Source organism: Dendropsophus ebraccatus, chromosome 10, assembly GCF_027789765.1.
Source record: "Dendropsophus ebraccatus isolate aDenEbr1 chromosome 10, aDenEbr1.pat, whole genome shotgun sequence".
NCBI lineage: Eukaryota > Metazoa > Chordata > Amphibia > Anura > Hylidae > Dendropsophus > Dendropsophus ebraccatus.
Window position 1 is genome coordinate 76,617,056 of NC_091463.1, and position 60,690 is coordinate 76,677,745.

At 44.5% G+C, this 60,690-nt stretch overlaps 1 protein-coding gene and 1 pseudogene across 2 annotated transcripts; both read left to right on the forward strand.

The window, feature by feature from the left end:
- Positions 1 to 271: 271 nt before the first annotated feature.
- LOC138766110 (cytochrome P450 2G1-like) lies at positions 272 to 23,324 on the forward strand (annotated as a pseudogene).
- A 2,243-nt stretch (positions 23,325 to 25,567) lies between these two features.
- On the forward strand, positions 25,568 to 40,486 carry LOC138766106 (cytochrome P450 2G1-like). 2 transcript variants are annotated; one of them, XM_069943453.1, is made up of 9 exons: positions 25,570 to 25,811; positions 29,367 to 29,529; positions 29,916 to 30,065; positions 30,524 to 30,684; positions 32,182 to 32,358; positions 33,491 to 33,626; positions 35,420 to 35,607; positions 36,030 to 36,171; positions 39,027 to 40,486. In XM_069943453.1, the coding sequence occupies exons 1-9, from the start codon at positions 25,635 to 25,637 to the stop codon at positions 39,209 to 39,211; spliced, it is 1,479 nt and encodes a 492-aa protein (XP_069799554.1). In that variant the 5' UTR covers positions 25,570 to 25,634; the 3' UTR covers positions 39,212 to 40,486. The 2 variants fall into 2 exon arrangements, with proteins under 2 accessions (XP_069799555.1, XP_069799554.1); XM_069943454.1 differs by lacking the exon at positions 36,030 to 36,171 and having other exon boundaries at positions 25,568 to 25,811; positions 39,027 to 39,102.
- Positions 40,487 to 60,690: the final 20,204 nt, after the last annotated feature.

The window sequence follows — 60,690 nt, forward strand, 5'->3', positions numbered from 1 at the left end:
AGTTGCATCCTTAATCTAGGACAACAGCACTTACAGCCAAGTGTTTGAGAAACCATTGCCCCTTGCAATAAATGTCGCTGGTATTCAGCAAATATTGTAGGGCAATTTCCTTGGGGTTTGTAGTCAAGATCCATGTGCAAATTTCAAGATTTAAAGTCCAACTTGGTTAGAGAATAACAGAAAGAGTAAATGTTGCTAGAGATGAGTATTTAACTAGCAGTCACTGACGAACATCGAAGGGATCATCTGGAGCATATCAGACTTGGGGACCATGGATCTCATCTGGTTTGAATCCCTTCTCCTCATCCTGATTATTTCATCACTCATGTACTCCACATGGAATTCCTTATACAGAAGACGTAACCTGCCTCCTGGACCAACGCCCTTGCCTATTGTTGGAAATATCCTGGTTATAAAGAGAGGACAGATGGTCAAATCATTGATGGAGGTTAGTTTTCTGAAATCCAGGTTTACTGTCTATATTGTGGGTTAAAGGGGTACTCCGGCAAAAATATTTTTCTTTCAAATCAACTGGTTTCAGGAAGTTATATAGATTTTTTTATTTACTTGTATTAAAAAATCTCCAATCTTACAGTTTTCATCAGCTGCTGTATGTCCTGCAGGAAGTGGTGTAATCTTTCCAATCTGACACAGTGCTCTCTGCTGCCACCTCTGTCCGAGACAGGAACTGTCCAGAGCAGCAGCAAATCCCCATAGAAAACCTCTCCTGCTCTGGACAGTTCCTGATATGGACAGAAGTGGCAGCAGAGAGCACTGTGTCAGACTGGAGAGAATACACCACTTCCTGCAGGACATCCAGCAGGAAAACAAACAAAAAAACAAGTACATAAACCAGTAGCAATTCACCTTACAAATACCATATACACCCTTCGGCTTCTATCGTCTGAGGTAAAAGCATTTCTTTTTGATAAGCGCTCTTGAGATCCTCCATACTTTCTTCAATTCTCTGATATTTTACTTATGCTATCTTACTTAGCTAGTGACTCAAATGAAACTGTATTTTAAGGGTGTGGTCACACTAGAGATTTTAAAGGGTTAAATTCATTTTTTTTTCTGTAGAGCACAGGTGTCTGCTACCATGGATACCTGAGTACTGTTCCCCAGCACATCAGAGAGCCCCTCTCCTTCCCTAGCACTGTATATATCCCCTCCCTATCCCCTCCTACTGTATATATCCCCCCTATCCCCTCCCACTGTATATACCCCCCCTGGGATATAAAGAGAATTACGGCTTAAACAAAACAATGAGGGCATGGATTGGCCTCCTGAGCATCAGTGGGAAAAAATCCAATGTACACGCAAAAAGTGATTGTCTTCTCTATAGGCATCTAAATACCTTAACAATTTGGCCATAAATTTGGCATGTGCATCAGGAAGTGCGTAACTACCACTGTAGAGGTTTTCGTTAAAGGTCATAAACTTGACATGTATATATATACAGCACCCAGCACTCTGATTATAATCTGGATCTTGCCACAAAAGGGCCAAAAAGTGCTTCCCCCACTTCCTTATTAAAGGCTACATTAAGGGTGCCTTCACACACACCGGATCTGCAGCGGATGCCACGCTGCGAATTCGAAGCAAAAATCCGCTGCGGATCCAGTGCTCGTTCATCACAATGAGTATACATACTGCTCTTCCCGCTCAGCCAATCAGTACGCTGCCCGCAGCAGCCACTGATTGGCTGAGACAGAGGTCCAACCGAGAACCCCAAAAGCAAGCCGGAGTAGGTGATGTATGCTTCGGCCGCTGGGGGGTTAACATACATACTCGCAGCGGGATGTATTCTCATAGGGATGAACTGACACTGGATCCACTGCGGAATTGGTGTGTGAAGGCACCCTTAGGTAGTGTTTTAGCTGATGTCAAAGCCCGAAAATGAAAGGATTCACAGCAAAAAAGGTCAGACCATAAAGCGCTGTTCTGTGAAGCAGTAAAAAAAAGATAGGAGCATATTAAGGTGCCATCTGAGGAGGCCCCCCCCACCCCATGACTAAAGAAATCTTCCTAGGGAATATGCAGATAGACCTTGTTTTTACCATTGCCACAGGGGGCTAATAAATGGGGCAGAAGATTGAGGGAATGGTCAGGAAAAAGAGGTGTAGAGAACCACTGAGGAGCCTCTACAGAGCTGCAGCCAAGTTGTCTTCTGCTGAGCCTTTAGGGAATATTATAGTGTAATTTTTTTAAACCCACCAGAGAATCCTCTGATACGAACGCCATGCCAGCCCATCTTTGTCTATATTTATACTGTGTGGGATGTGCTGGTTATAATAATTGTATGCTACTTTTCAGTTTAGAGAGAAATATGGCTCGGTATATACTATATATTTTGGACACCATCGAATAGTTGTCCTGTGTGGTTACGATTCCGTCAAGGAAGCATTAGTTGACCAGGCAGAGGAATTTGCCGGTCGTGGAAGACAGCCTGCTATTGATCAATTTGTGAAAAGACATGGTAAGTTTGTCACTATTTTATATATTTACATGTTTTACATTCAGTAAAGTAGCAAATGTGGGTATCGAATAATTTATGGAGAAGTTTATAGTTTATTGGTATATACATATATACACTACTTTCCTGCCCACACTGTAAGGGTCCGTTCACACAGAGCAAGAATGGCAGAATTCTGTGGCGTACAATTTCGCCAGCCTTCTTTGTCATAATAACACTCTATGGGAGGCACGCGCCTCCCATAGAGTGTCATTATGACACGGAGGCTGGCGGCATTCCGCAGCGGACAATTCCGCCGTTCTTGCTCTGTGTGAACGGGCCCTAACACCACCACAACCAAAGGCAACAGTGGCTAATGCATGTCCAACTGTTCAATGTTTATGTTTTTTTCAGCACAAATTACTATTTTAGTACTTTTTTCACAGCTTGTTAGGTGGTATTTGGTGGTGCTGGTGTTACAGTGTGGGGAGTTGTGTCTATTGTGTCAATACAGAACTGCCCTACACATTCAAGCCCATACTACTTGAATAACATAATTAATCCAGTTATTGTGCCTCTGCATGAACAACAAAGGCTAAATTTCATCTTTAGGCTATGTTCACACTACGTAAAACTATGGCCGTAGTTCTCGCCGCAGAACTACGGCTGTAGTTTTGCGGTGTGTGACATAGCTTGATGTTGAATGGGATCCCGGCCGGAGCGTACACACATCGTATGCGCTCTGGCCAGGAGCCCATGCGGCGGCGGAACAAAACTGACATGTCAGTTTTCTGCGGCCGGAATTCACTGCGACCTGTCAGTTTACACAGTGAAGCAAGCGGCTCCAGCCGCTTGTTTCACTGTGGGCTATGGGAAGCTCTGATGCGGGTGCACGCTGATGCGCCCGCATCAGAGCTCCCGCTATGATCCGGGCACAGACCGGCCGTTACATGACCCGTCCGGCGTCACGGAACGGCCGGTCTGATACAGTGTGTGAACATAGCCTTATGGTTGAAAATGCTCCAGCTCATTGAGATCACAACATCATTAGGTAACGACTACTGCAGACTAGAGGACCTCAAATGGTATGTACTTTCTCCAGACCTGAATTTCATAGGAAACCTATGAGATCCGCTGAGTCGCCATGTGGAGGTTCGTAACTGTACCCCAGAACCTTAATGACCTGAGGGACATTGTAACAAACAGCAAGTGTTGACCTGCTGTGCTGCTTAACCAGTTTGGTTTGGGCCACACCAGGAAGTGGAGGCTAAGTGCCCTCTGGGTCTTCATCCCCCATCAGGGTGCAGAAGTTGGACCTCTGCCTCCAGAGGACACCAGGTAGCTCCACAAGTGTGAGCAGCAGCTGGTTCCCAAGAACCAGACAGGATCGGTGCAAGGCACAGGGAAACAGGCAGTTGAAATGTGGACAGTAAGCTGGGTCATCAACAGGAAAGTCAGCATATATTAGCGCATATGCACATGTATCGGCTTCTTGCGTCACCGCAATACCAGGGATTAGACAGATATTGAGAAAGGTGGAGGGTCCAGGTGGCTTCAGAGGCAGGTCACACGGTACAGACAGTGGTAAGGCAAAAAGCGTAATACAAAGAACAGGCATTGGTCACAATTCAAAGAGATCCCTGATCTCAGGGAGACCAGCCAAATGATAACACTGCCGGCTGCTAATGAAAGCGCTCAATGCAGTGAAATCCTAGGTGCATTGCCCCCTGGGAAACATGAATATGCAAAAGAAAAGCCCATGGAGCCTCATTGAAGAGTCTCAAAACACAGGACTAGCCAGATATCCCTCCGGGAAGGACCCAGGTAAGGGGTAGCCCCTGTAAGGAAACCACCAAAACCACTATTTTAAGTGGCCCTATAAGTCAATGTAATGACAAGGAAAAAACCTAGCCTTGGTTTTTCCCTTGTCATTACATTGATTTATAGGGCCACTTAATATGGTGGTTTTGGTGGTTTCCTTACAGGAGCCACCCCTTGGCTGGGTCCTTCCCGGAGGGATATCTGGCTAGTCCTGTGTTTTGAGACTCTTCGATAAGGCTCCACGGGTTCTGCTTTTACAATTCAAAGAGAGTCAGAAGAATATCAGAAACACACCTTCACATGGAATCCAAGAGTCCAATAACGCTCAGGCAGGGGCAATAGCGGATTAAATGTACCCTGGGCCCCGGGCTGTCCACCCAACATGCCCCCCCCCACATTATAATCCGCTACTGCCCCCCCCAGGCTGTCCCCAATAAACATAATGTTCGGTCCCTTGCTGCTACCCCCAGTAAGCATTGCCCACCCCACCTCCACTGCCCCCAATAAACATATTGCCACTTGTTCCCCCGCTGTTGCCCCCAATAAACATATTGCCACCTTACCTGGTCCCCTGATGTTGCCCCCCCCCAAGGTCACAGCAGCACAGAGGATGTCAGGAGGAGAGGGTGCTGATATTATAAGGGAGGTCGCAGGTTCACACAGCACAGAGGATGTCAGGAGAGGAGGGTGCTGATCTAATAGGAGAGGTCACAGCAGCACAGAGGATGTCAGGAGAGGAGGGTGCTGGTATATAGGGGAGGTCACAGCAGCACAGAGGATGTCAGGAGAGGAGGGTGCTGATCTTATAGGGGAGGTCCCAGCAGCACAGAGGATGTCAGAAGAGGAAGGTGCTGATCTTATAGGAGAGGTCACAGCAGCACAGAGGATGTCAGGAGAGGAGGGGGCTGATCTATAGGAGAGGTCCAAACAGCACAGAGGATGTCAGGAGAGGAGGCTGCTAATCCTATAGGAGATGGTCCCCCTCTTTCCCCCTTTATAGATGGTCCCCCTCTTTCCCCCCTTTATAGATGGTCCCCCTCTGCCCCCCCTTATAGATGATTCCCCTCTGCCCCCCTTATAGATGGTCCCCCTCTGCCCCCACTTATAGATGATCCCTCTTTCCCCCTCTATAGATGGTCCCCCTCTTTCCCCCCTTTATAGATGGTCCCCCTTTGCCCCCCCTTATAGATGGTCCCTCTTTCCCCCTCTATAGATGGTCCCCCTCTTCCCCCCCTCTATAGATGGTCCCCCTCCCCCCCTTATAGATGGTCCCCCTCTGCCCCCCCCTCTATAGATGGTCCCCCTCTTTCCCCCATTTATAGATGGTCCCCCTCTGCCCCCCTTATAGATGGTCCCCCTCTCCCCCCTCCCTTATAGATGGTCCCCCTCTCCCCCCTCCCTTATAGATGGTCCCCCTCTTCCCCCCCTCATAGATGGTCCCACTCTCCCCCCTCCCTTATAGATGGTCCCCCTCTGCCCCCCTCCCTTATAGATGGTCCCCCTCTTCCCCCCCTCATAGATGGTCCCCCTCTCCCCCCTTCCTTATAGATGGTCCCCCTCTGCCCCCCCTTATAGATGGTCCCTCTTTCCCCCTCTATAGATGGTCCCCCTCTTTCCCCCCTTTATAGATGGTCCCCCTCTGCCCCCCTTATAGATGGTCCCTCTTTCCCCCTCTATAGATGGTCCCCCTCTTTCCCCCCTTTATAGATGGTCCCCCTCTCCCCCCTCCTTATAAATGGTCCCCCTCTGCCCCCCTTATAGATGGTCCCCCTCTGCCCCCCCTTATAGATGGTCCCCTCTGCCCGCCTCTATAGATGGTCCCCCTCTTTCTCCCCTTTATAGATGGTCCCCCTCTGCCCCCCCTTATAGATGGTCCCTCTCTCCCCCCTCCCTTATAGATGGACCCCCCTCTCCCCCCCTCCCTTATAGATGGTCCCCCTCTTCCCCCCTCATAGATGGTCCCCCTCTCCCCCCTCCCTTATAGATGGTACCCCTCTCCCCCCTCCCTTATAGATGGTCCCCCTCTCCCCCCTCCCTTATAGATGGTCCCCCTCTGCCCCCCCTTATAGATGGTCCCTCTTTCCCCCTTTATAGATGGTCCCCCCCTCTTCTCCCCTTTATAGATGCCCCCCCAGTCAGTAAATAACACAAAAATAACAAAATACAACTCACCTACCCTGCGTTCCCCCGTCGATCCTCTCTCCTTCTGCAGCCTCCGGCTGATGCGCGGCTGCCGGGGGTGTCCCGTCCTCTCCCCGCCAGCGCGCGCATCACACAGCTCCTAGTGCCGCCTGGGCCCTGACTTCCGGTACACAGAGCGTCTCTAACGTGCGCTCTCAGTACCGGAAGTCAGGGCACCGGGCGTACAGGGAGCTGTGTGATGCGCGCGCTGCCGGGGAGAGGGCGGGACGACCCGGCAGCCGCGCATCAGCCGGAGGCAGACGGAGACTCTTGTGACCGCAAGCGAAACAATGCTTGCGGTCACAAGAGTGCAGTGGCAAGGGGAAGGGGGCCTCCCGGGCGGCATTATAATGTGGGCGGCGCGGCGTGGCATGGCCGCCCCCCCCCCCCCCCCCCCCGGAGCCTCGGGCCCCGGGCGGCCGCCCAAACCGCCCATATTATAATCCGCCACTGGGCAGGGGAGGGGCTGCTGGATCTGGTTCAAATAGGTGCAGGTGGCTCTGGATTGGCAGATGGCAGTAGCAGGTGGAGACGGGCTACCTCTATATATCCAGAGCAGTTGGCTGCATCTGCCCCCTAGTGGCCAGAGGTGTCACTGCAGCAGAAGGTGGAAGAATACGCTGTAAGAGACGAGCATGGGGTACAGCGAAGGGGGAAACAGGACAGCACTGCTGCTGCTGAGTCTTGTCTGGCGCATTTCAGCTGCTCGTCAGCAGACAATAAGTTGGAACAGCATGAGACATTATTGTCAAGCTGCAATTGATGCTTAAAGGCACATGACAAGTTACTAAGACATTGAAGGTTACTTTCATGTTATAATATCGCTATAGCACAAACTTTTTAAGTTGTCCATAAATTTCACCCTCAACCCCAAAATCCCTAGCTAAATTATGATTTTTGCTTTAGGATTAACCTTCAGCAGTGTTTCAAAATGGAGAGATCTGCGCAGATTTTCCATTACAGTTCTAAGAAACCTTGGAATGGGAAAGAAAACTATTGAAAAAAGGATCCAAGAAGAAGCCCATTTCCTTGTGGCAGAGATTAAATCACAGAAAGGTACTTGTGGTAGCCATTAGCCGACATGATCTCAATTATGAGAGTAAAGAAGGCAATGGGTTAAAAAACTATGTGGTTAAAGGGAGTTAATGTGTTTTTTCCTGAATGTTATGCAATTCCAATATGATGGCTAGTGGCAATGGTTGCTTATATTACATTAATAATGGCACCATGCATCAGAGATATCGACATATATACACTGAGCGACTATAGCAGGAGACTAAAACTGAACACTGCTTATAGTAGGGCAGTTGTATTGTTTTTTTGGGGAAGACTCTTTGACTTATTTGAAGGATTTGAAGCCATGTTATAGCCTTTTATGATTTATGGCAGCTGATAAAGCTACCCGATAGCGCACAATATTATATTATATATTGGTTTTAAAAGAAAAAGAAAATAAATCACCTACATTTATCTTTTTTCAAACGTGTTTCTATTTTCTCACTGTATTTTTTATTTCCTTTCATTGTATGTTACAATGAGGCAGCTTTCTTGCCTGAGCAGTTGACATAAATGGGATAGGTGTCTGGGCATACTCTGTGACCTTTGCAGAGGTCATTCTATAGGGAGGGTAAGGTCATACAGGATCTTGTTATGTTATCTATTGGTGTCATCTCTTACTCTCATCTGCAGTAACCCAGAGGGTGTAAAGAAGTCGATGTGGAACGCCTGTGGGCTTGTGGGGACGCGTGGTCCTACACTAGTTACTGTTGTGGTGACCCTAACACAAGGGCCTGCTCATAGTTGTCTCATTCACTTTTCCATCTTTACGATTCTCCCTTTTGTGTACCTCTCTCCTTCTACATTCAAAAATATGTTCAGCAGCACTAGAAAAAATACAAAATGCGGGTGCACGTCTCACCAAACCGGACCCAGGTTTGTATCGGATATCCAAAGAGAAGATGGAGACCGCACTTCCAAAAGGAATTCACACTTTATTCACACCAGATGCAACGTTTCGGCTCAATGTGTAGAGAAAGGCTACACATTGAGCCGAAACGTTGCATCTGGTGTGAGTAAAGTGTGAATTCCTTTTGGAAGTGGGTCTCCATCTTCTCTTTGGATATCTCTCACAAGTCTTTTAACCTCCTCTGTAACCACCTGCTGTCTCTCTCTATCCTTCTGCTTCTGGCTGCTGGTGACATCTATCCTAATCCTGGCCCACCTTTCTCCCTCGCTAGTGACCCTCTCTTACTTCCCTCAAATAACTCTCTTAGCTTCACCAAGAACCGCTATCGGCCGTCTTCTGCTCCCTCTGTTTCTCCAGTTTCCTTTACCTGCGCTCTCCTAAATTCTCGCTCCGTGTGCAACAAACTCACGGAGATTCATGATCTTTTCATCACTAAATCCTTCACCCTTCTGGCTCTCACTGAAACCTGGCTACAACCATCTGACACTGCTTCCCCTGCTGCTCTATCCTATGGTGGTCTTCTTCTCTCTCACACCCCCAGACCTGAGGGTAGGCACGGTGCAGGAGTTGGGGTCCTTCTCTCCCCACAGTGCACCTTCCAGGTCATTCCCCCTGAGCCCTCACTCTCATTCCCCTCCTTTGAGGTTCACACCCTCAGACTCTTCCGCCCACTCCCCCTTAGAGTAGCTGTCATCTATCGTCCCCCTGGCTCTCCACGACAATTCCTCGACCACTTTGCCACCTGGCTCCCTCATTTCTTATCTGCTGAAGTTCCCACACTAATCCTGGGTGACTTCAACATTCCTGTCGATACTCCTATTTCCTCTCACGCCTCTCAGCTTCTCTCTCTAACCTCCTCTTTCGGCCTCTCTCAGCTAACAAATTCTCCTACACACAAAGGAGGGAATTCCCAGGACCTGATCTTCTTCCGCCACTTTTCCATCTCCAACTTCACAAATGATCCCTCAGAGTTATCAGACCACAACCTTCTCTCTTTCACAATTACAAACAATCGCCCCCCTCCTGACACTCCTACCCCACACATATATAGAAAGCTGCGTGGTATAGACACTCACCAACTCATAGACTCTCTTCAGTCCTCACTGTCCCCAATCTCATCCCTCACCTGCCCAAACACGGCCGCACAACACTACCACAACACCCTGAAAACTACCCTAGACTCTGTAGCCCCCCCTACTCTCCGCACACCCCGCCACAGATGCCGGCAGCCCTGGCACACCCCGGAAACTCGCTTTCTTCGGCGGTGCTCTAGGACTGCTGAACGTCTGTGGAGGAAATCGAGAACCTCTGCAGATTTCATTCATTACAAATTCACCCTCAAATCTTATTACTCTGCCCTTCACCTCGCCAAACAATATTATTTCACCTCCCTCATCTCTTCACTGTCAAAAAACCCAAAACGCCTTTTCGACACCTTTAATTCTCTTCTCAAGCCCAAAGCTCAGTCACCTATCACTGACCTCTGTGCTGAAGACCTGGCCTCCTTCTTCAAAACCAAAATCGACAACATCCGTTCAGACATCACCTCCCAGCCCCAAAGCCCTATAAATCCCATTCCCTCTCCCACCTTCTCTTCACTCTCTGCTTTTGATCCAGTGACAGAGGAAGAAGTCTCCAAGCTCCTCTCCTCCTCTCGTCCTACTACCTGCCCTAGTGACCCTATTCCCTCCCACCTCCTCCAGTCCCTCTCTCCTGCTGTCACTACTCACCTCACCAAAATATTCAACCTCTCCCTCTCCTCTGGTATCTTTCCCTCCTCATTCAAACACTCTGTTATCACCCCGCTACTGAAAAAACCTTCTTTAGATCCATCCTGTGCAGCCAACTATCGACCTGTCTCCAATCTCCCCTTCATCTCTAAGCTCCTGGAACGTCTTGTCTACTCTCGCCTTACTCGCTATCTCTCTGATAACTCTCTTCTTGACCCTCTACAGTCCGGCTTCCGACCCCTTCACTCCACCGAAACTGCTCTCACCAAGGTGTCAAACGATCTGCTGAAGGCCAAGTCACAAGGAAACTACTCCTTGCTGATTCTCCTGGATCTCTCAGCAGCATTTGACACTGTGGACCACCAGCTTCTCCTCTCCATGCTCAGCTCTCTTGGTCTTAAGGACTCTGTTCTCTCCTGGTTCTCTTCCTACCTCTCTGACCGCTCCTTCAGCGTATCCTTCTCGGGCTCTACTTCTTCTCCCTTACCTCTCTCTGTTGGGGTTCCCCAGGGATAAGTCCTGGGTCCCCTCCTCTTCTCCCTCTATACAGCCCCCATCGGACAGACCATCAGCAGGTTTGGTTTCCAATACCATCTTTATGCTGATGATACCCAGTTATACACCTCTTCCAACGACATCTCCCCTGCCTTCCTGCAAAATACTAGTGACTGTCTATCTGCTCTCTCTAACACTATGACCTCTCTGTTCCTCAAACTTAATCTCTCTAAAACTGAACTTCTTGTATTTCCTCCCTCTAACAAACCTAAACCCGACATTTCCCTCTCAGTCTGTGGTACTAGCATAACTCCTGTGCATCAGGCTCGATGTCTGGGGGTCATGCTAGACTCTGATCTATCCTTTACTCCCTACATCCAAGCTCTTACACGCTCCTGTCATCTACATCTCAAAAACATCTCCAGAATCCGTCCATTTCTCACCACTGACACTGCTCAGACTCTGACTGTCGCCTTGATTCATTCCCGTCTTGACTACTGTAACTCCCTACTAATCGGTCTTCCTTTCTCTAAGCTCTCCCCTCTCCAGTCTATCCTAAACGCAGCAGCCAGGCTCATCTTCCTCTCCAGCCGCTATACCGACGTCTCCTTTCTGCCTTTCTGTGCCAGTCACTGCACTGGTTACCCATTAAATATAGAACACAGTTCAAACTCCTCACCCTCACCCATAAAGCTCTCCACAACTCTGCCCCTCCATACATCTCCTCCCTCATCTCCACCTACCATCCTTCCCGTGCTCTGCGCTCTGCAAATGACCTCACACTAACCTCTTCTTTAATCCGAACTTCTCATTCCCGCCTCCAAGACTTCTCTCGTGCTGCACCAGTTCTCTGGAACTCTTTACCCAAAGACCTCAGACTTATTTCCAACATCCCCAGTTTTAAGCGTGCCCTAAAGACCCATCTCTTCAGGCGTGCTTATAACATTTCGTAATCTCGTCTCCCTTTTGCTATCCCTTCTCCATCCTCTCTATAACTTCTTCGGTGCTAGTTACACTGTCCTTGTCATCTGAGCTTAGAAAATGGCTTGTGACTGGCTTGCCCAGCCGCCTATAGGCACTTAGAGAATCCATGTAGAATGACTGGAACATTGACAAATAAAGCACTTGTTGCCTCTCGTGTTACTCCCAGTCATCCTAGCCTGTAAGCTCTTGAGAGCAGGTCTCTAATTTGTTGTTGTAATTTATTCCTTGTATAATTTAATATATAACCTGTAACGTATTTATATATATTTAAATAAGCGCTGCGGAATCTGTTGGCGCTATACAAATAAATATTATTATTATTATATTATTATCTCTCCTTCTACAGCCACACAGTGGGTTTACAGATGTTGATGGGAGAGGACACCTGTGGGTTGGTCTACACTTGTGGTCGTACACTAGTCACTGTTGTGGTCACACTGACACAAGGACTTCCACTTCTTTTACTCTGTGGGCTGGCACAGTGAAAGGGATGATCCATAAAGGATGGAGGTGGTAATGGTTCCCCTTAGAACACCCTGAAAAGAGTCTATCCAGATGGTGTGTAGGGTGTGCTTAATGCTATGGTGCAAAGTTTGCACCATGTTTAGTCCAAAGCAATCCTGAGCTTTAGGACTTTTTTTTGCTGGCCCTTTCCAAAGAGTGGGCTGCAATAGACTCCTTACTTCCTCCCAGTCTGGGCTGCGGGAGCTTTTGTTCCCTCAGTAGGGGAAGGGGCCACAGAGCAAACTCATCCCCACTTCAGAATGTGGGAAGTATTTGCTAATCTCTTACGTACAGCCATGAATGGTATGAATACAACAACAGCATAAAACATCATAAGAACAATATAAAAGTAGGGCACTATTGATCACTCTTGCTTTTTTGCTTCCTCTATCTTTTTTTTGTCAGTCTAACCTTCCTTTCACCCTTCTTTTCTTCTAGTCTGCTTATGAATATATAGAAAAAGAGAACAACCTTAGATATTTAACAATCATCTTGTTTCTTGTTTATACAGAGCAATTCTTTGACCCAACCAGATTTCTAGCTCAGTGTGCCTCGAATATAATTTGCTCCATTGTGTTTGGAGACCGATTTGAATACAGTAATGATAGTTTCCAGAAGCTTCTGAGCTTGTTCAATGCTATATTTCAGGATATGAGCGGCTCGTGGGGGCAGGTAAGTTCCACTATATTTCTCTTTATGGGGCCTCATCAGCTGGAAATCTGTACTTTACAAACAAAATATTTTAAGTGAGAATACAGTGCATGTGTACATATAGGGGGTGTAGTGGTTTCAGTCATGCCCTAGGCCCTGGTGTCTGAGGGGACCTAATGATACCTATAAAATAGAGCACATCAGCGTTAAATGTCCTGTTATAGATTTTGCATGAGGCTCAAACCAGATGTAAAATGCAAGCATGTCATACAGGAGTGCCATCCAAATAGAAGTCAAATCTAAAATCCTAATCTTCTTCTTCTTCTTCTTCTTCTTCTTCTTCTTCTTCTTATTATTATTATTATTATTTAATTTATTTATTAATTTATTCATAAAGCGCCCTTGATTCCAGAGTGCTATACAAGTGATACGGGTAACAAACAGGAACATCATACAAACAAAATCAAAACACATTACATAAAGGTAAAGGGCAGACTAGTAGATGGGGAAAGAGGATCCTGCCTGTGAGGGCTTACAATTAGAAATGAGCGAACCTGGAGCATGCTCGAGTCCACCCGATCCCGATCGTTCGGCATTTGATTAGCGGGGGCTGCTGAAGTTGTATAAAGCTCTAAGGTTGTCTGGAAAACATGGATACAGCCAATGACTATATCCATGTTTTTCACATAGCCTTAGGGCTTTATCCAAGTTCAGCAGCCACCGCTAATCAAATGGCGAGCGATAGAGTTCGGATGGACTCGATCATGCTCGAGGTTCGCTCATTTCTACTTACAATCTATAAGGAAAGGCGAGAGAGACATTTAAGGTTTATTTTAGGTTGTAGCCGAGTTTAAAGAGTGGGGTTTTCAGATTACTTTTGAAGGTGTTGATGGTGGATGAGAGCCGGATGTGTCAGGGTAGTGAGTTTTAGATTATGATGGAGGCTTGTGCAAAATCTTTGAGGTGGTTGTGTGAGGTGTGCAAAAGGAGGTTGTTGCAGGATCGAAGGCTGCATGAGGGATGGTAGCGGGATATCAGGTCAGTGATATACGGAGGAGACAGGTTGTGGATGGCCTGTATGGTCAACAAATTAAAATTAATATATTGGGCAATGGGGAGCCAATGAAGGGATTGGCACAGGGGGGAGGCAGAGACAAAGCGGGGGGGTTGGTTGGTTAGTTGGTTTTTATTGGCTTCTATTGAGAATCACGTCTAGTTTTTGGGTTCGCTGGTCATGTGAGGCAGTGATGTCACCGACCCAGCGCCTGGCTTGTATCCTAGGTTAAAGTCCTGCCCTGTACACAGAAGGTCACACCAATGACATTCCATGTATGTAATGGCTGGAGAGTAGTGGATCTGCTGAGCTTGCACAATCGATGGTGTAAGCTTGCTGCGAGAGGTGACCCACCTGGTCACTACCTCTAGTAGGACTTGCTTGCGTAGGTGGAGAGGTAAAGTACGGTACAGTAGCTTGAGACAAATACGTAGTCAGGGTCAGGCAGATAGGTCAGGCAAGGCAGCTGGCAAGAATGGAGTCAAGAGACAGTAGCAAAGCCAATAGTGCACTGAAATGGAAATGACAAGCAAGGTACGCTTTCTCCTTAGGTTATGAGCAATAAAAATCCAGCAGAGACCATAGGAAGAGGCCAGGCTTTATAGAAGTGGTATATAGGGCCTACACCAATTAATGGTGCACTGCTCTTTAAACTGAAGCAGAGCCAGAGCACAAACCCTCCAACAGAGGAGGAGCCACGCTGAGGAGCAGAGAAGGAGCAGGGGAGAAGAAGCAGGGAGCAACACACGGCCATGGACAGGAGCGCGGATGCTGGCAGAGATATGTGCCATGACCATGACAGTATACGGGCAGGAAGCACTCTCAGCTGCTCTTTATATTCATAGGAGTGGTCCCGGACAGTGTTAGCTTCAGGAATGAGACGGTGGAAATGACAGCACGCTCAATATGAATATGGAATTGCTGTCAACTGCAGTACCGGCCAGGATGATCTTTTTTGACACCGGCCATTCTGTTACCCGACCGGGTCACAGAACGCCCAGTGTCTTACGCCATGTGAACATGGCCTTATATCACATGAGAGCAGTTTTTGGCAGCAGTGACAGCGTGGTCTACAGCTGCAGCCTGCAGGAGCAGGATGGCTGGCCAGATGACAGCAATTTCCATATCTTGTCTTCTGGTGAATTTGGATGAGCACGCACCCGTGTGCACCCGCATCGGGATTCACCGCTGCACGCAATGGGGCATGCAGCCGGAGCCGCACGCCCCATTGTGTGAACTGACAGGTTCTCTGCGGACGCTGTTTAATGAATAGCGGCCACAGAAAACTGACATGTCAGTTTTTTGCGTGGCCTCTAGCTATCCCGGCCAAGTGTATACTATGGGGGATATTTATCAAACATGGTGTAAAGTAAAGCTGGCTCAGTTGCCACTAGCAACCAATCAGATTCCACCTTTCATTCCTCACAGACTCTTTGGAAAATGAAAGGTGGAACCTGATTGGTTGCTAGGGGCAACTGAGCCAGTTTCACTGAGCTTTACACCATGTTTGATAAATCTCCCCCAATGTGTATTCAACCCGGCCGGGATTCCCTCTAGCTGCAGCACAATGCAAGTAAAGTATTAATCAGTGTTACAAATCGGCCATAATTAAAACTTTACTTACGTTTAGTGAACATGGCCTAAAGATGCAGAATCAGCCCCGGGCAGTGGTGACAGTGTTGAAGTTAAGACGTCAAGACACTTCTTTTGACTGTAAGGGCATCTTATCCCTGTGGGTACCTTAAGGGTTGTGTCCCAATTCTTTTTTCTATACAGTGTATCTAATCACCTTTGTTACCTATCCTAGGGCTGTCATGCACATTTTGTAATTTTTCTTTGAACCTAAATGTTTGTATTTCTTTCCCCAGATGCTGGAAATGCTGCCATCAGTCATGACCTATGTACCTGGACCACACAAAAGAATAAACAAAAACTTTAATAAACTCACTGATTTCATCTCGGAGCGAATAAAGATGAATGAGGAGTCACTTGATCCCAACTCACCCAGAGATTACATTGATTGCTTCCTCATCAAGCAGCAGGAGGTATTTGTAATAGGGTTAATAAAGGGATGGCCAGAGTGGAATCCCGTGGCCTGTCCTCACTAGTATATAGCATATTTTTGGCTTGGCAATTGTTGGTACACTGGAGTTTACACCATAGGAGGCCAATGTTTCATAGGGTTTTGGGAAGAGAATAGCAAACAAAAAGTCTTTTCTCAGCTCACCACAGCTTTACTATGACTAGTAAAAAGATAAATCCCAGCACACACCAAGTAGTGAAATGCTTACTTTATTGGAGCAGGAGGACGCGTTTCGGCTGATGAAGGCTACTGGGCCGAAACGCGTCCTCCTTCATGTGTTGCACCAATAAAGTAAGCATTTCACTTCTTGGTGAGTGCCGGGATTTATTTTTCTACTGTTCTGGCATTATTCCTACCATGAGCACCACCAGACCTACAGAGCGCTGTCTTCTACTATATTACACTCCCATGATTGTCATCAACCCTTTTTTTCTCTTTAATGTCTTAGTAATATTATAGCAACAGCAATGCATACACTGATTATTTAGCTTTCTAAAATTAAAAAACTGAAAAACTTATCTCTTTATGGGATACAAGCACCGTAGCATCATAAGAAGCCTGGGTTCTTAAACATTAGCCACCAAAAAAATTCTCTTTTGCAGCATTGCAACATACTTTATGGTTGTAGAGATAGCAGCAGTATAAAAGACACATACAATATATAATAGCTCTGGGTATCTGCCAGGGTATCTAATGTATACAATAGTAGAAGCTCTGGGTATATGCCAGATAAATGGCATAGTATACTGAAACCTACATGTTTAGGCTGTGCATACTAGTTTGCATCAGGTCCGGTTGTTGACCAATTTCATTTGATGCTGATTTGGAGATGGCGGTATGGTTAGCGGTGCCTTAATACAGAGAGATTTATATGACAGATTTTTGAAGCCAAATCCAGGAATGGATTTGAAAAGTAGAGAAATCTCAGTCTTTCCTTTATGACCTGATCTTTGCTTATAGTCTGTTCTTGGCTTTGGCTTAAAAAATCTGTCAGATAAATTTCTCTGTGTAAAGGAACCCTAACTCTTGATTTGACTAAAAACAGTGTCAAATATCGAACTGGACATGCATCTACCGGAACTAAAACGGGATCTGAGGTCCTAGTAACTGTTTCACACTCTCCAAGAGATAAATGGGGGGAGATAAATAAAGATTTTTTTAAAAAAACTTTTTTTACATTGTAAAATTGTGTCAAGCTGGACAATAATGGCATCTGAGGCCCCAGCCATATTGTCACAAGATCCTACAGATGAGTGTAAATAGACTTTTTTTTTTTTTTTTAAATCCTCACTTGTGGACAACTGTGTAAATGAAAACTATCCAAGGCTTGGAGCAGTAAAGAACATGGTTTAAGGCTATGTTCACACTACGTAAGAGACCGGCCGTTCCGTGACCCCGGCCGGGTCATGGAACGGCCTGTCTCTGGCCGGATCATCTCGGCCGGTACTTAAGTACCGGCCAGATGATCTTTCCGGCCGCAGAGCTCTGATGCGGACGCATCATCGCGCGCCCGCATCAGAGCTTCCCATAGCGCACAGTGCCAGAGCCGCTCGCTTCACTGTGTGAACTGACAGGTCTTTCTGCGGCCAGAATTCACTGAATTCCGTCTGCAGAAGGATGACATGTCAGTTATTTGCGGCCCCGTATGGGATCCCGGCCGGAGTGTGAACGATGTGTATACGCTCCGGCCGGGATCCCATAAAGAAACAGGCATTGTTCCACCGCACCAAAAGTACGGTCGTTGTTGCAACGGCCGTACTTTTATGTAGTGTGAACATTGCCTAAATCAGCTTGTAGACACAGACTGCTGTACTAGATTGCAGTGTATATATGTAATGTATCCAGCATCGAAAAATTAAGTTACAATTTATTTACATAAAGGAGTTTTTATGTATTAAAGAAAAACATAGCTGCTCTATTCTAGAAACTGAGGTATCACTTAAAGGATGACGCTGTGCATTGTGTTTTTAGGAAAAAGACGATATGCACTTTAACAGGAATAACATGATAATGACCATACTCAACTTGTTTTTTGCTGGGACAGAAACCGTTAGCTCTACCTTAAGACATGGGCTCCTGATACTTATGCGGTACCCTGAAGTACAAGGTTAGTCAAGTAGAGGCAATAAATTTTTGTTTGAACGATACATCAGTGATACACTGATAACAGGTTTTCCAGCTGATATATATATATATATATATATATATATATATATATATATATATATTGTGGACATGTCACGGGAGAAGTGTTCGAGGGGGTGTACATCTCCCCTAGGTTACTGCTTAGTGTGAGATGGTGAGTCCAGGAGGGATCTGTGCTCAGCAGTGTTATGCTGCTGAGCTATTAGTTACTGTTACCGGGCCTGGATTTACATGGAATGGCAGGTAGGTTTTGGTAGTGGGACTTGCCATTCCCTCCCCTCGATCCAGTTCAGGTGTTGGGATCAGGTGAGCTCGGACCCTAATCAGCCTGAGAAGGTAAAAGCTCACACAGTGTGCAGATGGTTGCTCTCAGCCAGGAGTGAACAGCCTGTGTGTTTGGTGGGAGCTGTGAATACAGATGCTGCTGGAGCATATATACACCCTGTGGTATCCAGGTGAAAGACGCACTATTTGTCTAGTGTCAGATAGGTGAAGAACTCTGTTAGTAAGCGCCCAGACGGGCAAGACCTTTTTGCTTGGTTGGTTCTTAAAAGCACGGTGTTGCTTTATTTCTGTTTGATGGACTGTTTATGCTGCAATTAAATGCCAAATATTATGACTGTCTGTATATAATTCTCCCAATAATTATATTGTATAATTACATATTATAATAGTTAATAAGGTTGAAAAAAGACAAGAGTCCATCAAGGTCAACCTAACACCAAAGGCACCTAGGATTCCCAACATGTCTCCCATGCTGGTGGCAGTCTGCGATCTGAACAGGCATGTTCAGCTTAGAATAGTTGTTAAATAATTTTATTACTTTCTTCATAGCTAAACTGCATGCAGAAATAGACCGCATGATTGGTGAAAACCGCATCCCAAATATTGAAGACTGCAACAATATGCCATATGAGTGCTGTAATACATGAGATACAGAGATTTTGTGATATTCTCCTGCTAAATCTTCCTCATACAACCACAAAAGAAGTTCAATTCAAAGGATACACTCTTCCCAAGGTATAAAAATGAAAAAATGCTTCACTAATTGTGGTAATGAAGTAGTACCTAAGTTTTGCCACAAGATGTCATTATTGTATGTAACTGTACTTATATTTTGCACAGCTGCAGGTAACTAAAGGGTTATTGTTTGTTGTAATCTGTACACTAATGAGGACCTAATCTTCTCTACCTATTTCTTAGCTCCTTTCTTTTCTATGCTTTTTTTCTCCACCACTCACAGGGGATATTACACCTCCTGTAGGAAGTTGTCACATGGGGAGAGGAAGTATACACACACTTAGTCAGTCTTAGGATAGCTTCACACACACACCATATCCGCAGCAGATTTGAGCTACATGACTGAACAAAGCATCAAATCTGCATGGCCACAGGGGAAAGGGTATAGCTCTCCACTTTAAAATTAAAACAGGTGTGCCTCCATACCTGTGTGCCCACCTGGCACTGGCATCACGACAATATACCATCCTGGCTGAGCTGTATCTCGGCCAACCACCACAATAGTGGCGTCGCACAGTACCATCTGTCAAGTGACCGGTCCCGGTCAAGCCTCACAGGAGTGCACCACACTAATGACTAGTAAAAACACTGAAACTGGTGAATTGATAAAGGGTTAATAGTATAGTTCTAATTGTACCCAAATGATCAGGTGATCACAGGGTCATAAAATCAGGAAAGCGTTCTTTCTCTCCAGGGAAATCAAGTATTCCGTGGAACCCACTGCAATCAGTTGATCACTTTTTGTAGACTGGTCAATGAGTGTGCCTAATTAACCTGCGACTAACAAAGTATCTGAAAATGTTTTTTCATTTTTATTGCTGGAAATCAAAAAGTCTAGGGGAGGAATTTATTAAGTTCGGTGTTTTTTGCGCCGCCATTAAAGATGTCCCTGCATTGCCAATGCTCCTCGGTAGGGATGGTCCGAACAGAGTTCGTACGAACCCGAACCATCCGCAATGATTACCGCTGTCTGCCTGCTCCGTGCAGCGGGCGGATCCAGCGGGAGGAATGCCTGGAAAACTGGGATACAGCCATAGCCATAGGCTGTATCCCAGTTTTCCAGGCGGTCTGCCCGCTGCACGGAGCGGGCAGACAGCGGTAATCTGAGGCCGAGCATTCGGGTTCAGCCGAACCCGAACCTCGGCGGGTTCGGACCATCCCTACTCCTCGGATTTATGTAGAGGCGCAGTGCACACATAGTAAAACCTACGCCAGCTCAGAGTTGGCATAGGTTTCGTTAAAATTTTTCACCATGAAAAATGTTAAAGGGTTTGTCCAGCGAAAATCTTTTTCTTTCAAATAAACTGGTTTCAGAAAGGTTATATAGATTTGTAAGTCTTCCTATACTTATTAGCTGTTGTATGTCCTGAAGGAACTGGTGTTTTCTTTTCAGTCTGACACAGTGCTCTCTGCTGCCACCTCTGTCTGAGACACGAACTGATCAGATCAGCAGCAAACCTCTCCTGAGAGGTCAGCAGGGAACACTGTGTCAGAATGAAAAGAAAACAACATTTCCTGCAAGACCTACAGCAGCTGATAAATATGGGAAGACTTGAGATTTTTAAATAGACATAAATTACAAATCTATATAACATCCTGAAACCATTTGATCTGAAAGATTTTTGCTGGATCTCCCCTTTTAATGTTTTATTAGTAAATGTACTACATTTTTTAGATTGCAAGCGACCAATTCCAGGAAACAGCATCATTATCGTATTTACAGTAGGACCTAATGTGTTCCTGCTGCTATTCAGAATTTTCATTACTTTTTTTTTTTTGCATAGGCTATAACCTGTGTATACTTACTACCCATCACATTCAGTGCATATTATGCCATTCTATTGGGAATTACTGATTACAATGGAACTGAGCTGCAAAACCTCACCCAAACTAAGGACATGAGTGGTGCTGTTTCTGAAAGAAAGTGACCATGTTTTTGTAAACCTGAATAACTCCAACACAATCATTTTCATTTCCTCTCTGTCCAGGGCACAGATATCTATCCATTGTTGTGTTCTGTTCTTCAAGACCCCACAAAGCTTGACTGTCCAAGCAAGTTTGATCCTAACCATTTCTTAGATGATAAAGGATGTTTTAAGAAGAATGAGACCTATATGCCATTTTCTGCAGGTAATAATGGTTAATTGGCTTAAGCAAAATGAATGAATGATGGGACGGTCTCTAACAGATTTACTGATAACAGAACTAACACAGCTATAGTATAATTTCTGTTATTTCACTTCTGTGCTGTGTCCCCATATAGTATTAGGCCACTTCTATGCTCCTTTATAGTAGTTAGACCTCTCTGTGCCCCATATAGTAGTTTGGCCCCCTCTGATGCCCATATGCCCTCTCTGTGCACCCATATAGTATAGGCCTCCTCCCTACCCCCACATAGTATTAGGCTCCCCTTGTGCCTCTGCATGGTAGAGCCCCCACTGTACCTCCATATAGAATGGGTCCCCTCCGTGCCTGCATATAGTATAGCGCCCATCCCCACTGTGCAGCCCCATATAGTATAGGTCCTCTTTACTGTATTTGCCTCCTCTGTACCTCTATATAGTATAGGCCCTTTCAGTACCCCCGGAAGATATTGCGCAGCAGTACAAATATCGTATAGGCCCCTTTTGTGCTGCAGCCTTCATATAGTATATGACCCCTCTATGCAGCAGCCCCATCTGTGTCCCTATATAGTATTGTACAGCAGCACCATATAATATAGGCCCACCTTTGTAGCATCCCTCATATAGTGTAGCCCCCCCCATGCAGCATCCCCATATCATATAGCCCCCATTGCAGCAGGCCCAATATAATGTAGACCCCTCCCTCCTTGTGTAGCAGCCCCATATAGTATAGGCCCCAAGTATAAAAAAAAAAGTTGTTTATGACACTCTGAGGACATATGTGATGTGCTGGAACTTTATGATAAGGCTGGGAAGTATTGTACTGTATGTTGGTGGGTATTAGTAGTTATGGCAGCAGGGATAGTAGTGGCTGCGTGGATGGCAGCAGCAGAAACACAATATGCCATATGAGGGACAAGGCAGGATATGAGCAGCTGTATAAAACAATAGCAGCAGTACCAGTGTAAGAATTATTATGTATATATACATATAAGTCTAGAGTATAGATAATACATACATATACACCACCCTCTTACTGGGTCTAGATTCGAGGTTGGGGCAGTAAATTAAATACAACAGCAAGTGTAAAGAGTGGAATTTTGCCTTTTTTATTTGTTATGAGAGTTGTATAACATATAAAAAAGCAGAAAGAGATAAGAATTACACAAATACAATACAAATACAATATAACCAATAAGGAACAACCATTACATTACAGAAAACTAAAATATTTCACAGATTCCAACAACAGAAATTTCAGGCATAGTTACCACACTATGGGCTCTTTTGATCACCACAGACAATTTGCCAATTGGTATCACAATGATATCTTGCATATATAAACACTTTACATGTGTAACCAAGTGACCATCTGATGCAAGAATCTGGGCAAACAATGGATATTTAGCAGCATGTTTGGGGGAAAATACAACAATATACAGATGTAGCCTGTGTCAACCTGATCACAATGACACATTTAACTCAACAAATTGACTTCAACAATTGCTCCCTGATACAATTGTTGTGTCAGAGATCACATGGTTACATGGCTACATCTGTAATCCTCCAACTTAAATGAATGCCTTTAAAAATATACCCAATATGGCCTGAATTAAATATATATATATTTCCTAAGGTGCATTTCTTTCACCAGGTGTAGTATTAATGGCAGCAATAGCCACAGCAGTAGTGTAGTACATTTGGCCCTATACCTTGTAGCAAGGAAAATAAAGAAGAATGGTATGGTGGGTATTTTATAATGCAAACACAGGCAATATATGCTATTATAGTTGAATACATCTATTGAGTTTTTCTCTTATTAGGGAAGCGGCTTTGTCTCGGAGAAGGTTTGGCCAAGATGGAGTTGTTCATTTTCTTGACAACCATCTTACAGAACTTTAGACTGTCCTGAAAAAGAACTCACAGACGAAGATATCAAACCTCTAATGGCTGGCTTTTCAAATATTCCAAAATGTTATCGGTTGTCCTTCATCCCCCGAAGTTAAACCTTTATATTAATGATCTACTGAGTTACTTCAAAGGCTTCCGAGAAGCTTCAGCTGCGTGATCTTTTAGAGTACATAACAATGTCTGGTTTTGATTATTCAGAAATGTAACATATTTACTTGTAAACACAATAAATCATTGTCTTTTTTTTATATTATTCTTTGATTAAATTGATTTCTAGCAGGCCGCATAGACCATGCAATAATGTCTACATCCCCCCCAACCACACTCCAATGACACCCATGACTTCGGGTTTCACCCTGCTTTGAGAACAAATCCTTCTCCTACTCCTCCAAAACTGCCCCCTCCTCCAGAACTGTCTGCAGACAACTGGACCGACAACTGGGAGAAATTTACTTCCTCCTCCTCCGCTTCCTCCTGTTCCACCATCATAGTCTGAAAGGATATTTAGAGCAGTCATAGGATGAGGGTGTTTTAAGCAAAGTCTATTTGCCCAAATCGGGCTAGCTATATCAGTCCATGCTCTTGCGAGCTACCAGCTGCACTCATGGATTAGCATTGGCTGAAGAGATCCATGTCTACAGTTATGCGACGTTTCGAAGCAAGATTGCTTCTTTCTCAAGCATAGTCACATGATCACCCACCACCAATTTAATGCCTAGGAAGTCTCCCAAGAGCTCTTCTGCGACATCTAAAAACAAAACATAAAAAGGTCATTACATCTTAATCCTTGTTTAACATGATTATCACATACAATATAGTATTATTGTTATTAAAGTCAGTAGCCAAGGGTGGAATAGACAGAAAGACACGGACACTGAGCCCTGCACTGTTCCTGCCTACTTGCCAAGGACCGCCCTAGGCGGCTGCGGACAACCACAAGGGCGGTCCCTGCTCTGGTATGGGAGGTACACAAAACAGACAGACAAACAAACACAACTGATCAGTGTGGACAGACCGGGTCAGCAACGTTGGGCAGCAAAAGTACAAAATTGGATCCTAAAGAATAGTCAGGCAGAAATATAGAGGCAGGCTGCAAACAGGGAAGGTCAGGGAACAAAAGCCAAAAGGGCAGAACAAGATATATATAGAACAGACAATAGCAAAAGCAGGCAGGGACTAGTTCAATGACCAGCAAGGAGTATACAGACTGGGGGTGTTATACAGCAGGTCAGGGGTTTGGTCCAGAATACAATTGGACCATCCCCCTGATCTCCAACCACAGGCACCTGACCACAAAACACATCCACTGGCAGGAAGACCTGCCAGTCACAGAAAGAACCAAAACACAGATTAACCATGAAGTGGCCAGACAGAACTCAGCAGGTGAATTCGGGTGTGTCCATGAAACCAAGTGAGCAGACAAAATAAACCAAAGTTCAGACTAATGCAAAACAAAACACAGAAAACAAAACATATTCAAGAAAATCAGCGCCTTCTTGGCTGCACAGCACGAGCTGTGTAAAAGCTCCGCAATTATACAGTCCTGACAATTCTACATTATTATTCAAATATACAACAATATAATAGAACAACAATGTAATAGAACTATGTTTAACTCGTATCTGAATGTTCCCACCACAAATTAAATACCAAAAAATCTTAATTTATAAAAAATACACCATAGTAGCATTTTATAAATTAATATTTTTTTTTGGTATGTAATTTGTGGTGTGGCAGATTTTAGAATGGAAAACCCATTAAAAGATGGTTAAATAAACACAACATGGTTTTAAAGCACAAAATGACGAGTTTGTTAGATGTTAGTAAATATGGTGAAGCAAGAAACCAACAGGAAAAAAAAATTGAAAAAAAAGTCCATTTGAATACAGAAAGACTTTAGTTAAATCAGGGCCGATATCTCACACAAGTGAACATGGCGGCCCTTGCATGGGATATTGTCTGGCCTCTTAAGTGGATTCAAGGAAGCATGTCAGTGTGCTGACTGCATATAACTATAGATGTGTCTAGTGTTAGACTTTATTTATTTTATGTGTCCGCATTATTATGTATTAGGTATGATGTATTTATATGGGGATTAAATTGTGAAGGGGTAGAGCCAAAGTGCTCAAGCATGAAATTGTCGTTGACTTGGCTGTACTAAAATACAAACACTTGCCACAACTTGTGAATGCAGTGGTTAGGTCTACTTTATTTCGATTAAGTTCTTCTCTTTCATTGACTGATCACTGTGCACCAGAACAACAACAATGATTAAAAAATGCTGGGTAAACATACTCTACTATCTGGGATTGCCATTAATTTTGGCAAGAAACTATATTGACTGTACCCTGAGAAATGCCAAGAACTTTTCGACGCGTGACCTATCTGAAGACAATCCCAACAAATAGAAAATGTGCCAATGAGTGATAAGTACTTAACTAGCAGTCACTGGCAAACACAAAACCCGAACGTCTGGTGGAACAAGCACATCGTACTTAACAGTTGGGGACGATGGATTTTACCTGGGTTGAAACCCTGCTCCTGACCCTGATCATTTCATCAATCATCTACTCCACATGGAATTCCCTATACAGGACACGTAACCTGCCTCCGGGACCAACGCCCTTGCCTTTTGTTGGGAATATCTTGCACATAAAGAGAGGAGAGATGGTTAAATCGTTGATGGAGGTTAGTTTTGAAGGAAAAATTATGAAAACATTGCGGGTTAACATAGCATTAAGTACATAAAGTTATAATAACAGACCCCCACCTGATTCGGAAAGTAAAAGCCAAATTCCCATCGACTCTTTGGGCTTCTCTCGTCCAAAGTTAATGCATTTTATCTTGATATCCTCCATACTTTCTCTAACTCTCTGACAACATTCTCATGGGGCAGCGACTCAAGGAGGACTGTATTTTTAGGGTGTAGTTAGATCAGAGATTTGTTAAACGGTAAAGTACTACTTTTTGTTTCTGTAAAGCAGAAATCTTCAGCCTTCTAGCTGTTGCGAGATTACAATTCCCATCATGTTTGGACAACTAAGGCTTCTTTTAGTTTTGCAACAGCTGGAGGGCTGCAACAACAGCACATACAGATTTCCTTTTGGAATTCTTTAGTGTGACAAGTTGGGGTATAAAGGGGGTCTCCTGGCAAGGAACCATAAGGGGGTTCTCTGCGACCACAACCATGCATTTGTGGGGAGTTTTTTTCATCAGGTAGCAAGTGGGGGCCAGTATTGTATGGGAATACTGCCTCTCAGGTAAAGGCTGGTCTGAAAATGGCTGCTGAGAAGAGAGGAGGTGGGAGAGCTGGAGGGCTTTGTGTGAGCACAAAGTGGGAAATACCTGGAGGAGGGAGGAGGTGAGTCAGAGAAAGGAGGAGGGCGGGAGTCATGGGTATAAAGGGCAGGAAACTGGGTCAGTGACAAAGAGACACAACTTTTCAGATACCTCTCACAATATTATTTTAGATGTATGATTATTAGAGAAGAGCGAACCTGGAGCATGCTCGAGTCGATCCGAACCCGAACTTTCGGCATTTGATTAGCGGTGGCTGCTGAAGTTGGATAAAGCCCTAAGGCTATGTGGAAAACATGGATATAGTCATTGGCTGTATTCATGTTTTCCAGACAACCTTAGAGCTTTATCCAAGTTCAGCAGCCCCCGCTAATCAAATGCCGATCGTTCGCGTTCGGATCGACTCGAACCCGAACCCGGTTCGCTCATCTCTAATGATTATGCAATTGTCATTGTATTATGTAAAAGGTGGTTGACCCAAGGATTCATTCTGATTGCCATTTTGAAGTCTGTAAGGAATTTTCTCCTTGTAATGGGGCAAATTGGCATTGGCCCTAGTGGGTTTTTTGCCTTCCTCTGGATCAACACAGTAGGTTTATACTGTTGGTGGAAACTCCTTCTCAACCTTAATACCTAGGCAACTATTTATGTTTAGGCAGGGGCAGGGACAGGCATAGTTTTGCTTTACAGCATCGCTACTGTCAGGGTGGAGGGCCTATCTGGGTGGACCACTCTCAGGAATGGACTCTTTTAGTTTCCTGGATGAAGGGTCGTGATTTGCGTTGGGCCTCCCCGCTTGTGCTTTAACGTTGCAAATAAAGTTCAGCAGATGCAAAATTTCCGCCAAACTAAGGTAGCTTCGGGAGTGGGGTTAGCAGGTTAACCCCTTATGTATTTTTCAATATTCACCTTTTGTGTTCACATTGCCGCTACTTGCACATCAGGCAGTATCTTGCTTGTTTGCTAGATTACAGAAATGTTTGTATAATTTCACTAAACTTTTGGATCACCTTGATAGCCACACCATTGAAATAACGTCTATTTTTATTGGACAACCGGTATTCATATAAAAATAGCCATTGCTTAATAAAAAAAAAAAAAAAAAAAAATCATTATTTGTCAATACATGACATCGATCCAATTAAAGTGTCTGTCAGTTCTAAGGTGTGTGAACATAGCCTCAAGATGTGTACACATGTTTAAAGAGCTCTTCCAATCAGTCAGCCCTAATGTCTTTCTCCAAATTTCCTGAGACAGCGTACAAGCCCTGCTCCTTTGAAAACAGGAGTGCTAATATCCTTTCAACCTATTCTCAGTTTCTTAAACTACAGGATCCATGTATTCATAGTCCACACTATTCAGCATAATTTGATTTCCTTATTACAAAACGATAACACTAATTTCCAGCCAAAAGTAGCATCACGGATTGGAAATTAAAACATAACTTTTAATAGCATGAATAACGTACTGATATCTGTCAGGAAACACGCCAATGATGTATATAACAAAAGTAATAATAAATTATCAACCAGTGATCAACCAGCAGTACTCACCAACTCTCAAATGCAGTACACCACAACCAGTATAACTAGAAAGCGAACTATATGCCTGGGTTTGGGAGGCCCTGGTTATGTGTTAGACGCAGGGGTGGAGATCTGCAATCCCCAGTCAATAAATGTGATAGAGGGGATGGAGGGTAGATAGGGTAATAAATTCTAAACAGTCCCTATTACATTCCCTATTTCTCTCGTGTCCTAAGTGGAGTGTAAGACCCTAACAAGGGTGGCCCCGCATTGGAACCTAACACAGCTACCTAGTACACCCTGTATACTGATGAGGCTAACTATCTCACTAAAAATAGGGTCCTACACTATCTATAGTGTGCTAGTGGACTGCTAAATGCAGTCTCAACGCTTTTCATCTCCCACAATCCTCAGGAGACTAGATATGAGGAACGATATAGTAAATATTCAGTCTCGATGAACACTGCTGATCGGTGATAGTCAGTGTGTGAAATGTTTATTTTTAACTTTCTAAATAACACCTGTAATACTTGACTATATACTATAAACTTCCTTTCTGTCATTTGCTGTTATATACCATTACCCACTTTTGTTACTATTCTTAATTTCTCAAGCTATATTTTAAGATACACTGTCGTCTGTTGTAGAATGTACTGTTATTTTATAACCGTAATACACTGTATTACATTGAAGAAATAAAATTAGAGTACCTGTCATCAAAAATTACTTTTCAGATGTCATCAGACATGTGAAAATGTATATATCACAGTGGGTCTCACTGTTCAGACCCACTGCGATCAGGAGATATAGCTGTGGAGAGAGTGCAGAAGCGGTGCCATTCACTCCCCGGCCGTAACTCTGTAACAACCGATTCTGACCTTGTCTTTGAAGCTACATTGTCATAATAAGTGCTGGTCGGGAAATGGATGGCGTGGCTGCTGCGCTCTCTCTACAGTTATATCTCCTGATCACAGTGGGTCTCATCAGTGAGACCCACTGTGATCAATAGTTATTTTTAATGAAAGGTATTCTTTAAAGTATAAACTTTTGACCTGTCACAGAGACATGCCAAAATATTTTATCGGTCCGGGTCTGAGTGTTCAGACCTCTACCAATCGGGAGAACAAGCGGGAGATGATGCGTTGACGCACAGTCCACTCCCGCTCTGTGTTAGACAAAAAGAGCCAGGCTCCATAGACTTACATTAGGTGCCCGAATTATTACGTGACACAGAGACAGGAGACCTCCCAACTGTAGAAACGGGTCTGAACACTCAGGCAGATCGAAACTTTTGACATATCTCTATTTTATACTGACAGGTACACTTTAAAATGTGCTTATTTGATGGGATTGTAATGATACGTCTCTGAAAATAATGTGTAATGCATGTTTAATATTTTCCAATTTGTAAATTGTCCTTCAGTTTAAAGAGAAGTACGGCTCAGTGTACACTTTATATTTTGGACACCATCCAGTAGTTGTCCTGTGTGGTTATGATGCTGTTAAGGAAGCGTTAATTGACCAAGCAGAGGAATTTAGTGGTCGTGGAAGGCTCCCTACTGTCGACCAATATGTGAAAGGATATGGTAAGCTTATCACTGATAGATATAGGTTTTATATATATATATATATATATATATATATATATATATACACACACACACACACACACAACAGACCAATCACTGAACTCAAGGAGAACAGTGAAAAAACCAATGGAGTACTCACTTCAGAGTCTCCACTAATGCCCCCAACAAAATTTGAATATGCAAAAAAGGGGTCAGTGGAGCCTCAGTTGCGAGTCTCAAAACACGGGAATAGCCAGATATCCCTCTCTCCAGAGAAGGAAGCCTGTTGCCAAGGGGTGCCTCCTAGTGGGGAGAGCACCAAACCACCCTGATACGTAGTCCCTCAGGTCTACGAATCAGGTCCATATACAGAAAGGGTTTATTACAATATATTTTTGTTTCAGGGGTCATTTTTAGCAGTGGTCCCAGATGGAGGGACCTGCGCAGATTTTCCCTTACAGTTCTAAGAAACTTTGGCATGGGAAAGAAAACTATTGAAGAAAGGATCCAAGAAGAAGCCCATTTTGTTATTGCAGAGATCAAATCCCAAAAAGGTAAATGATCACATTAAGGCTATGTTCACACAACGTTTTTTCAGCTCTGTTTAAAATGACATCCGTCATTTTGAGTCTAAAATAACGGACATCATTTAGCAGCCTGGCCTCCCAGTGCAATGGTGGCTGTTGGTACATTATTCTAGTTTGGGATTACTAATTGGTCTTTGGGTGTGGCCTAATTGGAAAGTCCATTGAATATAATAGTAATAACTGAGAAAGAACGGTGACAAAAGAAAAACTGTGTGTGAACAACTAATACGTTTGCAATAGAGTCTTACTGCAATACTAACCCTGAATTTTCATCCCTCTTATCTACCAACTTGGTAGATAGAGTGTGCAAGATCAGGACTTTTTAAAAAAATTTTCAAAATGTTTCTTCCTTTCTGTTTCCCCTCCTTCTCATTCACTCTTCTTCCTCCTCTCATAAATGTATTATTTGTATATTGTTTAAACAGAACAATTCATCGACCCAACCAGATTTCTGGTTCAAGCCGTCTCAAATGTCATTTGCTCCATTGTGTTTGGAGACCGCTTTGAATACAGTAATGACAGTTTCCAGAAACTCCTGACCTTGTTCGCTTCTGTATTTCGCGATATGAGCTGCCCGTGGGGGCAGGTAAGTGCACTACTATAATGCACAAGACAGCAAATATGTTGTCTAAACAGCTGATGTACCTTTCTTAGATTGATGTATTATATGGTGTTGATGTATTGTGGAGTTGTGGCTGCTGTGTGGGTGTAGGGTCATTTGGGCACTCGTCACGTTGGCCAGTAGTGGTGTTTGAACCCATCGCCGTACAAACAGGCACTGCGCTTGGATAACCCTAGTGTGAACAGGTGTATAGGTGCAGGTGCGCAAGAATAGACCAGAGTCCAATGACTTAACCAGGATAACTTGGTTTACTGATAAAAACTTCAGTGCAATACACGATAAATACACTATGGTAACTGCAGGTGCAGGCAGGAGATAGTAGTAAAAGTTGCAACATCAGGGTAGAGGAACGTCTTGCTGGCCCTGTCCAATGTAGCAATGTACTCTGCTGGGATAGCGTAGTGGAGAGTATAAGTAGAAGAAAATACTCACACTCATGTATAGAGTCACTAATTTGACTGCCTTTTGCCCTATAGTGTCAGCTTCCTGTCCTGCTAAGGTAGTACGAGTTCCCAGTACCCTGCGCTAGGTTGAGCAGACTTTCCAAGACTTCCCAGAAGAGCCGTGTGTTGCAGTAGGATACCTCAGCTTCCTTAACGCTATTTGTCCTACTGGGATCAGTACTTAGCTCCAGGTTACTGCCCTGTGTCTTGTAGAAGGTATCCCTGGTGTGGACAACATTTCCCTCAGAGGACGTCACTCCCTCCAGGGGTTTCTAGCACTGCATACTAGCGGTAGTAAGTTACATAAAAATAAATAAGTCTCTAGGTCCCTGACAAGCTCTCTTTGTTTGTCTCGCTAAACTGACTCAACTAGAAGACCCCTCCCATTAGGAACTAGCTCCCTTTATAGGGGTAACCAAGCTAGTGTGTGATTGGTGGGGCTGTGTGTGGGTAAGAAAAAAAGGATGAGATAGGTTGAAAAGAGAGGAAAACAAGCCTGCACCTGTGATTAGAGGAAACATAACATGTGACAACAACAGTAGTTGACCCATTCCTTCCTTCAGCTGTGCTCAGTACAGTAAAAATATAATACATATAATAACTACAGTGACATCTAGTGGGGAAACACACAATACAATCACCTTCACCCTCTTCTGACTTACTTTACCCAGGTGTTTGAGGCTTAGTGCTGGGACACAACAATTAAAGGTGAAGATTTTGAAATTGACGCCCTGTTGGAGATTGAGGGAGGTGACTGTTCCTTTTAAAGGAAGAGAAGTACAAATATTGTCATATCCAAGAATTATTTACAGGAGTATCAAGTCTACTGTATTTTTCAGTCCTCCTATCCTATTCTATTCATGGCTCCGTTCTCACTGAAGTATAGGCACCAAACAGCTGATTGGTGGGGGAGTTGAGTGTCAGCACCTTTTTCGAATAATACATATCTTTACTGATAATCTTAGTAACATTATTACTATTTCTTTGAAGTGAGAATCTTGTATTTTTTCCCCCCAAGATGCTGGATATGCTGCCATCAGTCATGAACTTTGTACCTGGACCGCACAAGAGAATAAACACAAGCTTGGATAAACTCGCCGATTTTATCAACGAACGAGTAAAGATGAATCAGGAGTCACTTGATCCTAACTCACCCAGAGACTTCATTGATTGCTTCCTCATCAAGCAGCAGGAGGTATCTGCAATAAGGTTAAGAAATAGTTAAAGTGTAACTGTCGTTTACATTTTTTTTTTTTTTTTTTTTGCAGAAATCAATAGTACAGGAGATTTTAAGAAACGTAATTGGGTTTATTAGCCAAAAACATGCATTTTTATTGCTAGATCGGCACTCGTTTTCTGAGCAATTAAACAGGCTGCAAGGGCTGCACGGACGTCGTTAGCGATCTCTGTGCAGCCCTTATCTTCAGTGTAATAAAATAAGTATGAACTTACCTTACCAAGTTCCCTGGTGTCCTCGGGCCTTCCCCTGTGTCCTCCGAGGCCTTCCCCCGTGTCTGCAGCTCTGCTTTCTGTTCCGGTCTCTACACTAGCAGGCTGCCTGCCACTCAGCCAATCACTGGCCACAGCCTATCTCGGACAGTAATTGGCTGAACGGCCACAGAGTAGGAAAAGGACAGACGCACCCTGAATGCTGACTCTCTGGCCACAGAAAACGCTGGATTCACATGTAGACTGCTCTGTGCTTGTCTGAGAGCTATTGAAGGTTTGCTACGGCGCGGTACTGTAGGATTGCAGGATATTGTTTCAGTGTGTATATAGTGTAAAGAAGCCAGCACAGAGCCTAGTCTGTATCCACACTGCAACTGAGAATAGAAAAAGCAGAGAGATGGAGTTTGCAGGTGAAAACTAAGAGGAAAAATGACATAAATTAGCTCCTCATGTTCTTACACAGGACAGCACATCCTAAAAAATCCCCTGAAATCAAGATAACTCTTAAAGTTATTTTGATATTGCTTTTGAGTATATTGCATTCATTATCTTATATTATATGTACTTTAATACTTTGTCTTATTATAGCTCATTATTGTTTAGCCTAAAAAATAATGTACATGTAGGCTATGTTCACACACAATAAAATACAAAAATACAGCCATAATTTGAGGTAAAAATTGTATTTTCAATGTAGCCTTTATTGAAGTCAGTAGGAAAGTGTCTATCAAAGCACGCACGGTACAGAATAATTGTATATGTGCGTAAGAATAATAAAACCACCTGCTCATTAAGTTCAGTTTTTGCAAAAAAAAAAATAAATTCACCTGTGCACACACTGTGTAAGTATAACCCTAAAATATTTTTTGTGTTTTCAGGAAAAAGAGAATCCTCACTTTGACACTAATAACATGGCAAAAACCCTACTCAACTTATTTTTTGCTGGGACAGAAACTGTCAGTTCTACCTTAAAACATGGACTCCTGATCCTTATGAGGTATCCTAAAATACAAGGTCAGTATTAGGCTATGTTCACACTACGTAAGAGACGGGCCGTTCCGTGACCCGGCCGGGTCACGGAACGGCCAGTCTCTGGCCGGATCATCTTAAGTACCGGCTGGATGATCTTTCCGGCTGCAGAGCTCTAATGCGGGCGCATCACGCACGCCCGCATCAGAGCTTCCCATAGCACACAGTGAAGCAAGCGGCCGGAGCCGCTCGTTTCATTGTGTGAACTGGCAGGGCTTTCTACATCCGGAATTCACTGAATTCCGGATGCAGAAAACGGACATGTCAGTTATTTGCGGCCCCGTGTGGGATCCCATTGAATGTGTATACGCTCCGGCCCGGATCCCATTGAAAGTAAGGCATTGTTCCACCGCGGTAAAAGTACGGCCGTTGTTGCCATCGGCAACAACGGCCGTACTTTTACATAGTGTGAACATAGCCTTAAACTGGTAGTTCACTATGGGCAATAACTTTGTAATCAACATGTCACTGAGGGATCCTTCTAACAGTGTATCACAGCTGGCAGACTCTCCTCTGCCTTAAAGAGTACCTATCATAAAAAAAAAAAAAAAAAAATTGACATTAGTAGAGTTGAGCAAACCTCGTCCAATCACGAGTGTGTGGCATTTGAATGGCAGTGGCTGCTGAAGTTGCAAGCATTGTCTGAATTGTCTGTCACAAAGATATGGCCAAGGAATGAATTACACAGCTGGGGTTGTGCCGGGCCCTGCTCTGAACTGCGCCACTCCTGGCTGCTATCAGCAACGGGGGAGCTCCTTTATTAGCCGACCTGACCGCACCGGCTAATAAAGCATTTACATGTAGCTGTCAAACCTGACAGCTGCCTTGAAATGCTTGGAAAGCCCCATCCCTGGTGTCTAGAGGTCAGACCTCCCCCCTGCGATGCGATTGCGGGGGTAGATCCATTCTTCTGCCTGGGCCGGGCCCCAGCACCATACTGACACTGATCCTTGCTCGGCAATCCATAGCTCTGGGCTGCAGCAGCCTAGAGCAATACAGCACTGATCTCATTGATCAGTGCTGTATTATATATACAGCATTGATCTCTGAGAGATCAGTACTGTTCATATAGAGGTACTCCAGGAGGACATCTAGTTATTGTAAAAAAAAATATATATATAAAAAAAGTGTTTTTAATAATAAAATAAATCCCCTCCCCTAATAAAAGTTCAAATCACCCCCCTTTTTCCATCTTGTAAACAGCAATATATAAATAAACAAATAAATAAATAAACATATTCGGTATTGCATGTGTAATCGCCCGAACTATTTCATTATCACATTCCTTATTGTGCACGGTAAACAACGTATATATATATATATATATATATATATATATATATATATATATATGCAAAAAAGGAGTCCATGGAGCCTCGGTTGTGAGTTTCAAAACACGGCAATAGCCAGATTTCCCTAGCCTGTTGCCAAGGGGAGCCTCTAGATGGGGAGTGCACCACACCACCCTGATAGGTAGCCCCTTAAGTCCCACTCGGTTGCGAGTATTGGAACATAAATAGGGAAGTACCAGGGTGGCCCCTTTTGTGTCAAAGTCTAACTCTGTTGCGAGTATTGTAACATGACAAGGGTTTACCAAGACAGACATCCATCCACAGACAGCTGTTTCAGGGTATTTGCCCCTTGTCAGTGTGGAGCAGGATTCTGGTCAGCAGGGTTGTATCATACCTGATGGATGTGGATTATTTCCTCTGTCTCTTATAACTATCTCTGTGTTTAATATTAACTTCTAATCTTTCTCATTATCATTTCTTTCCCAGCCAAACTGCATGCAGAAATCGACCGCGTGATTGGTGCCAACCGCATTCCGAACATTGAGGACCGCAACAATATGCCATATATGAATGCTGTAATACATGAGATCCAAAGATTTTCTGATATTCTTCCACTGAATGTTCCCCATGCAACAACGAAAGATGTTAATTTTAGAGGATACACTATTCCCAAGGTAGAAGAATGAAAAAGTGTATGACTAGTGACTAGTGGCTTGTTGTGCTGATCAAACTAGTGAATCGATAAAATGAGTTGTTCGTTTTATTTTTTTAGCCAATACATCAGGAGAGAATATACTCACAAAAACAGTATTTTATTATTATCAATATTTTTCCCAAATGTTAGTATATAGTTTATGCTATTGTCACTTTTGCAGACAGTTAATAGTGGTATTATTACCAGAACTTTATTTCTCTCTTTTAATTTTTTGGGTCATAATCCTATTGGAGGGCCCAGTTTTCAATCACTAATTAGGATCTACTGGCCCTTACAGTAGATTTCATTTAGTAGAGACCTTGAGGACCAGTTACTTTTTTTGTTCTGGCTTATGTATGTAGAGTGACTATATCACAGTAGTTCCATCTCCTATCTTTCCAGGGCACAGATATCTATCCATTGTTGTGTTCTGTTCTTCAAGACCCCACAAAGATTAACTGCCCCAGCAAGTTTGATCCTTATAATTTCTTAGATGACAAGGGATGTTTTCAAAAGAATGATGCCCACATGCCTTTCTCTGCAGGTATTAAGAAAAACTAATGAATGATGATAAGAAGTTTCTACTACAATTGCATAATAGAATTCTAACAAAAAATTCTCTATAATTATCAGATGAAGAATATCATTATTTATTAAAACTGACAACATGTCAGGAAAGCCGTCCATTCTTCTTTAAAGTGTCGTTTTATTTTTTATTTTTTGCAGAAGTCAATAGTCCAGGCGATTTCAAGAAACTTTGTAATTGGGTTTATTAGGCAAATATGCCATTATCTGCATTCAAAAAGACTTTTCCCAGCCCCTCCCCCTCTCATCCACTACTCATTATCTGGAAATCTTGACTCTTTTACATCAGTCGAGTTCTGTCTGTTCTATGGAGAGAAGGGGGAGATTAGTCACCAGCAGAGAGCAAAGAACAAAGGATTACACAGAGGGACCTGTGTGAAAGCCAGTATTCAGAGGTCAGAGAGGTCAGTGCTGACTTCAGAGGAGATAGCCCGGTGATGTAGCTGTAAATTAACTTTTTGTTGTCCTGTTTTGGTGCCTCATCTCCCTCCACCCCTCCCCTCTACATATAAAATCATGAAGACGGGGGGGGGGGGGGGGAGCTTCAAACTGATTTTTCTTGATAAAAAATTGCATTTTTCAGCTAATAGACCAAATTACAAAGTTTCTTAAAATCGCCTGTACTAAAAAAAAAATTTAAACAGCAGTGACACTTTAAGCTGAACATGCAATACCACACTTAACCACATGGTGTGCTCTTATAAAGTGATTTGTTTGTGAGTAACAGATGGCATAAAGGACTATATACTACTTAGCGGTAATAATATTACATTGTCACAAGCCAATAAATGCATGTGGCTGTAACTACAACCCTATGCGTTCTCCAATGGCTGTACAATGTTGCCTGGAAAATAATCCTGGAAAAATTGCAGTCATTGGTGAATGCATAGGAGCATGGTTTAGGCTGCTTGTGTTCATCTGCATGTAGGAACACGGTCTTATACATCCTAATTCAGGGCCAAGGGGGTGGTGCTGGATACAGAAAAACAGAAAATACTCGCTGTAACCAACTCCTTAAATCTTGCATTAGGTATAACACAGTGTTTCCAAGAATTTTCCTTTAAAGGGGTATTCCAGGGAAAATCAATAATTTAGCAAAGGAAAGGGTTAACCAAGGTTAACCCTTTCCTAATATACTTACCTGTTGTTTTTTGGCCCCCCAAGGAGATCTCCGGTCCAGTCACGTGATCTTGCAGCTTGTGGCTCGGATCCTCTTCTCCTTCCAGTTCGGTGACGTCACCTGGCCGGCGTCGCTCTCCGTCTCATTAGCAGCAGAGCACTGAACCCTGACTGGCTTGGTAGCTTGCAGCCAATCAGGGTTCAGTGCTCTGCATCCCCACACGCTTCAGAGTTGGGGTCCCCTGAGGCTGCAGTAAATTATCAGGGGTCGTTGGGCTCAGTGCCGGTCACCAGTTACATGGGCCGGCACTGCACTACAGCAGGCGATCACTCCGCAACCCCCCCCCACCTTGTCAGCGATGCCGACCGAGTCCCGGGAGGGGATGCGGCGGGCGGCATTACTTCATTCATAGCTACCAGACACCCGGCTGCCCGCCGCATCCCCTCCCCCCAGGGACTCAGGGTCGGCATCGGTGGGGAAGTAATGGGAGGCCCCCCCTCCCTGTGTCCCTGTCAGAGATCACTCACCCCCCGGAGCGTGCTGCGTGCCCCGATCTCGGCACTGGTCTGAAGCACCTGTACTCAGCTGACAGGCGCTGTGTACGGGGCAAGAAATCTCTCCTGCCTCACTCACACAGAGCCTGTCAGCTGAGTACAGGTGCCTGAGACCAGTGCCAAGATCGGGGCCAGCAGCACGCTCCGGGGGTGAGCGATCTCTGACAGGGACACAGGGAGGGGGGGGGGGGGCCGGGGGGGATCAGCAGCAAATACATATTACTTTGCAGGACTTCCCCCCTCCTCCCTGTGTCCCTGTCAGAGATCGCTCACCCCCACCCCCGGAGCGTGCTGCTGGCCCCGATCTCAGCACTGGTCTCAGGCACCTGTACTCAGCTGACAGGCTCTGTGTGAGTGAGTCAGGAGAGATTTCTTGCCCCGTACACAGCGCCTGTCAGCTGAGTACAGGTGCTTCAGACCAGTGCAGAGATCGGGGCCAGCAGCACGCTCCGGGGGTGGGGTGAGCGATCTGACAGGGACACAGGGAGGGGGGGGGGCGGGGGGGATCAGCAGCCGATACACATTACTTCCCCACCGATGCCGACCCTGAGTCCCTGGGGGGAAGGGATGCGGCGGGCAGCCGGGTGTCTGGTAGCTATGAATGAAGTAATGCCGCCCGCCGCATCCCCTCCCGGGACTCGGTCGGCATCGCTGACAAGGTGTGTGTGTGTGTGGGGGGGGGGGGTTGCGGAGTGATCACCTGCTGTTATGCAGTGCCGGCCCATGTAACTGGTGACCGGCACTGAGCCCGACGACCCCTGATAACTTACTGCAGCCTCAGGGGACCCCCACTCTGAAGCGTGTGGGGATGCAGAGCACTGAACCCTGATTGGCTGCACGCTACCAATCCAGTCAGGGTTCAGTGCTCTGCTGCTAATGAGACGGAGAGCGGCGCCGGCCGGGTGGTGACGTCACCGAACCAGAAGGAGAAGAGGATCCGAGCCACAAGCTGCAAGATCACGTGACCAGACCGGAGATCTCCTTGGGGGGCCAAAAAACAACAGGTAAGTATATTAGGAAAGTGTTAACCTTGGTTAACCCTTTCCTTTGCTAAATTATTGATTTTCCCTGGAATACCCCTTTAAGTAAGCGCTAATATTATTTCTAATATGACAAAAAAATATTTTTTTTCTTCATTAGGGAAGCGGGTTTGTCTCGGAGAAGGATTGGCCAGGATGGAGTTGTTTATTTTCCTAACAACCATCTTACAGAACTTCAGACTATCTCCCGAGAGGCAGGTCACAGATGAAGACATCAAACCCCTAATGTCCGGGTTTTCAAATATTCCTAAGAATTATCGGTTGTCATTCATCCCCCGACTTTAATATTGGACAAGGGGATTGGCAGCGTTGCTTCAAGTGGTTCTAATCAGTTTAAGCTATGTGACTTTATTCAGATGTAGTATTTTAGTCAGCATGTTTAAACAAGACCAGTAGTGGGTCAAAGACCCAAAATGGCTGAATTTCCACATCGTCTTTTTTAGACAAAAAAAACAAACCAAACATCCAATATTTCATAATGGCTGCCGTAAATAATGAATATCATTCATGTCTGTTATTATCATGAAGATGTTGTGGGAACATAACCAAAGGGTACAAATATTTCCATAATACTTTTTGGCCATGACCACACAACATCTTTTTTTTTTTGACATTTGACTGCCGGGGGGGAAAAAAACACACCCGTCAAAGAGTTAAAAAAGATGTTGTGTGGTCCTGACCTTTCTCTGTTGCTCCGACTCCTGATTTTGGCTTAAAATACTGACCAAAATGCTATGTGCGAACATGGCCTCAGGGTAAAAATAAATAAAAGAAATAAAAACACAAGTCCAGGAAAATCGCTTTCCTTTAGAAAATCTGGTTTTAGAAAATTATATAGACCTGTAATTTACTTCTATTTAAAAATCTCAAGTCTTCCAGTACTTAAAAGTTGCTGTATGTCCTACAGGAAATATTGTTTTATTTTCAACATTTCTGACACATTTCTGAGCAGCAGCTAATTCCCATAGAAAACCTCTTCCTTCTCTGGACAGTTCCTGACATGGACAGAGGTGGCAGCAGAGAGAACTGTGTCAGACTGAAAAGAAAACAACATTTCCTGCAGGACATACAGAAGATGATTAGTATGAGAAGACTGGAGATTTTTTAAATACAAGTAAATTACAGATCTATATAACCTTCTGAAACTAGTTGATTTGAAACAAAAAAAATTTGCTGGATAACCACTTTAAAGACAGTTACAGCTATGTCAAAGTATCATATACAATGTAATAGGTCCCATATAATGCACAATGTTTGGTCATATTATTCAGGAATTTAACACAGTTACATAAATCTTTGCATTTGTCTATTACAATTACTTTGTGGTTACTTTGATTACACATTAGACATGGCATTTTTTATGACAGGTTTTGCATTACATTTTGTGATAAAATGACAGATGTCTTTAAATGTGCAATTGATCCCGCAAAAAACAAGCCATCAGGTGGCTGTCTTAATGATTTCTGGCATTTTTATAACTCCTTATCTTTTTGACTAGGAAAGGGGTTCATTTTCAGAAAATTTCTAAGGATCTATTATTAAAAACAATTATAAACTGAACTGAACTTTTTTTTTGTCATCCGATAGAACACCATGAATATTTTGCTGCGCTCAGTGTTTATTCCATCATTGTGTTTGTCAGTGACCCTTTTCTCATCATTACCTTTTACCTGACCAGTAGTGATGAGCGAATACTGTTCGATCGAATAGATATTCGATCGAATAGTGAGATATTTGAATATTCGATATTCGTACGAATATCCCACGAATATTCGAAAAATATTCGATAAGCGTTCAAGTCCCCCAGCTCCCGGTTTCACCCTCCAAATGGTCAAATAGATGTTTTTCACTATTCGAATACTTGTTTCCATAGACTTTAATGTGATTGAATATTCGATTGAATATTCGCGGGATATTCGTACAAATATTGAATATTCGAATAGCTCACTATTCGCTCATCACTACTGACCAGGAGCCCTAGAAAAGAGGTCTAAGGTCAGTCCAGTGAAGGGAAACATCAGACAAGAAGTTACGTTGTGTACTAGGTGAAATGAGGATACAAATAAGGACACAGGATGTTTTTTTTATGCGATTTTCCAACAAAAATGTTAAAATAATGGTACAGTTTGTGAAAATTTATATTTGTAATTTACATGAATTAAAAATGATCAGTTATGAATAGTTAGCACATTTACTGACATAGTATAGCACCATCTGGTGTTCAAGGTGTATATGAATGTGTATGTCCACCAAGTGGTCACATTCATATTGGCAGTTTACCCACAACACCTGCAAGTACCAAGTTTCCTGTGAAATGGGATTTCTAGTTTCTACAATACAGTATGTTTTCCTACAGATTGATCTTGATTTCAGTTTTCCCCAAAGGTTACAGATGATCACTAGGAATTCCAGCCTGTGATAACCTGTTTAAAGGGGCACTCCGGACAAAAAAAAATCGAATCAACTTGTTTTAGAAAGTTATACAGATTTGTATATTACTTCTATTTAAAAGCTTAAGTATTCCAGTACTTATCTTGTCCGTGTGAAGCGAGAAATACATCTCCCAATGGGGAGTGGCCCCCTCTGATCAAACTGTGGGGATGGTAAGAAAATGAAGGAAGAGAGGCTGCCTTTGTTGCTTCAATATTGGAGACAATGGGGCTGATTTACTAACAATTAGTGATGAGCGAGTACTAAAATGCTCAGGTGCTCGTTACTCGAGACGAACATCTCCCGATAGTCGAGTGCTCGTTTCGAGTAACAAACCCCATTGAAGTCAATGGGAGACTCAAGTTTTTTTGCAGGGGACCCAAGTTCGGTAGGGGGAAGGTCGGGTGAAAACCTGTAAACCTCAGAAAATGATGAAAACATCACGGAAATGGACAGAAAAAAGCAGGGGCAGCATGTATGCATGCCTCTGAGGCTGCCTAATAGCACCATTATGCCTAATTCTTTGCAACAGGCTGGTTTAAACAGAGGTAGGCATATGAACCACCCAAAAACTCAGCCTGACACAGCATGGCAGTGAGAACACAGGGAACCATTAAAACAGAGGTAGCATAGCATGAACCAGCCAAAAATTTCAGCCTGACACAGCATGGCGGTGAGGAAAGAGTGAACAAGGTAGAAGCGGTAGCCAGTCAGCCTTCCAAAAATTATACCAGACCTAGCATGGCAGTGAGCACACAGAGAACCATTAAAAGTGAGTGAGGAAGCAAGTGAGCCTCCCAAAAATTAGGCCAGACACAGCATGGCATGAAACACAGAGAACTCCCGGGAGCAGCAGTAGCTAACATGGAGGCCAGGCAGGAGCAACAGTAACCAACATGGAGGCCAGGTAGGAGCAACAGTAACCAACATGGAGGCCAGGCAGGAGCAACAGTAGTCAACATGGAGGCCAGGCAGGATCACCAGTAGCCAACATGGAGGCAAGGGCAGGCACAGCAGTAGTCAACATGGATGCCAGTGAAGGCCCAGCAGTAGCCAACATGGAGGCAGGGCAGGCACACCAGTAGTCAACATGGATGCCAGTTAAGGCCCAGCAGTAATAAACATGGATGCCAGTTAAGGCCCAGCAGTAGTCAACATGGATGCCAGTTGAGGCCCAGCAGTAGCCAACAAGGAGGCCAGGGCAGGCACACCAGTAGTCAACATGGATGCCAGTTAAGGCCCAGCATTAGCCAACATGGAGGCAAGGGCAGGCACACCAGTAGTCAACATGGATGCCAGTAAAGGCCCAGCAGAAGTCAACATGGATGCCAGTAAAGGCCCAGCAGTAGTCAACATGGATGCCAGTTAAGGCCCAGCAGTAGCCAACATGGAGGCAAGGGCAGGCAAACCTGTAGTCAACATGGATGCCAGTTAAGGCCCAGCAGTAGCCAACAAGGAAGCAAGGGCAGGCACTCCAGTAGTCAAAATGGATGCCAGTTAAGGCTCAGCAGTAGCCAACATGGAGGCAAGGACAGGCACACCAGTAGTCCACATGGATGCCAGTAAAGGCCCAGCAGTAGTCAACATGGATGCCAGTTAAGGTCCAGCAGTAGTCAACATGGATGCCAGTAAAGGCCCAGCAGTAGTCAACATGGATGCCAGTAAAGGCCTAGCAGTAGTCAACATGGATGCCAGTTAAGGCCCAGCAGTAGCCAACAAGGAGGCAAGGGCAGGCACTCCAGTAGTCAACATGGATGCCAGTAAAGGCCCAGCAGTAGCCAACATGGAGGGAAGGGCAGCATGGTGGCTCAGTGGTTAGCACTGTAGCCTTGCAGCGCTTGAGTCCTGGGTTCAAATACGACCAAGGACAACATCTGCAAAAAGTTTGTATGTTCTCTCCGTGTTTGTGTGGGTTTCCTCGGGTACTCTGGTTTCCTCCCACACCCAAAAACATACAGATAGGTGAAGCGCTGCGTAATCTGTGTGCGCTATACAAATAAAAGAAAAAAAAAAAAAAGGGCAGGCACAGCAGTAGTCAACATGGAGGGAAGGGCGTATGATAACGTATGATAAGATGACATACACAGATAATATGGTTTGAAATGGACAAGACAAGGAAGGTAAGGGCAGGCACAGCAGTAGTCAACATGGATGCCAGTTAAGGCCCAGCAGTAGCCAACAAGTAGCCCTCTACCCCCAGCACCCTTTCGATTTTCAATTTGACTGTAGCAGTTGGGTTAACACTCTATCGAAGTTCTATGCAGGTATACTACAAATTCCAGCAATACAATGTAGTACCCACTAGTTTAGGGGGGGGGGGAGGGGGCTGTACGGTACAATGTGGTTGTGGCTGGACCTAGATACACACTCTGTGATACCCCCTTACAATGAGCAGTGAAGTTTTATGCAGGTGTACTACAAATCCCAGCAATACAGTATAATACTGACTAGTTTAGGGGGGGCTGTATGGTACAATCTGGTAGTGGCTGGACCTAGACACACTCTCTGACACCCCCTTTCCAATGAGCAGTGAAGTTCTATGCGAGTGTATTACAAATCCCAGCAATCCAATGTAGTACACCAGGACCACCAGCCCCAGAATCAAAAAAGAGTACACTGAGCACTTCATAGGGGTGTGTATGCAACACCTAATGTCCCCTTTCTGCCAGCAGCCGGTCACCACAGTGTGCTGGTGAAACTGTGGTAGCAGCACTGCAACTCCCAGCCAGCAGTCTGTAGTAATACTATTAAAAAACGCTTTTAAGCCCTGAAAAGGGCTGTTTGTTTATATTGCTGGTATTAACCCTGCCTACTGGAACGCTAAATCCTACACTGACACTCTCCCTGACCAGCAGCAGCTCTGTCCCTGATCTCTCACACCATGCGTCTGAAGCGAGCACTGCCGGCTGCGCGTTTTATATGGCAGGGTCATCTGATCTGGCCAACCAATCGCTGCTATCGACATGTATGGGTCCCACGTCATCGCAGGATGTACCAAAGAGTCTCCTGCATGTTTATTGGCTGAGAAATAGCGCGCAAACTTACAGGAAACAGATGATGAGATTTTCTCGAGTATCGTGAGATGCTCGTCCGAGTAACCAGGGCCGCTTTAACCAGGGCACATGGTGTACATGCACCGGGCCCACTGGTTACAGGGCCCCCTGAGCAGGCCGGCTGTTGCTATGTGCGACCAGTGCAGTCGCACAGGCCTCTGGCCACCAGTCTGTCAGGGGGGAGTGCCATGGATGGGTAATCTACTTACCCATCCATGGTGCCCCCTGCAGGGACCCCCCCCCCCCGCCGCTGCCCCCCGCCTGCCACTGCGCTTCACCAGCAGCAGCGGTACTGACACAGAGAGAGAGAGCCATTGGCTCCCTCCCTGTCAGTCACTCTTGTGGCCGCACTTCCTGCGGTCACAAGAGGCAGCACTCTCCCTCTGGCACCCAACGTCGGCGCGAGGGTAAGGGGAGTGCGGCCTCTTGTGATCGTTGCAGTGCGGCAGCAAGAGGGAAGAGAAGAGAAACGTGTAGACCCAGGTGAGTATAATTGTTGTTTTTTTATGTTATATGGGAGGGGAAGCGCACGGGGGAGGGGGAGCACACCGGGGGGCGGGGGTGCACAGCAAGGGGGCTATATACTATTGGGGAGACCACAGGGGGGCTATATACTATTGGGGAGAACACAGGTGGTCTATATACTATGGGAGAGAGCATGGGGGGGCTATATACTATTGGGGAGAGCACACAGGGGTCTATAAACTATTGGGGGGAGTACAGAGCGTCTATATACTATTGGGGGGAGAGCACAGGAGGGCAATATACTATTGGGGGAGAACACGGGGGGGCTATATACTATTTGGGGGAGATCACAGGGGGCTATATACTATTGGGGGAGATCACAGGCGGCTATATACTATTGGGAAAAAGCACAGGGGGTATATATACTATTGGGGAGAGCACAGCAAGGGGGCTATATACTATTGGGGAGATTTTGTTCAGTGCAGTTTTCATGTAATATGTAATCACTGTATAGTGGAAATAGTGTTATAAGGTAACTACTGTATGTATTGGGGCTTTTAATACAGTGTGGGGGCAAATTCAGTACATTATACCATGTGCCGAAAGAGAAGAGGGGGGCCTACTCTTGAGGGCTGTGCTCTGGCCCACCAATGTATTAAAACGGCCCTGAGGGCAACAACTACTTCTCACCCAATACATATAAATAGACCTAATCCAACATTATAACCTTAACACTTATATAATATGTTTTCAGCAAAATCCTGAAATGGAAAAACAAAAGCATCAGAGCAAAAAGCACAGTCTGTGCACCTAATGTGAACAGTGGCCGATCCTGAGCATTATTCACAAATTGGCTTTAGTATCTTGCATTGGTCACATGCTATCTCTGTACATGACAGGGATTTGCTACTGCTCTGAACAGTTCTTGACATATACAGAGGTGGCAGCAGAGAGCCACTTTCTGCAGGGTATACAGCAGCTGATAAGTACTGGAAAACAAGTATATAGGGGTTTTTGGACATTTTTCACCACTGGTAGTCAGAATACTTTCACATTTTGGCATGTACAGATACACAGCCATTTTCATGCAAGTTTGTGTCAAAATGTATATTTTCATACAAAATGTAAAAAAAAAATAAAAAAAAATTGACAGTTGATGAAAAGAAAGATAACATCCTTTGAAAATAAGTGTGCCCCAAAACTGTATATATTTCCTGAAAGTAAACAGTCTGAGAACTGCATATGTCTTGACAGGCTATAGACAGCCATGTCCACAGAGGTTTATGCCCAAAAGAGATTGTAAACTTAAAAATTAATTCCTACAACCACTTTTTATACAACTTTGCTACAAATAGGGATTTTAAATAAAAATTGCATTGAAATTCTTATTAGCAACAAAAATGAGTATTTATATAGACGCTTTATGGTGCGTTTACACGAAACGATAATTGGCCCGATCGTACGATTAACGATGTCGGAGTAACGATTTTCTTTTCATAACGATCAGCGTTTAGACGGTACGATATATCGTACGGAAAAATCGTTTTGCGATTGTTTTGCGATCGCGCGCCTGCAGCCCGGCCCCCCGCTCGCAGCCCGGCCCTCGCCCCCCCCCCCCCCCGCTCATCCGCAGCCCCCTGTGACGGCTCGATCACCACCCCCGCCGCTCTGATCGACACCCCCGCCGCCGCTCCAATCGCCCCCTGCCGCTCCGGTTGCCCCTCCGCCGCCACTGCAGTCGCCCCCGCCGCGAGCATACGTTACCTGCTCCGCGCAGCAGGTCTTCCGACACTGATTGGCTGAAGAGGAGCCGTTTGAAATTCGCGGCTCCCCTCTTCAGCCAATCAATGCAAGGCAGCACTGATTGGCTGAAGAGGAGCCGTTTGAAATTCCCGGATCCCCTCTTCAGCCAATCAGTGCACTGAAGAGCGGAGTCGGGGATGTCGGAAGACCTGCTGCGCGGAGCAGGTAACGTATGCCCGCGGGGCGGCGGTGGCCATAGGAGCGGCGCCAGGGGGGGCGACCGGAGCAGCGGTGGCGATCGGAGCGGCGGCGGCAGGGGGGGGCGACCAGAGCGGCGGCGGGGGCGGTCGGAGCGGCAGCGGCGATCAGAGCAGCGGCGGCAGCAGGGGTGGCGATCGAGCCGGCACAGGGAGCTGCGGATGAGGGGGGGGCCGGGCTGCGAGCGGGGGGGGGGGCGGGCGGCGGGCGGGTCTGCCGGCGGCCAGACTATCGCGCGACGACTGTTTACACGGAACGATCGGCGAATTTTTTGCAAACGACGATTTGATGACATGTTGAAAGATCAAAACGAACGATAATCGTTACGTGTAAAGGCAGCATTACAGAATGTAATTTTGAAAAAGACACAAGTTTGTATCACCGCCACACGTCTGCCGTTACATGTACATGTATTAGTAAAACCATGAAAAATCTGAAGCAATGTGCCAATAAAACTTTGCATACAAATTAAATTACACACTATATTGGTATATTTACCAATGGCAGTGCACTGATTGGCTGAGCAGAATGAGCAGACGCTGGAAAACCCCGAAGTAAGCTAGAGCGGGGAAGAGGTGATGTATGCTCCGGCCGGCGGGGTTAACTTACATACTCCCAGCGGGATGTCAATCCCGCTACGAGTATGTATTCTCACAGGGATGCACTGACACTGGATCCGCAGCAGATGTTATCCCTAAGGGAAACTTAAAGGCCATATTCACATAATATTTTGGTCAGTCTCTTTTCAACCAAAACCAGGAATGGATTGAAAACACAGAAGCTGTGCAAATCTTTCCATTACAATTTTGCCCTGTCAGTTCCACTCTTGAATCTGATTGAAAAAGACTGACCAATGGATATACTGCCCCGATTCCTTTACATTTTTCAGACGATACCTATACAGGTCCCCAACGCCTTTTTTGTCCAACTTAATAGAGCCATTAGCAAATTCATTTGGGGTACTTCTCGCCCCCGCATGTGTCTTAAAACTCTTTGCCAATCTAAGCAGACTGGAGGAGCGGGCCTCCCAGATTTTAAAGCATATTACAGGGCGTCTGTCCTTATGCGGGTGGTAGACTGGCATAGGTCCCAAGATCTCAAACAGTGGATTACTATAGAAGAGCACCTATCCCCATGGGCACTGAGTTCTCTCCCATGGATTGACAAACGGCACTATCGAGATTGTCAGGCCTTACCTTTCCTAACTAGGCATTTTCTCTCCCCTTGGAACAGAATGTTACCTAGCGGTTCCCTTTCCCATCGACCTGGCCCATTAACACCCCTCTTTGACAACCCTGACTTTCCACCTGCACTCAGGCAGGACAGGTTTCTTGCTTGGGATAGGAACACATTTCCGAGGCTGACTCACCTTACCTCAGGACGGACGACTTTGTCCACATTTACGCAACTTAAAGACCTTCACCCGGATAGGCGCATCCTGTGGCTGGAGTACCTCCAACTACATTCTTTTCTTATGTCCTTCCCACGGTCGCAGGTTTTGCATCAGGACCTCACTGATTTGGAGGTGGTTATAACGCAGACAAGCCCTCCGCATGGCCTTCTCTCTAAGATATATGCCATTCTTGGCTCTCTTACATGCTCCACATCTCTTTGTTTTACACAGGCGTGGGAACGTGAATTGAATGTACAACTCAGTACATCTGACTGGAACAGATGCTTTTTGTTCATACATAAACTTCCAATGGCATGCCATGCGCAGGAAAAAAATTATAAAATATTGACACGCTGGTATCGATGCCCATCTCTGCTGCATTCGATCTTCCCCTCTGTGTCGGACCTCTGTTGGAGATGCTCCTCAGAACCTGGTACCATGTTGCACATTTGGTGGAGTTGCGCACATCTCGACAGATATTGGCCTAAAATATTCCAACTTTATAACACCCTGACCGTCAACTCAATACCGGTATTGCCCCAAATTGGCCTCCTCTCCATGATCTCCTCAATCAAAAAAGGCCTACTCCGGCATTTCTTGACTGCCGCTAGAGGGGTGCTCCCTCGTCATTTGAGATCCTCAACCGCTCCTTCCCTTGTGGAATGGGTCTCTGAGGTCAACTACATTATGCGAATGGAAGAGATGGTGGCAGATGATGCCAATCGTAATGACCGGTTTAACCAAACATGGATGGTATGGCTGACCTTCCGTGATAGCCCAGATTTGGGCTCCTGGCTAGCCTCCCCCTGAGTTCAGAACACACCCTTGCTCTTTGAGAGCGTCAGCTCACGGCCTCTCCCCTTTTCCCCTTCCGTTGCTTCCCCTTCCCCCTTGTTTTCCCTCCCCCCCCTCCCGTTTCTTTCTTTGGCTTTTTTCTCTCCTCCTTGCTCTCTTCTTTTCTCTCTAATACTTTTATATTCTTCTTGTAACATTAGTTTTATTCACCTTTTTTGGTTGAAGTTGTCAACAAGTTAGTAATGGCTTTGTTTCAATGGCTGAGTGACTATTAATATATCAGAAAAGTATAGGCTGACAACAATGGAGATGCTTATACTTGTTGTTCGCTACCTTAACGGTCACTTCTTGCATCTATAATTTCTATATCACTACTGGGGCCGTATGTTATGTTATGTTATTTTCTTTTGTGTGCCCTACATATTGTATTTGTTCACAATGACTTTTATGGAAGCTTGTTGCGCCTTCCACATTGTTCTGCTTTTCTTTCTTATTCCTTTCTGTTAAAAGAAAATTCCTTTCAATAAACACATTTAAAGCAAAAAAGAAAAAGAAAAAGACTGACCAAAATACTATGTGTGAACATAGCTGAAAGGGTTAAAAAAAATAGTTCGCTTTTTAAAAATATTCCCTGCACCGTCAACATTATAGACAGAAAAAAAAAATCACAAATTCCCCAAATTGCTGACTTTTGGTCACATCACATTGCAGATAAAATGGTATAAAAAGTGAACAAAAAGTCATGTGTGGTTCTAAAAAAAATGTACAGAGCATGGCGCAAAAAAAAAGGAGCTCTCATACCTAGCCTCCATAGCCGTAAAAATAAAAAAGCTTGTAGGGATCAGAATAGAACAATTTTAATCAAATAAATTTTAAGAAATTTTTTTAAAAAAAATTAAAGTAGTAAAACAATGAAAAATGACATTTTGGTCAGGAACGCAGCCCAGGAATCTGTATCAGTTATATTATTCAGAATAAGAATAAACTTACAGTTGGCACTGGATGCAAACCTGATGTAGGAGACAGCGTTTCACAGCTTACATTAGAATCTATGGAAGAGAGTCCCTACAAGATACTTATAAGCCATCCTTTGGGTGTGGAATTCTGCAGAACACATTACCCTCTGTTTAATTGCTAGAATGAATTGGGTGTAGACATTTGGGCAAAATTAATCCCAGCTGGCATGAATATTACACTGCTTCATTTGAAGCTCCCTCAGCACCCAGGTCATATATCCATTGGTTTTGTAAACCCTGTTTACAATTTCCAAAGTGTGTTTCCGCCCATAGCTGCTGCAGAACATTGCTTTATACATTGCTTTATCTCCCCACATAGCAAGCCTGCAAAAGCTGCTGTATTCACTCTGGTTGCGACATTGTTCAGTATAAAGGAGCATGCTATAAACCCAGGGCCAACCGTACCATCATATGGTCTCACAAGGGGTCTGAGAGTCTCTTCTCAGTACCTAATGGCAGTCAGGCTACCTCTGGCGAACCTCTGCGGCCCCACAAAGAAATGCCAACCCACACCATTACTGACCCACTGCCAAACCGGTCGCGCTGAAGGATGTTGCAGGCAGCAGATCGCTCTCCATGGCTTCTCCACAGTCTGTCACGAGTGCTCAGTGTGAACCTGCTTCATCTGTGAAGAGCTTTTGGACACTACGTTGACAGACTCAGCAAACCTTCTTGCCACAGCTCGCATTGATGTGCCATCCTGGATGAGCTGCACTACCTGAGCCACTTGTATGGGTTGTAGAGTCCGTCTCATGCTACCAAGAGTGTGAAAGCGCCACCAACACTCAAAAGTGGCCAAAACATCAGCCAGAAAGCATAGGTATTGAGAAGTGGTCTGTGGTCCCCACCTGCAGAACCACTCCTTTATTAACCCTTTGAGGACCAGGCCCAAAATGACCCAGTGGACCGCGCAAATTTTGATCTTAGTGTTTTCGTTTTTCCCTCCTCCCCTTCTAAGAGCTCTAGCACTTTCAGTTTTCTATCTACAAGCCATGTAAGGGCTTATTTGTTACAGGAATAGTTGTACTTTGTAATGGTTTCTTTCATTTTACCATAACATGTATGATGGAATTCCAAATATATTATTTATGAAGATATAAATAGGTGAAATCGTAAATAAGAATGCAATATGGTAACATTTGGGGGGTTCCTGTGTCTATGTAATGCACTATATGGTAAAAGCGACATGATACTATCATTCTATAGGTCAGTCCGAACACAACCATATGCAGGTTACACAGATTCTCTAATGTTATATATTTTTTTTAAATGAAATCCTTTTTTTGGGCAATTAATTATAAATAAAATGGGACTATTGTGACGCTTATAACGGTTTTATTTTTTCACCTACGGGGCTATATGGGGCGTCATTTTTTTCCGCCATGATCTCTAGTTTTTATTAATACCATATTTGTGAAGATCGGACGTTTTGATCACTTTTTATTAATTTTTTTTTATATATAATGTAACATAAAATCGGTAATCCGCACACTTTTTTCCCTCTTGTCGTGTACGCCGTTTACCGTTCGCAATGACGCTTGTTATATTTTAATAGATCGGACAATTACGCACGCTACGGTATATTATATGTTTTATCTATTTATTTATTTTTATATGTTTTATTTATATAATGTGAAAGGGGGGTGATTTCAACTTTTATTGGGGGAGGGGCTTTGGGGTAGTGTGTTAGTGTTTTTAACTTTTTTTTTTTACACATTTGAAGTCCCTTTGGGGGACTTTTACATAGATTAGTTTGATTTCTACACTGATGAATGCTATGCCATACGCATAGCATTGATCAGTGTTATCGGCGATCTGCTCATTGAGCCTGCCTGTGCAGGCTTGGTGTAGCAGATCGCCGATCGGACCGCACAGAGGCAGGAGAGAGACCTCCGGCGGCCCGTTTTACCGATCGGGACCCCCGCAGTCACACTGCGGGGGTCCCGATCGGTAAGTGACAGGGGACTCCCCCTGTCACTTACACTTAAACTTAAACTGCAGCGTGTCATTACCGGTGAGGTCCCGGCTGCTGATTGCAGCCGGCCCCCACCTGCTATGAAGCGTGCTCCGCTCCGGAGCACGCTTCATAGTGGGAGAAACACCCAGGGCGTACAGTTACGCCCTAGGTCGTCTGGGGACAGACTTCCATGGCGTAACTATAGGCCCTGGGTCGTCTAGGGGTTAAGGGGTGTCTTGCTATTTGCCAATAATTTCTACTGGTTGTCTATTCCATTTGCACAACAGCATGTGAAATTGATTGCCAATCAGTGTATCGTCCTAAGTGGACAGTTTGATTTCACAGAAGTTTGATTTACTTGGAGTTATATTGTGTTGTTTTAATGCTGCGTTTACACGAAACAATTATTGTGCGAATTTGCACGATAACGATCAAATTCGAACGATAATCGTACGTGTAAACGATGCGAACGATTAAACGACGAGAAATCGTTCATTTTGATCTTACAACATGTTCCAAAATCGTCGTTCGCAAAAAATTCACAGATCGTTCCGTGTAAACAGTCGTTCGCCGATTTAACCAATGTGTGAGATAGGCTTAAGCGATCGCAAAACAATCGCAGAGCGAATTTCTGTATGATATATCGTACCGTCTTAACGCTGACCGTTGTGAAAAAAAATCGTTACTCCTACATCGTTAATTGTACGATCGGGCCAATTATCATTTCGTGTAAACGCAGCTTTAGTGTTCCCTTTATTTTTTTGAGCAGTGTATACAAAAAAGTAACCATCAATTAAAGGGAAAAACTTGAGTCCCCCATCCACAACAACTAAGAAATGAGATAAATAGGAGGAAAGATACACTAGATAAATTGCTAATTTGATTAAAGTTTAATGCTACGTTTACACAAAACGATAATTGGCCCAATCGTACGATTAACGATGTCGGAGTAACAATTTTTTTTTTCCATAACGATCAGCGTTTAGACGGTACGATATATTGTACGGAAAATTCGTTTTGCAATTGTTTTGCGATCGCTTAAGCCTATCTCACACATTGGTTCAATCGGCGAACGACTGTTCACACGAAACGATCTGTGAATTTTTTGCGAACGATCAACCACGATTTGAGAACATGTTCAAAGATCAAAATGAACGATTTCTCGCTCGTCGTTTGATCGCTTGCTGCGTTTACACGTATGATTATCGTTCGAATTCGTTATCACGCAAATTCGCACGATAATCTTTACGTGTAAACGCAGCATAAGTTTCTAAAAACAGGCTAGACTTGGGGTCAAACTGGCCTGTGGGGTAATTATTTTGGGGCATCTGAGTAGAATCTGCTAGAGTTAGCCTGCCGGTACATACTGCCAATATGCCAGACCTCATACAACTCATACATTACATGCATTCCACGTCCACGTGCAGAACGCGGAACGTATGAATGCAGCCGTACAGTAAGGTTGTTTTTGCCCTTCCTCTTCCTCTTTTACTGAATTTCCATACATCAAAAACAGCACCACCCCCTGTCCTCAGGTTGTGTGTGGTATTACAATTTAGCTCTGTTTAACCCCTGGATAACCCCTTTAGGCAAGTTTGTTTTCGTATGAAAAGGTGATATCTAATGGTAAGTAAAACCTCTTCAATTGTACACGTTTTTTCAATAAATATCAAGGTTGGCCTTTGATATCAACTTTATCCAAGTTTTAATTTTTGGCCCACTGTGTATTTGAGTTTGACACCTCTGGCTGATGCAGTGACTTCAGCATGTGAGAATTCTGGAGAATTTACTTCATGGTGAAATTTAGTGTCTGTTTTATTTACAAGAAAAGGTACAAAAAGCAGAGGGCTCCAGTGCAAGAACAGTATACGGCTACAGCTTTTATATAATACAGAATAGAGCTTCTTCTTTATCTAGTACGCCATCCAGCTTTAGGCTATGTTCACATTACGTATCAGACCGGCCGTTCTGTGACCCCGGCTGGGTCATGGAACGGCCGGTCTGTGCCCGGATCATCGCGTGCGCCCGCATCAGAGCTTCCCATAGCTCACAGTGAAGCAAGCGGCCAGAGCCGCTTGCTTCACTGTGTGAACTGACAGGTCTTTCTGCGGCCGGAATTCACTGAATTCCGGCCGCAGAAAATTGACCTGTCAGTTTTTTCCGGCGCCGCATGGGATCCCGTCCGGAGCGCATACGATGTGTGTACGCTCCGGCCGGGATCCCATTGCACATAGGGCTATGGCACATACCACAAAACTACGGCCGTAGTTCTGCGGCGAGAACTACGGCCGTAGTTTTACATAGTGTGAACATAGACTCAGTTGTTTTTTTCACAGTAAAGTGTCTGATGTGAAGACATTTCTTCAACTCACTAGTGCAAGATCTGTGTGGACACTGGGGGAAACTTACCAAGGGGTTTGTGCCTATTCTTACGAGAATAATTCCATTTTTCACCCATTTTTGCTTTAAGTTCTATTTTAAGTTCTATTTATGAACCAGTATTTAATGGGCGAATATTTTTTGATGCAATTTTTTTTAATCTGCCTGTTCTGAGTATTCACCCAAAAGTTTGCATAATCTGGGATTAGCGCCCAATTTATCATTTGCTATTTAAAAAAAAAAAAAAAAGTCACACAAATAGGTGGAGGCCTACATCTGGTCAGTACCAGGTGAATTTGTTTGCGCAATTTTTGCAACTTTTTATTTATTTTTTAGATACATTCACTATGGCAGTGCTCCACTTTAATAAATCTGTTGCAAGATATTATAACAAAATATACACCAATCCGTATTAGAATAGTCACACACATCAGAATCCCTCATTTTTTCATCTCGGAACTCTGTCTAATTTCCTCTAAAACTTGCCTGCACAGGTTCTCACTATTAAAGGAGTAGTCCTATAGAGGTGCATTAACATGAATATATTGTGGTTAGGGATGGTCCGAACCAGCCAAGGTTCGGGTTCGTACGAACCCGAACTCTCGGCAATGATTCCCGCTGTCTGCCCGCTCCGTGAAGAGGGTGGATACAGCGGGAGGACCGCCTGGAAAACTGCGATACAGCCATAGCCATAGACTGTATCCCAGTTTTCCAGGCGGTCCTCCCACTGTATCCATCCGCTACACGGAGCGGGCAGACAGCGGGAATCTAATGCCGAGAGTTCGGGTTCATACGAAAGTTAGTGTAGAAGAACAACCTAGATATATGTATGCCAGGGGTATTCTTCAGAAAAACAGTCAGCACTAAAAGCAAACTTTATCTAAAGAATAGGGTATTACCCTATGTTGTGTTGGATTTTCTTGGGTGGAGACAGTTGGGTTAGGTTATGAAGCCATTGGGCGATATTAACATCAGCCAGCATGTTTTACTTGTTAGATCTTCAACTCAACTAAAATCTAAAAGTAACTCACTAGTATGTGTCCAGTGGTTTCGCATCCATTTTCTCACTGAACTCACTGATTTGAGTTTGTACAACGGTATTGGTAGTTATACACCTTCACTAATTGTCAGCCAAATGATCATTTGGCCAACAGTTATCTCTACCATCCTCCCCATAGATGTGAACGTTCAGCACGGTTTTATGCTTCAGATTGTCCCCCATTTTCGTCTCCCACCTTTGCACCCATTATCTTTTTGTAGGTGAGGTCTCCAGCACTGACCCCAGTATTTCAGATGTGGTCTTACTAGAGCTCTATACAGGGGTTACAATAACCTTTTTCCACTGATTATACAGCCCAGCATACAATGAGCTTTCCTCACCTGTCTATACTGGTGATTCATTGTGAAGTGTCAGAAATCACTACCCCTAAATCCTTCTCTTCTGAAGTATTTCCTAACACAGAATTGCCAATACAATTATTTACATTTGGAAACATCGAACTGCAGTTTTCACTGTTTGACCAGTTGTCTTTTACGTTTCAGAATAAAAATAAAACATTTTTGTTCTTGCCGTTGCCACCTGATGCAAAACTGATCTGGAAAACAGTCTATGAGTGAATAGACTCCAAGATAAAAGCACCTAGAACATTTTCTTTTCTCTTTTGAATATGGCGTGATGGCAAATAGTATCAGGAAAGTGATACTGTACATCGTGACCGGTTTCCATTGGCAGAAGATGATTAGATATAGAACTTAATTACCTTCAATATTATAATGTAGATGCAGTAAAACTCTCCAATATACCCTAGCAGAATTCCAGATGTAAGATTACCCTATGTTTTTTTTAGTACAGGCGATTTTAAGAAACTGTAATTGGGTTTATTAGGCAAATATGCCATTATCTGCATTCAAAAAGACTTTCCCCAGGTCCCCCCCCCCTCCCTCCTCTCTCTCATTCACTGCTCATTATCAGGAAATCTCGAATAGTTTACACCAGTCGAGCCCTGTCTGTTGTAAAGAGAGGGGAGGGGGGAGATTAGTCACCAGCAGAGAACAAAGAATTATACAGTGGGAGCTGTGTGAAAGCCGGTATTCAGAGGACAGAGAGGTCAGTGCTGACTTTAGAGGAGATAGCCTAGTGATGTAGCTGTAAATTAACTCTTTGTTGTCCTGTTTTGGTGCCTCATCTCTCTCCACCCCTCCCCTCTGCATAAAGAACCATGAAGACAGGGGGTAAGATTTAAACAACTTTTTCATTAAAAATACTTTTTTGGCTAATAAACCCAATTACAAAGTTTCTTAAAATTGCCTGTGTCACTTTATTCATTAATAACTTGGGAATGCTTTTACCTATCTGGCTGATTCTGAGATTGTTTTCTCGTGACATATAGTACTTTACATTTCTGGTAAATTGGAGTCGATACTTATAACGAATCTTTATGAAAAAATCCAAAAAAACTTGAAAAATTGTGAAAAAATGCATTTTTCCAACTTTGAAACTTTTCTGCTTATACAGAAAATGGTTATGACACATAAATTATATATTAAATAGCATTAGCAACATGTCTACTTTATGTTGGCGGCATTTATTAACCTTTTTTTAATTTTTTTTTTTAGGCAATAGAAAGCTTAAAACATTAGCAGCAAATTTCAAAATTTTCAGTAAAATTTCAAAATCAGATATTTTTAGGGACCTGTATTTGAGGGGACTGTGTGTTAGAAAGCCCCACAAAGCACCCCATTTGAGAAACTGCACCCCCACACTCTGCAAAAGCACATCCAGAAAGTTTTTTAACCCTTTAGGGGAGTCACAGAAATAAAAGCTAAGTGTGTAAGAAATTTGAAAATTTAAATTTTCTGTGCAGAGATTTTCTTGTAATCCAATATCTTTCATAATTATAAACCTATTACCAGAGAAATGCACCCCAATATTGATTGCCCTGTTTCTGCAGTTTATAGAAATACCCCATATGTGGCCGTATTGCGCTATTTGACGCAACCACAGGCCTCAGATATAAGGGAGCGCCTAGTGAATTTCAATGCCTCCGTTATACTTGGTCATTTTTGACTGTACCACTTTAGGTTGGCAGAGGCTCTGGGGTGCCAAAACATAAAAAACACCCCTAAAGGGACACCATTTTAAAAACTACACCCCTCGAGGAATGTAACAAGGGGTGCGGTGAGCATTTGGACCCCACAGGTGCTTCACAGATTTTCAGAACAATGTGGCGTAAAAAAATAAAAATACATTTTTTATACTGAAATGTTTTTCTAGCCTTCAAATTTTTATTTCCACAAAGGGATAAAAGGAAAAAAAAAAACACAAAACATGTAGCGCAGTTTCTCCCGAGTACGGAAATGCCCCACATGTGGGCATAAAGTGCCAAGCGGGCGCAGGACAGGCCTCCAAAGGAAAGGAGCGCCAATTGGCCTTTGGAAGCTGAATTTCACTGGAATGGATTTCAAGGGCCATGTCGCATTTACAGAGCCCTTGTGCTGCCAAAACACTGGAAACCCCCCACAAGTGACCCCATTCTGGAAATAACACCCCTCAAGGAATCTAACAAGGGGTGCAGTGAGCATATGGACCCCACTGGTGACTGGCACAAATGTGGAACAATGTGATGTGAAAGTGAAAAATTTCATTTTTTCACTTTCAAGGCACAAATGTTCCCGTCATCAAGGGGTCCATATCCTCATTGCACCCCTTGTTAGATTCCTTGAGGGGTGTAGTTTCCAGAATGGGGTCACTTGTGGGGGGTTTGCAGTGTTTTGGCAGCACGAGGGCTCTGTAAATGCGACATGGCCTTCATCATCCATTCTGGCCAAATCCAGCCTCCAAAAGCCAATTGGCGCTCCTTCCCTTCGGAGGCTTGCCCTGCACCCACATGGCGCTTTATGTCCACATGTGGGGTATTTACGGACTCGGGGGAAATTGCTCTACACATTTTAAATGCAACATGGCCCTCGAAATCCATTCTACCCAAATCCAGCCCCAAAAATCTAAATGGCGCTCCTTCCCTTCAGAGGCCCGTCTTGCGGCTGCATAGCTTCTTAAGTCCACATGTGGGGTATTTCTGTACTCGGGGGAAATTTCTCTTCATGTTTTGTTTAGTTTCTTCTCTTTTAACCCCTTGTGCAAATGAGAAACGTCAAAACTAGATCAATGATGTTGTGTAAAAATTACATTTTTTACACTTAAACATTGGCCTAGCCGTGAATTTTTCATTTTCACAAGGGGTTAAAAGAGAAAAAAACACATAAAATGTGTAGAGCAGTTTGTCACTAGTACGGAAATATCCCACATGTGGACATAAAGCGCTATGCGGCCACAAGACGGGCCTCTGAAGGGAAGGAGCGCCATTTGGCTTTTGGAGGCTGGATTTGGCTGGAATGGATTTCAAGGGCCATGTCGCACCCTATGCTGCCAGGACAGTGGTAAACCCCCACAAGTGACCCCATTCTGGAAACTACACCCCTCAAGGAATGTAACAAGGGGTGCAGTAAGCATATGGACCCCACTGGTGACAGGCACAAATGTGGAACAATGTGACGTGAAAGTAAAAAATTTTGTTTTTTCATTTTCACAGCACAAATGTGCCCGTCATCGAGGAGTCCATATGAGGGGGGTGGCAGAACTGAGGGGGGGCTGGCAGGACGGAGGGGGGGTGGCAGAATGGAGGGGGGGCTGGCAGGACGGAGGGGGGGTGGCAGAATGGAGGGAGTGAGTGGCAGGACAGAGGGAGGGTGGCAGAATGGAGGGAGTGTGGCAGAATGCAGGATGGGTGGCAGGACGCAGGATGGAGGGGTGGCAGGACAGAGGGTGTGAGTGGCAGGACGCAGGGGATGGGTGGCAGGACACAGGAGGGTCGGGTGGCAGCGGCTGCAGAAAGGCAGGAGGAGGAGGAGGAAGCAGCACCACCAGAGAGAGGAGGGGGGTGGGGAGGAGGACGCAACATGGGGGGTGGGGAGGAGCCGAAGGGGGAGGGAGAGAACGCGATCCGGCAGCCGAAGGGGGAGGGAGAGAACGCGATCCGGCACTGGGGGGGAGGACGTTGCAGAACAGGGAGGCAGCTAGCAGCAAGGACCTGCTAGCTGTCTCCCTGCAATGGAGGACTCACCAGGGGGGGCCGGAGGAGGAGGACACATGAGGGGAGGAGGCACCCGACGCCCGGCACACTCCAGGACGGCACCGGTCGCCGGCACAGGACTCACCACCCCCATCATCATTTTCCCTGCTGCTGATTCTCAGCTAGCAGAGAAGGTGATGATGGGAGTAGTGGTATAGATCGCCCGTGATTGGCCGGCTGGTGGTTGCCGGCCAATCACGGGCGATCGGGGGCCGGCACCGACGGGCAGGTGATGATGCTCCTGCACTGCTGTGATTGGTGCTGTCTCGGACAGCACCGATCACAGCTCAGTGCCGGGGGCCGGTCCCGCAAACACAGCACATCGCTGTGATTGGCCGATGAGACTTCATCGGCCAATCACAGCGATCCTTGTCACGGGGGGCAGGTAAACTGCCCCCTACGTGACACAGGAACATGGCTGCTGATAGAATCAGCCCGTTTAAAGGGCCCGCGTACCGGTACGTCATGGGTCCTTAAGTGACAGTGATCCATGACGTACCAGTACGTCATGGGTCCTTAAGAGGTTAAACGCCAGATCTAAGAACCTCTAAGAAATGTGGGGTTTTGGCTCTAACGTCTATTCAAATTTATGCATGTAAAGAAAGGAATAATATATAGCTTCTCCCAAAGCAGGCACTTTCTAGTGTATGGCAACAGTGGGGCGTGCTGCTAGTAGTAGTATGTGGATATTTCAAAAATTCTGTATGGAAAAAAGCAAACAAATATTAAACATCTGAGAGGAACTTACAAAAAATGTTTTTGTCAATGTCAGCCACGTTAGCTGATGAAGGCCACGAGCCGAAACGCCACGTCCTCCTGTTTGTACCTGTACTATGTAATATCTCAATAAAAGAACACTAAGCATCGGTGAGTGCCGGGATGATCCTTTAACTAATGTCAGCCACGTGACACAGAGCTGGGTACGAAAGCGCAGAGTGCAGATTTCTCCCGACTCGTTCTCCTGATTGGTAGTAGTTTGAACACTTAGATCCTGGCCACTAAAAACTTTTGATATGTCTCTATAGCATACATACAGGTACGCAGGACCACCATGGGAACATGTTTTGCACCCAGTTACACTAACTTCTTTGTGGAGGAATTTGAGAAGATCCGCATAATCCCCAAACACCCTTTTATTCAGACGAT

Bases quoted from the DNA above. Each gene is read 5' to 3' on its own strand.
- LOC138766106 (XM_069943453.1), top strand. From the start codon at position 25,635: ATGGATTTTACCTGGGTTGAAACCCTGCTCCTGACCCTGATCATTTCA. The intron at 25,812-29,366 runs GTTAGTTTTGAA...ATTGTCCTTCAG, and splicing joins TGGTTAAATCGTTGATGGAG to TTTAAAGAGAAGTACGGCTC. The intron at 33,627-35,419 runs GTCAGTATTAGG...TTTCTTTCCCAG, and splicing joins GAGGTATCCTAAAATACAAG to CCAAACTGCATGCAGAAATC.